The sequence below is a fragment of the Convolutriloba macropyga genome, chromosome 9, assembly GCF_964194025.1.
Source record: "Convolutriloba macropyga chromosome 9, txConMacr16.3, whole genome shotgun sequence".
In the NCBI taxonomy this organism is placed as follows: domain Eukaryota; kingdom Metazoa; phylum Xenacoelomorpha; order Acoela; family Convolutidae; genus Convolutriloba; species Convolutriloba macropyga.
In genome coordinates, this window is record NC_134476.1 from 18,503,748 (window position 1) to 18,560,348 (window position 56,601).

At 36.5% G+C, this 56,601-nt stretch overlaps 1 protein-coding gene across 2 annotated transcripts; it reads left to right on the top strand.

The window, feature by feature from the left end:
* The first annotated feature begins 34,829 nt into the window (after nt 1-34,829).
* LOC142346207 (uncharacterized) lies at nt 34,830-53,397 on the top strand. 2 transcript variants are annotated; one of them, XM_075398719.1, is made up of 4 exons: nt 34,830-34,967; nt 40,985-41,318; nt 51,711-51,782; nt 51,857-53,397. In XM_075398719.1, the coding sequence occupies exons 2-4, from the start codon at nt 40,994-40,996 to the stop codon at nt 53,332-53,334; spliced, it is 1,875 nt and encodes a 624-aa protein (XP_075254834.1). In that variant the 5' UTR covers nt 34,830-34,967; nt 40,985-40,993; the 3' UTR covers nt 53,335-53,397. The 2 variants fall into 2 exon arrangements, with proteins under 2 accessions (XP_075254834.1, XP_075254835.1); XM_075398720.1 differs by having other exon boundaries at nt 40,985-41,315.
* Nucleotides 53,398-56,601: the final 3,204 nt, after the last annotated feature.

A 56,601-nucleotide genomic window follows, 5' to 3' on the forward strand; every position in this document is an offset into this window, starting at 1 on the left:
GGCATAATGAAAATCTATTATGGCTTCTATAGAAATACAATTGATCTTGAGTCTTAAAAAAGATTACTTTCGCTCAAATTGCAATTAATGGCGGCATATAAAAATAAAAAATAGGTGATTGAGATTTAAAAGAGAATTGATATTTTCTCAATTTAATACGTCAAGATTTTTATCCGGCTAGAAAACAAAATGCTTTCAAAACGACACTGACTTCACCAAGTGAATTATTCGATCAACACGCTCACACAAGAAACAATTGTCCATGACCACAGTTCAACTTCTGTTCTAGACAACTTATTTTATTTCTTTTCACACCCCAAAAACAACGGAATTCAATATTAAAACAACTTTGAAAATACAAAACTAGCAACGGGATGTTCGAAAAGTTGTCAAAAAAGCACTACAAACATCAACTTCGTGATAAAATTTCAATAAAAACTAGGGCTTCGTTTTGTTCTGTGGCTTTTTTTTCTAAAAAAAAAACGCTGATTGTTTCTGGAAAAGAACTTTATTTGCATTGACCATCACTATTGTTTGAGTCGCGAGAAATTTTTGAATTTAAAATTTTTACTGGTTTTCTCCTTGATTATTACGGATCATGCTTCGTAATGCCGCTTCACTTTCCAGTAAATTAACGATAACACTTATGTTGTGGTTGTTTTGGAAATTGTGTTTTCTGCTGGGAATGGGCAATTTTTCCGGTCCGATTGCAGTGAACAATTTTCATTGATTTGATCATTGATGTCCATCCAAATTTTTTCTCAAGATGTTTTTTTTCCGTAGCTGTGGTCTTTGCATGTTCTGCCGCCGTTTTTTTGTGCAAGATAAATCCCGTGCATTCAGTACTGAAAGTAGTTTTTGACATTCGGTTTGTGTTTTTCCTGACTTGATTGGGGTTGTTAGTGAAAAGGACAGCCGACTGTTTATTATGTCTGATTCCATAAGCAGTTTTTGATGGCTTTCCAGAGACAATATTTGTACTTCCTTTTCCAATTGTTCAACTTGTTCAGAATAAAGATTTTGTACCAGCCTTTGATAACATAGACTATCCAATTTGCCCTCTTTATTTTTCAGCAAAACAATCATTGCAAACAGGTGTTACGTTCACGATATCACCACAATTTGTACAATTTGAAAGATAGCAGCTTTATAATCGATCTCTTTAGTGCACACGTTTTACACTTTGTCAATACAAGCTTTATTTCGTAAGCCATTTCGCAATAACTCTATAGTGCGTATATTTTAATTTTTTGATTGGATTGGAATAAAAAGTATCGTTCGAGAATAAATAGTAAAAGCCGGCAGTTTATTCGAATAACAAAATAGTGAGAAAAGTTTGAACAAATGCTCCTCAGATGAGAAAGCATTGGCCAAAATTACTAACCAATTAGAAGCTGTTTCAGGGACGGTGTGAACAGGTTCTCCTCAGAGGAAAAGGCGGTGTTCAGTCCGCACAGAAACAACCGCAAAAAACGACCCGAGCTCCCAAGATCCTGTAAGTGACCAGCGTCGTCGCCTGCTTTTTTTGCAGAATTTCCTTATGAGGAATTTTTTCTCAAGTATGAATACTATCACACTCATACTTTTGCTACAAAGAACTTTTTTTTCTGTATTTAGTCAAAAGGTTGAGGTTGAGCAAAAACCCCTTGTCTTCTGTTAATTAATGCAATTCATGCAATAGTTAATTTAACAGTGTAGCCACAAAGCGTGCTCCACGTCTTTAGTTTGCCGATGGAAATTCGATCGACCTTAGATGGCATTTAACAAGCTAGTTTCAAAAATATGGACCAAGCATTTTTGATGAAGCAATCTGTCACTTACCGCTAAAAGAAGAGCTAACAGCTTATAAATCGTATTAAAATACTATTTCTTTTCTGTCAATTTATCCTGAAAATTTTAACTAAAATATTAAGGTTATTAATATTAATAATAGAAACAGTTCATTAATAAGTGGAGTAGCATCGGAGATAGAATTTTTTTTAATCTAAATAAAGTATGGATCAAGTTACATATTATGTTCAGTGAATGAAGTTACCGAGGACACCATGTTCATTTTTGCAGGATCTGTGCGCAGCTCTGAAATGTTTATTGCCTATTAAGTATTTTAACATTACTTTTGAACTTCTGAATTTTTTGTAATATCTCATATAATATATTAGGCATAAATTTTTTCTCTGTTTTTTCAGTTACCGAATTGAAAAACAACTATCTCCCTTTTTACACTCAGACTGATAATAAAAATGCCCCCCGCGGCAATTGTCGTCCAGCTCCTTGAATATACAGGGATTCACTTTTTCTTTGTATCTCTATAGCGTTGCTGTGTGCTTCAAGGAACAAAGAATCTATGTCCCGTGTCATCAATTGACCCATCGTTGATACAATTTTGTATTGCTGCCGGAAACTTTATGCTATGTTTTTCGTTCCGGAAATGTAATCTCGCAGCAGCGTAAAAAATTCTTCTGAATTCTGTTATTTGAAAGTTGCTGGAGAAAGTTTATATAAGCTGTCAACCTTTAATGCTGCAGAAGAAAACTATTTATTAATATCTTGTGGTTTTGAATAAACAAGTTTTCCCCGCTCCGGAAAACTAAGAGTTCTGCTGCTCAGTTAAAGGAAGGTTTCTGTTGTTACCTTTTTGATGCTTTATACCATCTGATGTGTAATTGAGACATTTTATATCTGTTGAAAAGCAAGTTTTTTTTGCTGTTGCGCACCAAACACAGAAAGTACTATCTCCTGGTACTTAATTTTTAATGCTTTCAATAAAATCAGTGCATGAGCTCTGGCAATGGTAGATAACAGCTTAACCACAGTTGACTTATCGAACCAAAACACTGAAACAACAAGGTCCTGTAAGTGACCAGCGTCGTTGCCTGCTTTTTTTGCAGAATTTCCTTATGAGGAATTTTTTCTCAAGTATGAATACTATCACACTCATTTTTTGCTATAAAGAACTTTTTTTCTGTACATAGTCAAAAGGTTGAGGATCTGCAAAATGATGTGTCCCGTTGCCTTCTGTTAATTGATGCAATTCATCAAATAGTAAATTTTACAGTGTAACTACAAAGCGTGCTCCACGTCTTTAGTTTGTCGATGGAAATTCGATCGACCTTAGATGGCATTTGACAAGCCAGTTTCAAAAATATGGACCAAGCATTTTTGATGAAGCAATCTGTCACTTACCGCTAAAAGAAGAGCTAACAGCTTATAAATCGTATTAAAATACTATTTCTTTTCTGTCAATTTATCCTGAAAATTTTAACTAAAATATTAAGGTTATTAATATTAATAATAGAAACAGTTCATTAATAAGTGGAGTAGCATCGGAGATAGAATTTTTTTTAATCTAAATAAAGTATGGATCAAGTTACATATTATGTTCAGTGAATGAAGTTACGGAGGACACCATGTTCTTTTTTGCAGGATCTGTGCGCAGCTCTGAAATGTTTATTGCCTATTAAAAATTTTATCATTACTTTTGAACTTTTGAATTTTTTGTAATATCTAATATAATATATTGGGCATAAATTTTTTCTCTGTTTTTTCAGTTACCGAATTGAAAACAACTATCTCCCTTTTTACACTCAGACTGATATTAAAAACGCCCCCCGCGACAATTGTCGTCCAGCTCCTTGAATATACTGGGATTCACTTTTTCTTTGTATCTCTATAGCGTTGCTGTGTGCTTCAAGGAACAAAGAATCTATGTCCCGTGTCATCAATTGACCCATCGTTGGTACAATTTTGTATTGCTGCCGGAAACTTTATGCTATGTTTTTCGTTGCGGAAATGTAATCTCGCAGCAGCTTAAAACATTCTTCTGAATTCTGTTATTTGAAAGTTGCTGGAGAAAGTTTATATAAGCTGTCTACCCTTAACGCTGCGGAAGAAAACTATTTATTAATATCTTGTGGTTTCGATTAAACAAGTTTTCTCCGCTCCGGAAAACTAAGAGTACTGTTGCTCAGTTAAAAGAAGGTTTCTGTTGTTACCTTTTTGATGTTTTTATGCCATCTGATGCGTAATTGAGACCTTTTATCTCTGTTGAAAAACAAGTTTTTTTTCGCTGTTGCGCATCAAACACAGAAAGAACTATCTCCTGGTACTTAATTTTTAAGGCTTTCAGTAAAATCAGTGCATGGTGACCCCAAGTTCCTTTTCTATAACGTTTGACCATTAATGAGCGGTTTGATTGCTCACAGATTATATAATTGGACTGAATAACATAATTATAAGAGCGGTTGAGCGAAATGTAGACAAAGTACTGACATATGCCGCTCCAGTTTAAGAAGACTGATTGATCTAGGAAATGGAATGTGTTCTGTTAGTGCTTACACTGATTTGTAATATAATATCTATCGAGGAAAACTGGCTAAGGACAAAATTGAAATTTTTGCGGCATAATATGGAGGACTCCCAATTAAGACAGATCTCCTGTGTTGAAATCAAATAAGCATTGCAGAGTTCAACCTGCAACACTAAGCACAAACTTATCAGAATTGCGTCAATGATTTTATATGTATCGAATTTAATTGGTCAAACTTGTTATGTTTTTTTTTTCAAAAGCCCGCTTATGAGCACCCCCGATAGCAAATTTTTAACAATAACAAAAATTGAGAACTGTATTAGGAATTGTCATTTAAATGTTCATTGAACATGTTACCGCTCTAATTAAATTGTCACAATGTTGACAAAAGTGTGCTAGGATGGACTGACCGTGGCTGCCATGCGCTTTCATGGCCGCTGTTGTAGTTAGCACTGCACCGATGGCTTCAAATACGGATCGTTGGTTTGCAAAGGAAAGGATTTCTTGGAATTCGAAAACATTTTTGGTTGGCTTAACCAGCTTGTGGGTGCTTTTTGTGGACTTTTGAGAACAAATTTTCCTTTGATTGTATCCTGCAATAAAAGGATCCACAGAAGAGCTCTTCTGTTTAGCAGATTATTGCATCTGATACGTTTTATCATTCCGTTAATTTGTTATCTTTTACAAAATTTGCTTTGCATCAAGAAAAAGTCTCAAGAAAAAGTCTTACCACTTGCTTATTGTTTTCGCAGCAGCTGTTGGTCATAGACTTAACTTTATATGTTTAACACACGAAAAAATCGATGCAATCATAAACGGTAAGCCCTCAAATTTTGCTTTTTCAGCAAAACGTTCAAAAAATTCGCTAAAACCTTTGACAAATTTTCAACCCGCTTTCGTTTGGTAGAGAGCAATGAAATTGTTTTTTTAATAAATTTGCTCAATTGATTCAACGATGTCGAGAAAGAAGTCCCAGATTTTTGGATCAAATTTTGTTGTACTGATCGGCGTTCTGGAGGAGCCTGTCAGTTGCTGTGTCAATTTCCTTAATTCAATCCTACCTGAGACGTTGGAGAGAATAACTAATCTTGTGTATGGTACTGTTCTGATTGAAGGCCATTAGAGAAATGCAGAGTTCAACAGCGTGGACATGTGAATTTCGGAGGGCCGTCAATCGAGTGCATCCAGGAGCTACACAGGAGTTCAATCCAATATCCCCTCCATGAAAGTGCTTCCGGCATGCGCAATTCTTTATCTGATCTGAGCTCAATGAACTTTGACGGTTTAAAATTGATTTATTCTCGAATCAGACATCCAAAAACGTACATCTTGCATTTTGTCAAAAAAATATTATAGCATAATGTAGTTAGAAACTTGAGTTACAACAAGCTGTTAGGTCCTTGTACGATTTCTGACTGAGCCATATGATGTGAAATTCAGTGAGTAAATCAACCACATCCGATTAAATTCAAAACGGATGCCTTAAAACAGAATACTTCTCCAAAATGCATTAAAAAGCGGAAATCAGTCGCACCCTCGAAAAAATGACCCAGTGGATGCCACCAACTACTTTGAAATTCTATCACAAGGAAACTTTGAAAATGTGTGTACCAATCTTACATCAACAAATGAAGAATAACGGTCAAAAACTTAGACTTATAATTTCGCTTTAATTTGGTTTTGAAAAAGGCATTTGCACAGTTGGTGCCTTTTTTATTTTTCATAGTTTCAGTTGTAAAATATACTGACTCAAACAAAATAGCCAAACCTTACTTTTTGAATTCGGGAAAGCGGTTGATTTAGTTTCTTTTGATTTTTTTATGAACAAAATAAAAGTAATTAGCATTGATACTGATTCAGAAATTTTGATAGAAAATTCTCTTCCTAATAAAATTCAACGTGTAAAGAAAGATTCAGTTTACTCCTCCTGGACGGACGTTGCCAGAGGAGTGTCACAAGGAACTTTAATTGGGACCTCTCTTGTTTAAGTTTCTTTTAAGCTAATTCTGGAATCACACATTTATTTTTCAGCAAATTACTTCAGAAAACATCATCTAAATTTGAATTCTTCGAAATCAGATTCGATTTGCGTCAGCAAAGAAAATGATCAAAGAAACAAGTCCCAGGACACAATAATAGAAGATAGGAAAATATTGAAAAAGTTTGGTTAACGTTAGAAAATGGCGCATTGAGTAAAAAATTATAGAAGCACTAGAAACTCTACTCCCAACATCACGCTTACAAACTGTACTTCAATCAATGGTTTTGGCGCATCTGAAATTTTCAATTCTATTTACTAGGCATAATGAAAATCTATTATGGCTTCTATAGAAATACAATTGATCTTGAGTCTTAAAAAAGATTACTTTCGCTCAAATTGCAATTAATGGCGGCATATAAAAATAAAAAAATAGGTGATTGAGATTTAAAAGAGAATTGATATTTTCTCAATTTAATACGTCAAGATTTTTATCCGGCTAGAAAACAAAATGCTTTCAAAACGACACTGACTTCACCAAGTGAATTATTCGATCAACACGCTCACACAAGAAACAATTGTCCATGACCACAGTTCAACTTCTGTTCTAGACAACTTATTTTATTTCTTTTCACACCCCAAAAACAACGGAATTCAATATGAAAACAACTTTGAAAATACAAAACTAGCAACGGGATGTTCGAAAAGTTGTCAAAAAAGCACTACAAACATCAACTTCGTGATAAAATTTCAATAAAAACTAGGGCTTCGTTTTGTTCTGTGGCTTTTTTTCTAAAAAAAACGCTGATTGTTTCTGGAAAAGAACTTTATTTGCATTGACCATCACTATTGTTTGAGTCGCGAGAAATTTTTGAATTTAAAATTTTTACTGGTTTTCTCCTTGATTATTACGGATCATGCTTCGTAATGCCGCTTCACTTTCCAGTAAATTAACGATAACACTTATGTTGTGGTTGTTTTGGAAATTGTGTTTTCTGCTGGGAATGGGCAATTTTTCCGGTCCGATTGCAGTGAACAATTTTCATTGATTTGATCATTGATGTCCATCCAAATTTTTTCTCAAGATGTTTTTTTTCCGTAGCTGTGGTCTTTGCATGTTCTGCCGCCGTTTTTTTGTGCAAGATAAATCCCGTGCATTCAGTACTGAAAGTAGTTTTTGACATTCGGTTTGTGTTTTTCCTGACTTGATTGGGGTTGTTAGTGAAAAGGACAGCCGACTGTTTATTATGTCTGATTCCAAAAGCAGTTTTTGATGGCTTTCCAGAGACAATATTTGTACTTCCTTTTCCAATTGTTCAACTTGTTCAGAATAAAGATTTTGTACCAGCCTTTGATAACATAGACTATCCAATTTGCCCTCTTTATTTTTCAGCAAAACAATCATTGCAAACAGGTGTTACGTTCACGATATCACCACAATTTGTACAATTTGAAAGATAGCAGCTTTATAATCGATCTCTTTAGTGCACACCTTTTACACTTTGTCAATACAAGCTTTATTTCGTAAGCCATTTCGCAATAACTCTATAGTGCGTATATTTTAATTTTTTGATTGGATTGGAATAAAAAGTATCGTTCGAGAATAAATAGTAAAAGCCGGCAGTATATTCGAATAACAAAATAGTGGCAAAAGTTTGAACAAATCCTGATCCTCAGATGAGAAAGCATTGGCCAAAATTACTAACCAATTAGAAGCTGTTTCAGGGACGGTGTGAACAGGTTCTCCTCAGAGGAAAAGGCGGTGTTCAGTCCGCACAGAAACAACCGCAAAAAACGACCCAAGCTCCCAAGATCCTGTAAGTGACCAGCGTCGTCGCCTGCTTTTTTTTTGCAGAATTTCCATATGAGGAATTTTTTCTCAAGTATGAATACTATCACACTCATACTTTTGCTACAAAGAACTTTTTTTTCTGTATTTAGTCAAAAGGTTGAGGTTGAGCAAAATACCGTTGTCTTCTGTTAATTAATGCAATTCATGCAATAGTTAATTTAACAGTGTAACCACAAAGCGTGCTCCACGTCTTTAGTTTGCCGATGGAAATTCGATCGACCTTAGATGGCATTTAACAAGCTAGTTTCAAAAATATGGACCAAGCATTTTTGATGAAGCAATCTGTCACTTACCGCTAAAAGAAGAGCTAACAGCTTATAAATCGTATTAAAATACTATTTCTTTTCTGTCAATTTATCCTGAAAATTTTAACTAAAATATTAAGGTTATTAATATTAATAATAGAAACAGTTCATTAATAAGTGGAGTAGCATCGGAGATAGAATTTTTTTAAATCTAAGTAAAGTATGGATCAAGTTACATATTATGTTCAGTGAATGAAGTTACGGAGGACACCATGTTCATTTTTGCAGGATCTGTGCGCAGCTCTGAAATGTTTATTGCCTATTAAGTATTTTAACATTACTTTCGAACTTCTGAATTTTTTGTAATATCTCATATAATATATTAGGCATAAATTTTTTCTCTGATTTTTCAGTTACCGAATTGAAAAACAACTATCTCCCTTTTTACACTCAGACTGATAATAAAAATGCCCCCCGCGGCAATTGTCGTCCAGCTCCTTGAATATACAGGGATTCACTTTTTCTTTGTATCTCTATAGCGTTGCTGTGTGCTTCAAGGAACAAAGAATCTATGTCCCGTGTCATCAATTGACCCATCGTTGATACAATTTTGTATTGCTGCCGGAAACTTTATGCTATGTTTTTCGTTCCGGAAATGTAATCTCGCAGCAGCGTAAAAAATTCTTCTGAATTCTGTTATTTGAAAGTTGCTGGAGAAAGTTTATATAAGCTGTCAACCCTTAATGTTGCAGAAGAAAACTATTTATTAATATCTTGTGGTTTTGAATAAACAAGTTTTCTCCGCTCCGGAAAACTAAGAGTTCTGCTGCTCAGTTAAAAGAAGGTTTCTGTTGTTACCTTTTTGATGTTTTTATACCATCTGATGTGTAATTGAGACATTTTATATCTGTTGAAAAACAAGTTTTTTTTGCTGTTGCGCACCAAACACAGAAAGTACTATCTCCTGGTACTTAATTTTTAATGCTTTCAGTAAAATCAGTGCATGAGCTCTGGCAATGGTAGATAACAGCTTAACCACAGTTGACTTATCGAACCAAAACACTGAAACAACAAGGTCCTGTAAGTGACCAGCGTCGTTGCCTGCTTTTTTTGCAGAATTTCCTTATGAGGAATTTTTTCTCAAGTATGAATACTATCACACTCATTTTTTGCTATAAAGAACTTTTCTTCTGTACATAGTCAAAAGGTTGAGGATCTGCAAAATGATGTGTCCCGTTGCCTTCTGTTAATTGATGCAATTCATCAAATAGTTAATTTTACCGTGTAACTACAAAGCGTGCTCCATGTCTTTAGTTTGTCGATGGAAATTCGATCGACCTTAGATGGCATTTGACAAGCCAGTTTCAAAAATATGGACCAAGCATTTTTGATGAAGCAATCTGTCACTTACCGCTAAAAGAAGAGCTAACAGCTTATAAATCGTATTAAAATACTATTTCTTTTCTGTCAATTTATCCTGAAAATTTTAACTAAAATATTAAGGTTATTAATATTAATAATAGAAACAGTTCATTAATAAGTGGAGTAGCATCGGAGATAGAATTTTTTTTAATCTAAATAAAGTATGGATCAAGTTACATATTATGTTCAGTGAATGAAGTTACGGAGGACACCATGTTCATTTTTGCAGGATCTGTGCGCAGCTCTGAAATGTTTATTGCCTATTAAAAATTTTATCATTACTTTTGAACTTTTGAATTTTTTGTAATATCTAATATAATATATTGGGCATAAATTTTTTCTCTGTTTTTTCAGTTACCGAATTGAAAACAACTAACTCCCTTTTTACACTCAGACTGATATTAAAAACGCCCCCCGCGACAATTGTCGTCCAGCTCCTTGAATATACTGGGATTCACTTTTTCTTTGTATCTCTATAGCGTTGCTGTGTGCTTCAAGGAACAAAGAATCTATGTCCCGTGTCATCAATTGACCCATCGTTGGTACAATTTTGTATTGCTGCCGGAAACTTTATGCTATGTTTTTCGTTGCGGAAATGTAATCTCGCAGCAGCTTAAAACATTCTTCTGAATTCTGTTATTTGAAAGTTGCTGGAGAAAGTTTATATAAGCTGTCTACCCTTAACGCTGCGGAAGAAAACTATTTATTAATATCTTGTGGTTTCGATTAAACAAGTTTTCTCCGCTCCGGAAAACTAAGAGTACTGTTGCTCAGTTAAAATAAGGTTTCTGTTGTTACCTTTTTGATGTTTTTATGCCATCTGATGCGTAATTGAGACCTTTTATCTCTGTTGAAAAACAAGTTTTTTTTCGCTGTTGCGCATCAAACACAGAAAGAACTATCTCCTGGTACTTAATTTTTAAGGCTTTCAGTAAAATCAGTGCATGGTGACCCCAAGTTCCTTTTCTATAACGTTTGACCATTAATGAGCGGTTTGATTGCTCACAGATTATATAATTGGACTGAATAACATAATTATAAGAGCGGTTGAGCGAAATGTAGACAAAGTACTGACATATGCCGCTCCAGTTTAAGAAGACTGATTGATCTAGGAAATGGAATGTGTTCTGTTAGTGCTTACACTGATTTGTAATATAATATCTATCGAGGAAAACTGGCTAAGGACAAAATTGAAATTTTTGCGGCATAATATGGAGGACTCCCAATTAAGACAGATCTCCTGTGTTGAAATCAAATAAGCATTGCAGAGTTCAACCTGCAACACTAAGCACAAACTTATCAGAATTGCGTCAATGATTTTATATGTATCGAATTTAATTGGTCAAACTTGTTATGTTTTTTTTTCAAAAGCCCGCTTATGAGCACCCCCGATAGCAAATTTTTAACAATAACAAAAATTGAGAAATGTATTAGGAATTGTCATTTAAATGTTCATTGAACATGTTACCGCTCTAATTAAATTGTCACAATGTTGACAAAAGTGTGCTAGGATGGAACGAAAAGCGAAACAAAAAAATCTCAGAAATCTTAATGACTCAACAGAAGTTAAACCTGAAACTTTTTACATATGAGTAGGCAAATTTAATCTTTTTCATTTGTTTTCGAATTGCTTGTAGCTAATATCATACTGTTAGAATATCAATCAAACTATAGTCTTAAACTTAGTGAGAATTAGAAAGAAAGTTTGACTTACCAGATTAGAAAGACAAGCAATATGACTTCGATCAAAGAAATTATATAAATGAATCCTCATGAAATGGTGCTTACACTCAATATTCGGTTCAAATTGGTGAATCTAGATAACTATTATTAGAGTTAGATTAATTGATGTAAAATCTTCCCAGCATGTATTAAATAATGATGATATCTCCGGAAGTGTGAATGAATTCTTAGAAAAGTGCAAATGCATTCCATTTATGGTTACCTTTGCGACTGATTTGCAGAAGCAAACCTTATTGGGTAACCTTCGCTAGACCCACTATAAATCACGCTGCTAAGATCAGTTTTGTATCTTGACTTTTTCACACTGATAATGGGTATATATACAGCTGATTTTTGAGTCCTTTTTCATCCCCAAATCACCATCTTGATCTAATAATCAGATCTCTCCTGTAAATCTCTAAATTCTACTGTAAAATATCAGTTTGTTATTCTCTCATCTTTGAGAAATTAATTTTTTTACTTAGTTAAAAACGCTTTTTATTCCGCTTGCAAAAGTCCATAACCCAACAAGTTAGGGGCTCAGCAATTTCTTAAGTCATAAAATTAATTTCCAAAACAAAACTAATTTGTTTTTGAAAGTCATAATCCTTTTCTGCTTAGTACCTTTTCTTTTCACAACTGTTTTGCCTGCTCAAACTCCAATTGATCAACAGACAGTGAAGCTGCTGACCTACACAGGAAAGGCACAGGACTTTCCAATCTGGAGCACAAGATTTGTGGCGATGATGCAGACGAAGGGACTCTACAAATCACTACTGTGGACAGAAGAGCAACCCAATGAGCCTGCGCCACTGGCCAATGGGGCAACCAATGATGAGAAGAAGAACCACAAGTTGCTGAAGGATGCATATGAGGAGGAAGTTGCAGACATCAAGGAGAAACGGAACAATGTGTGGTGTCATCTGGCACTGACTCTAGATGCAACAACCCTCATGCTGATGAGACATGACTCTATGGGAGATGAAGGCATTGGAGATGGAGCAAAGGCTTGGAAGCTTTTGCAAGAGAGACTTCAGAGTGTGGAGACGCCGACAGTGGTGACTTTAGTGGCACAGCTTACTCGACTGCAGCTCGAGGATTCTGAGGATTTGGACAGCTTCTTCATCAGAGGACAGGAGATGCTCACAAGGCTACAAAAAGCAGGGGAAGCAGTCTCAGAGACCCTCTTCAACGCCTTGGTACTCAATGGTCTGCCAATGAGGTATGAAAGTTATTTTATACAGGAAAGCTTCAACCCGGCAACGAACTTCACAGTGTTGAGAAAATGGCTGCAGAACTTTCATGAGAGCACGGTGCAGAGACACAAGGGACAAAGTGGTTCAGTGGCACTGGCAGTGAAGCGTGACTTTAAGAAGGGACCCGAGAAAGGAAACTGCTTTGTGTGTGGGATCCCTGGACACTTTGCCAAGGACTGCAGGAAGAAGGAGACAGCACAATGCAGCAAGTGCGGTGAGAAGGGTCACCTAGACAGGGCATTCAAGAGACAAAGAGATGGAGGCAAACATGAGTCACTGGCAATGGGTCCAACATTGGCTACACCAGACGAGGAATGCTGGGCAGCTCTTACCTGCTGGAAGACAGCAGGCATGCTAGTGGACAGTGAGTGTACAGATCCCATAGTGACGTACATCGATGCGTTCCTGGACTTTGTGCCCATTCAATCAGTGGTCAGAAATCCCAACGGAGAGGCTTCAAGAGTGGTGGGCAGAGGCTGTGTGAGTATCAGCATACCCTCAAACAAAGACCAATTCCAATGCGAACTCAAAAATGTTCTGTGTGTGTGCCGGACTATTCTTCAAACCTCCTATCGGTCTCAAGATGCACGGAGTGGGGACATAGCTTCACTTTCGAGAGAGGAAACAGCTGCATGAAACTCCAGAAGGGAACGCGGGTAAAACTAACACAAGAAAAAAATTTGTTTTACTTACCCTGCAGCGTTTTAGAATTCAAGATGAGTTCCAACAGCGTGAAACTTGACAGTGCAAGGAAGTGGCACAGACGATTGGGTCATTTGAATCAAGCGGATGTGGTCAGGAATGCACCAGAGACAGTGGGGGAACTCGATGATGTATGCAATGTGTGTGCATTGGCCAAGATCACAAAGACTCCAGTACCAAGAGTGGCAGAGACCCAAGCAGAAGAGAAGCTGGAGAGGGTGTTCACAGACGTGATGGGACTTTTCAGAGTAGAGTCACTGTCAGAGTTCCGGTTCTGCATAGTGTTTGCAGACCAGTACACGAAGTTTGTGTTTGTGGACTTGCTTAAGGCAAAGAGTGAAGCTTTGGCCAGCCTGAAGAAATTTGTTCTCAGTGTGGGGAGGCCCAAGAAGCTGAGGCAAGACAATGCGAAGGAGTTTCTCTCAGAGCAGTTCAAGACGAACTGCTTAGATGCAGGCATTCTACAGGAAAAGACCATACCAGAGACGCCACAACAGAATGGGTTAGCTGAGAGGTGCAACAGGACACTGCTGGAGATGGCAAGATGTTTGCTCATTGACTCAGGACTTCCCAAGATGATGTGGGGAGCAGCCATTCTTCACGCAGCAAAGATCAGAAACTTGGTTGTGAGACGAGGAGAAGAAAAATGCCCAGCAGAGCTGATGAGAGGTATAAAACCTAAGCTTCCAATTAGCAAATTATCTGTTTTTGGTTGCACAGTCTTCATGAGGAAGAGGGACAAAGAAGTCAGCAAACTTTAACCCAAGGCACTGGAAGGAAAGTTTGTGGGTTAGGCTGAAGGAGAAAACGGATACGTGGTGTACATACCCAACACACGCAAGGTGATGGCAGTTCGAGATGTGATCATCAAGGAGTCTGAAGTGGGCTCAATCCTTGACAACAAAGAAACGGCTGACCTACTAGATGATGGGTCGGAACTGGGAATCTGGCACACAGATGATGATCATCAAGATGATGACAACTGAGAACAACAGGACACATCTACTGCAATAAAGGAGGAGTGGCATGACGCAGGGAGCGTGAATACTCAAGAAACAACACTGAGACAAGAGGCCTCGGATGTTGGAGAAACAGCACTAGATGAAGGATCTACTGCAACAAGAGGGAGTCACAGAGACTCAGAGTCACTGGAAGACAGTGACACAGAAGACTTCTCACAGTCAGAGACAGTTGGCTTCAATGAAGATGCACTGGAACACGCGGACAGAGCAGAGCCCAGACGAGGGACACAAGCAAGGAAGGTTCCGCAATTTTTTTTGGAGAATTCAGGACCTCTCTTGCTGTGACTGAGGGCGACTATATGGAACACAAAACAGTCTACGAAGCCAAGCAAGGTGACGATTGAGACCAGTGGCACCGGCCAATGAAGGACGAGGTCAAGGCACTAGAAGACAACGAGTCTTTGAACCTAGTGAGACCACCCACAGACAGGGACGTCATACCGGGCAAATGGGTCTACAAAGTGAAATTGGGACCCAGTGGTCAAGTGGACAAATACAAAGCGCGCTATGTGGCAAAAGGCTTCAAACAAGTGGAATGACTGGACTACTTTGAGACTTTTGCGCCTACCTGTAAGCCAGAGACATTCAGGATTCTACTTCAGCTATCAACGAAGCAGGGCCATGTGATGCACCAATTTGATGTCAAGACTGCATTCGTGCACTCACCAATCGAGGAAGAAGTGTATCTGGAACAGCCACAGGAGTTTGTAAAACGCGGATCAGATGGGGAGAAGTTAGTATGTCGACTAAATAAATCAATTTATGGTTTGAAACAGGCTGCTATCAACTGGTACAAAGAGCTGGCAAACTTTCTACTGAGACAGGGGCTTACCAGAAGCAGGAACGATCACTGCTTGTTCGCAAGATCAGAGGCAGAGGATCACACCTTCATCTTGGTCTGGGTTGACGACATCATAGTAGCACCAAGAAGTATGACAGTGGTCTCTTATGTCAAGAAGGCACTAGAAGCAACCTTTCCAATGGAAGACAGAGGGAGACTACACTGGTTTCTGGGTCTAAGAATCAGACGAGAAGAGGGCAAAGTCACAGTCGACCAAGAACGCTACATAGAAATAATGCTTGAGCGGTTTCAAATGAATCAATGCAAACCCTCAAGAACTCCAGCTGATTTGAATTTGAAACTTCAGACAGCACAAAACGGAGACGAAGAAGTGGACCAGAGGATCTACAGAAGCTTGGTTGGATCACTTCTGTATCTGGCCAAACAGACGAGGCCAGACATCATGTTCACAGTCAATATTCTGTCCAGACACATGAATGCACCTACCAATCAACACTGAATGTGCGGAAAATGACTTCTGCGATATCTTCAAGGTTCAAAAGGTTTAAAACTTACTCACACAAAGAGGCTAGATATGGTTTAGTGGGGGAAAGTGATGCAGACTGGTCTGGAGACGTGAACGACAGAAAATCAACAACGTTCTATTACTTCAAGCTCACCGGACGTGGCGCAGCACTCAGCTGAGGTGTCAAGAAGCAGGCCACAGTAGCTCTTCCTTCATCAGAAGCAGAATATCAGGGCATGGCAGCAGCAGTTCAGGAAGCACTCTACCTGAAACAACTTCTAGAGGATTTTGGCATCCAAGAGAAATGTCCAATAGCAATTGGAGAAGACAACCAAAGTTGTATCAGTCTCTGCCAAAACCCAGTCATGCACAAAAGGAGCAAGCTTATCGAAACAAAGTTTCACTTCATCCGGAACAAGACGGAGGATTGGACTATTTCAATTCTTTACGTCCCTACAGACAAAATGGCAGCGGACATCTTCACAAAGTCCTTACCCGTTTCGAAAGTGGAAACATTCAGAGCAGTTTTGATGGGAACTACGCAATCAGCTCAAGTCTGAGGGGGGGGCGGTTTGTTAGAATATGAATCAAACTATAGTCTTAAACTTAGTGAGAATCAGAAAGAAATTTTGACTTACCAAATTAGAAAGACAAGCAATATGACTTCGATCAAATAAATTATATAAATGAATCATCAAAAAATCGTGCTTAGAATCAATATTCGGTTCAAAATGGTGAATCTAGATAACTATTATTAGAGTTAGATTAAGTGATGTAAAATCTTCCCAGCATGTATTAAATGATGATGATATCTCCGGAAGTGTGAATGAATTCTTAGAAAAGTGCAAATGCATTTCATTTATGGTTACCTTTGCGACTGATTTGCAGAAGCAGACCATATTGGGTAACCTTTGCTACCCCCACTATTAATCACGGTGCTAAGATTAGTACTGTATCTTGACTTTTTCACACCTATAATGGGTATAAATACAACTGATTTTTGAGTCCTTTTTCATCCCCAAATTCAAATCACCATCTTGATCTAATAATCAGATCTCTCCTGTAAATCTCTAAATTCTACTGTAAAATATCATTTTGTTATTCTCTCATCTTTGAGAAATTAATTCTTTTACTTTGTTAAAAACGCTTTTTATTCCGCTTGCAAAAGTCCATAACCCAACACGTACCAAGATTTTATCAAGATTTACCATGAAATGCATGACATTTCAAGTTCTTGGCAAGATGTTTCAAATTTTGCAAGATAATTCAACACCATGCAGGTCTTGTCAAGGTGTATCTTTTTCGTTTCACTGGAAGATGCTTATTCCTTTAAGTGCTGTTTTTCGCAATTTTTGTTTTTTTTTCAAATTTTCTGCTCGTGTCTCGATACAGTCGAAAATTCTTCCGAACAATTTTTTCAGCATAAGTTTTGGCTTGAGGTATTCTATTCGTGTGTAAATAGCCAACCTCGTTGCTTATTCATACACGGCCTCTGTTTTTATTGATCAAGACAGATGGCTAAAATAATGCAAACTTACACACTTTGAATGGACATCTCAAACGGCTGATGGGAAACAGGAGTATTTTTTTCAATTTCCATGATTCGATCCACAAGTTAGTCAGAAATTATGACTCATCACCAAATCGTCTACCAAAAAATACCTGTCGTCTTAGCATTTAAATTAAACATTTGCTTTTCGAAATTCGAGAAGGTTTTAATTTCAATAATCTATCTAGTGATATATGTATATATACCCGGGCCGAGGTGTCAACGCTAAAAAACGCAAACTTATGTAAGAAGGGCGTTGAATGCGTAGAATTAATGTAAGATCTACGCTTGAGCGTAGATCTTACATAAATTCTACGCATTCAACGCTAATCTTACGTAATTTTGCGTTGAATTTTGGCGTAGATCTTACATATTTAGCGTTGAATTTTAGCGTAGATCTTACATATTTAGCGTTGAATTTTAGCGTAGATCTTACATAAATTCAACGCATTCAACGCTAATCTTACATAATTTTGCGTTGAATTTTGGCGTAGATCTTACATATTTAGCGTTGAATTTTAGCGTAGATCTTACATATTTAGCGTTGAATTTAGCGTAGATCTTACATAAATTCAACGCATTCAACGCTAATCTTACATAATTTTGCGTTGAATTTTGGCGTAGATCTTACATATTTAGCGTTGAATTTTAGCGTAGATCTTACATATTTAGCGTTGAATTTAGCGTAGATCTTACATAAATTCAACGCATTCAACGCTAATCTTACATAATTTTGTGTTGAATTTTGGCGTAGATTTTACATATTTAGCGTTGAATTTTAGCGTAGATCTTACATAAATTCAACGCATTCAACGCTAATCTTACGTAATCTTGCGTTGATTTTTGGCGTAGATCTTACATATTTAGCGTTGAATTTTAGCGTAGATCTTACATATTTAGCGTTGAATTTAGCGTAGATCTTACATAAATTCAACGCATTCAACGCTAATCTTACATAATTTTGCGTTGAATTTTGGCATAGATCTTACATCCAATATTTTAGTGTTTTGTTTTTCACCGGCTTCATTATCGATTCTTTAATGATTTCTCTCCAAATAATTGTTTACGTTTATATAGTTTTTCATGCTGTAGATTTTTTAGCTACAGTTTTTCATGACATCAAAGTCAAACGTTTTAGAAGAAATACAGGGCAAGTAACAATTTTCTGATAATGATGAGAAGTTCAATTAAACATATCTAAAGGTTTTATTGCATTGCTTTATGTTCTAACGGCTTCAATAACGGTTCTTTGCAAAAATTTCTTTAATTTTAGATTTTTGTTATTTTATTGTTCTTTTTGTAGACGTACGACATGTTAGGCAGAATATTGAAGCATGAATGATCATAAAACTAGATATGATTCCAATTGTTATCTAAAGACTCTCATAACTTGAAGAAGACTGTTTTCAAAAATAGTTTTGTTTTTCTTTAATTTAGATGTTATTGATCAATTTTTTCTATTTGTTACTGAATCTGATCAAGAATTGGTCCCATATTTTCTATAGTGAAGTACAAACTTTTTGGTTTCGTTATATTTTGTTTGACGCTATTTTGTCTTTGTTATTATGTATTTATTTTCAAAAAAGTAGACATTGAGTTTTGGATGTAAAATTTTGTTGTTGCTATTTGTTATTTGTTTGCTTGCTTTGTCTCGTAGTCTTAATAATGGCCGGTCTCAAGGCTCCACTAATGTGGCATTAACTACCGAAGTAATTTGAGTCGGAAACATTTTTTTAATCACAGACCAATTAGATTGGATGAGTATGTGAGACTTTTTGAAAGTCATTTGGTAGATCTCTTCTTCATTTGGCAGACAGTTCAGCCAAAATTGTGGATGAGCCGAGTCGGAACATTTTGAGTAAACACACATTACCGAGCTTCTCTGTTTACCATTCAAGTGTGTAATTTGAAGTGGTTCTTCATAAATCATATCTATTAGTCTCTCTCTTAGCGTCCCGTGAAACCTAATAAAATAGTTAACGAAATTCAAATCTGTACTAAATTGTGATTACCCTCTATATTAATATTTATATCATACATTTTGTAACAAAGGATGTGATGACTTTTAGAATTTACCTATATATCTACTCCCGCTAGTCTACTAAATCATTTCATATATTGTTCACACTACTTATATTAGACTAATAATATTTCTTAATCTTCTGAACTCAAGTTGCCTTTGTAAACGGTCTTCAATTTCACTAGCTAAAGTTAGTTTAGATTCGCCTAGCGATTCCATTCTGTAAATTTAGCAAAGTTCTATTGGAAACGGAATTGTACCGTATAAGATTCCACTGTATAAAATAAGCAACGCATTCGTATCGCAAATACAATTCTAAGCTATAAATTGAGGCAGTCATCACTTAAAGACAGCAGCAAATCTCCACTCGGCTTCAACCTTTTCGGGAGAAAGCAACTCTAGAGCCCCTTCTTCGATGGGAAAACCGGAGAACAAAACTCAAATTAGCATTTCTTTCTCGCTAAGGGATTGTGGTGGACCTTCTCCTTGCCGACCCTCTGGAGCATGTTTTTCTACCTCCTGAACGCGCTTATGAAGACGCTGAGGGAAATGCTACAGCACAATCGGAACAAGACAGACGCACTCGAATTGAACAAGCAAAGACAGCATGGAAGAACAACTGTCTACGCCTTGAAACTGTAGGCGTATTATGGCGAAAAAAATTCTGGAAATTATGTTTTAAAAGCATCATTTTTGATTTACTTGAGCCTTGGAACAGAAAGACGACGGGACTTGAAATTTCAAAATTTCAAATAAAAATCTCGGGATATCTTAAACAAAATTTTCATCCGCATTCACATTATAACTTTCGATCGATATCTGTTCTTAACGCGAAAACAACAAAAAGGTGAACCAATTGAAAAACTTCACGTTCATCTTAAAGAACTCTCTGAAAACTGTGATTTGAGAGAAAAGGGGGATACTATCGTCAGAGATGTCTTTATTGCAAACATGCAGAACAAAGATATTCAAAAAGAGCTTCTAAAAGAGACAGGGGAGCCCGATAAAGCTTTGGCAATTGCAATAAACTTTGAAATGTGCACCCCTAATAAACTCAAAATGAACGCTAGCAAACACAAACTCAATTCCACAGTCAATAAAGTACAGCGGCTGCGCATCGCAAATGCTACTCCCTATTCAAACATGAATTCCACTTCCCGTAAAAGGCCCACAACATGCCATTTTTGTGGACTTAGTTGGACTTCTGAACATCGAAATAATTGCCCTGCGCCTGAGAAAATATGCAAAAATTGTGGTATTGAGAATCAGTTCGCGAAAGTTTGTCGAAAACCTAAGGATCCTAATTCCTACCTAAAACCTAAACCACGTGTCAATAACGTTGAATAGGAAGATAGTCAAACTGATGATGTTGATCAATTTTCAGCTGATTATGACCCCAATTTAAAATCCAACTACTAATCGGATGAAGACAATTCTGTTGCAGCGGTATCTTCAGCGGATTCTACAACTCTTATGGAATCAATCAGCCTACCTGTGGTATTTGGAAACACAGCAACAAATAAATTGGTGGATTTGGGAGGCATTTGCACGATAATAAATGAGACCCTGGCAAACTCTATTATTTCCCAAGACACAATTTCAAAATGGATTTGCGAGGCGGCTCCTAAGCAATTGAAGACTTTCTCTAACGAAATCATTCAAACGCTTGGCATATTCAAGACATCAGATCAAAGTAACTTTTGGTACGGGAATCCAATTGAAAATCAAGTAGTGACAGTTCACTGTTGGGCAGGGATTTGTTCCTTGCCCTCGGACTTGCACTTCAACAATCTAATAGTTCAAGGATAGTTAATCAGGTAGAACATGACAATTGTCCAAACAAAAATCAGATTGCAACTAAATTTCCTGACTTAATCTCAGAATTGCTATGTCCAAGTTACATATAGTTCGTTTAATATTTCATAATAACTTTACATTAAAACACCAAAAATATTGTCGTGTTCCTATAAATCTGTTAGACAAAGTATCTGATGAATTACGGAAATTATCAGATCAAGGACATATTGAAAAACTAAACGAACGCTCAGACCAAAATTTTATCTCTCCGATTGTTATCACTGTTAAGAAAGACAAATCAGTCACGCTAGCTCTTGATTAAAAAGATTTGAATAAAGCATTTCATAAAAGTAATTATCAAATTCCAAATAAAGATAGTCTTATCGATTCCATTTCACAACACATCAATGATTTCAATGAAGGTGACAATGTTTATTTTCCAACGATCAATTTAAAATATGCGCGTTGACAGCTAATGTTACATCCGGATTGTTCTCAACATTATATTTTTAATATCATTTGCGGCGAATCTACTGGTACGTACCGTTTTAAAACTGGTTTTTTTGGCCTTACAGATATGCCGACAGAGTTTCAAAAAGGCATGGATTACACATTAGTTGGTTTAACCAATACATACTGTTTTCTTGATGATATAATTGTTGTCACTAAAGGTAGCAAGGAATCGCACATCGATACGTCTACAATCGTTTAATTTAAAATGGCTTGGTTTTACATTCTCTCGAAAAGGTGTTAAGCCTATAGAATTAAAGACAGCAGCTATAGCAGAAATCAAGGCCCCAAAAACATCGAAAAAACTACAATCATTTCTAGGTGTTGTTCATCATTTAAGTAAAGTTTTTACTATTTGGCAAAAATTTGTCAACTTCTTCGACCTTTATTAAAGAAACATGAAAAAAATGTTTGGACTGAAAATCGTCAAGTTTATTTTGAACATAGTAAAACTACAATTGCAAATGCTACAAAAAACACTTATTTTAATCCGACAATGGAAACGCGACTCAAATGCGACGCTTCTAGACTAGGTTTAGGCGCCGCACTAGAACAACGTGATTTTGAAGGGTGGATAACTGTGGCTTTTGCATCCGGTTTTCTTAATAGCAAAAAATAACGCTACATTATTAATGAGATAGAATTACTTGGTGTGGTTTGGGCCATCGAAAGTTTTAAATATTATCCTTTTGGCAAAATTTTCACTGTCTTGACAGATCATAGAGCACTTCTTTCCATTTTGAGATCTCATCGTTAAAATAAGTCATACAATAGTCGATTAACAAGGTGAATTGATCGTCTGTTACCTTTTGATTTTAGTATAGACCATATCCCTGGCTTCCGTATGGGATTAGTTGATTATATTTCGCGCCAACCAAATCGAAAAGCATAGAGCATTACTCAATATGATGAGAAATTTATTGTAGCTACTTTTCCCAATTTTGCGATGGAATTATCACTCTTTTTAGTAACTCGCCTCAAAATCCATTTCAAAGGCAGTAAAACAACTCAAAACGCAACTTACTTGTAAACAAGACGCCAATGCACACCCGTCAATTTACTAAACACGACGCACATATTCCAATTTCTTCGAATAACTCATTCATCAATAAAGCACGAACAAATATTAAAAACTCAAAATTCAATTCCAGCTTCAATCGCCATACAAATCGCTTGCTCAAAACTGATACTGCATCTGCCCCGCAAATCCATATCACAAAATCTAGAGTACACTCCACAATTAATTCAGATAATAACATCAACCATATCGTAAAGTCCACACATGAGTCCCCTCAAATCAACTGTCCTACACCTCCCAACTCCTCGGGTGACTTTCCAAACACAGTCCACACCCAATACAAACACGAGTTCCAACAGCACCCTAATTTCTTCTTCATCGGATACCAGGGACATTGAGCTATCTTGAGAAGAAATCTTCGAGAACAATCTCAATCAGCTATTCACTAAAGCCTTTCTCGCGGTTCCTACAAGCAAGGATGCCGTTCTCAAAGATATTCGAGACTGTTTACTTCAAGACGATGAGGCCAGATGTAAGGAAGTCAACCCTTACATTCACTTTTTTTAAAAGGACCTCCACGTGAAATCAGGCTGCCTTTGCGTTGACAAACGAGTCGCGATTTCTCATTCAATTAAGTACGCTGCAATTGAATCACCTCATATCACAAATACCGGTTGTTGGGGGACGATCTCGTTTTCCCAATAAACATGGTGGCCATACATGCGTAGAGAAATTTTGCCCAAAACCTCTGATTGCGTCCCATGTACAGAATGTGGTAAAATTTCAATTTTGTTATCAAAATGACATCCACATAAATCAGGTCAAGAACCTAACAAAGAAATCCAAATTGACTTTGGGGGTCCGATACTATAAGAAAAATCTTTAAAAATTTATTTTTTCACTTGTATTGACCGTTATTCAAAATATCCTACAGTTGAAATTTTCGAAAAGCTAATGGTACTATTGTGGTTAAATCTTTACGTGATTATGCAATAATCATTGAGTTTCACGAACAATACGCTTAGATCAAGCAACGTCTCTAGTAGGAAAACAAGTCACAAGTTATTGCAATGAAAAAAAAAATCACATCCTTGAAGCTCCTGTCGGTGATCATAGAGCAATTGGATAAATGGAGCAAATGATACAAACGACAAAAAGGCGGTTATCTTGTATGCAAGCCGAACGCAAAGAAAACTTTTCTACTTCAAATGCGATTGAATTGATTATTTCAGATCTACGTTTAACAAAGCAGAAAACTACAATAATCACTCCATTCGAAGCTCATTTTGGTCGTTCTCTGAATACTCTTTTAAAGAATATTAGAACTCCTCCTTCAAGTCTAAATTTAACGTATGAAAAAATTAATAATTACTATGTAGATGCTGATACTGTTCCCGCAGAAGATTTCCTTGATGATGGTGGTTGGGTCAACCCGAACAAAAGTGATATCGAAATTGAGAAGACGATGTGCGAAGCCCAACAAGATGCAGGCCGTCGATAACGCGATTCAACTAACAAGGAATCCCGCTTCATAATCTATCCAAAGTTGACCAACCCCATCCCCAGGAGAGAAGCATCTCCAAACGTAAAACTAGCCCACAAACTAAAAGAGGGCAACGATATTGAGGACTTAAGCACAACGTCGACCAGCCCCGCATGAACAAACTACTGGGACCAAGATTGCAAAACAAGCTAGCAATGATCTGATGAAATAAAAGCGGAGGAGACTAAAATTCTCCATAGACAACGTGACACGACCGCAGTAATTTCTTCAGTAAACTCCAATGTGACACGAGCACTAACAGTTAGAAAACCGTCCAAACCACAAGCTAAACGTCGTAAAACTACATCCTCCTTGAATGAGCCTAGCGAACAGGCCCAGCAAGAAAAACTTGGCTCTTCAGCAGCCTCCGCTCAGCAGATACAAGGTCGCAAATGTAAACGATCACAATTTTAAGGTTTTTCATAAGCGGACATTTCATCAACAAGTTTGCTCGCATCATTCAGCTCTTGAAAAGCAAAAAAAAGAAAGGCCAAGAAGACAGCTTCTAAAACTTTAACAACCGGAGAGTCTGTGGTCGCACTAATCCAACACGCAGAGCAAGACCGCATCTTATTTCCACTACGACCAGATATTCAAATCGGACAGGTGTCACCTCTTGATCCCCGAATTCGCTAAATCAGTCAAATTAGCTCTTGATTCAAAAGTTTTGAACAAAGCAATTCATAAAATTAAGTATCAAATGCCGAATGAAAATAGTCTTATCGATTCTATTTCACAAACCATCAATGATTCCAATGAAGGTGACAATGTTTATTTTTCAACGATCAATTTAAAATGTGCGTGTTGCCAGCTAAAGTTATATCCGGATACATCTCGTCATTGTATTTTTTTTATCATTTGCGGCAACTCTACTGGTACGCACCATTTTAAAACTGGTTTTTACGGCCTCACAGATATGCCGTTAGAGTTTCAAAAAGCCGTGGATTACACATTAATGGTTTAACCAATACATACTGTTATTTTGATGATATAATTGTAGTCTCTAACGTTAGCAAGGAGTCGCACATCGAATAAGTTTACAATTGTTTACGAAAACTTGATGCAGATAACCTCTGCATAAATTTGAGAAAATGTCATTCCGCAAAACACCAGATAAACTGGCTTGGTTTCAAAATCTTTCAAAATGTGTTAAGCCTATAGAATCAAAAACATCAGCTGTAGTAGAAATCAAGGCCCCAAAAACCTTGAAACAACTACGATCATTTCTAGTTAGTGTTCTTCATTTAATCAAATTTATTAACAATTTGGCAAAAATTTGTCACTTTCTTCGACCTTTGTTAAATAAACATGAAGAATTTGTTTGAATTGAAAATCATCAAACTCATTTTGAGCATTTTAAAACTACAATTGCAAACGCTACGGAAAACACTAATTTTAATCCGACTCTGGAAACGCGAGTTAAATGCCATCTTTCTAGACAAGGTTTACGTGCTGCACTAAAACAACTTGATTGTGAAGGCTAGAAAATGTGGTTTTTGCATCCCGCTTTCTTAATAGCAATGGAGAACGCTACAGTTTTAATGAGTTAGAATAACTTGGTATGGTGTGGGCCAACGAATAATTTAAATATTATTTTTTTGGCAAAAATTTTACAGTCTTGACAGATCATAGAGCACTTATTTCCATTTTGAAATCTCAACGTTCAAATAAATCATACAATAGTCGATTAACAAGGTGAATTGATCGTTTGTTACCTTTTGATTTTAGTATAGACCATATCCCTGGCTTCCGTATGGGATTAGTTGATTATATTTCGCGCCAACCAAATCGAAAAGCATAGAGCATTACTCAATAGGATGAGTAATTTATTGTAGCTACTTTTCCCGCATTCATGACGCAATTACCACTCTATTTAATAACTCACCTCGAATTCCGTTCCAAAAGCAGTATAGTAACTCAAAACGCAAAAAACTTGTAAACAAGACGCGAATGCAGACCCGTCAATTTACTAAACACGACGCACATATTCCAAATTCTTCAAATAACTCATTCATCAATAAACCGCTAGTAAAAATATAAAACTCGAAATTCATTTCCAGCTTCAATTGCCACGCAAATCACTTGCTCAAAACTGATGCTGCATCTGCCCCGAAAACCCATATCACAAAGTCTAGAGTACACTCCACAATTATTTCAGATAATAACATCAACCATATCATAAAGTCCACACATGAGTCCCCTCAAATCAACTCTCCTACACCCCCCAAACTCCTCGGGTGAGTTTCCATGCACAGTCCACACCCAATACAAACACGAGTTCCAACAGCACCCTAATTTCTTCTTCATCGGATACCAGGGACATTGAGCTATCTTGAGAAGAAATCTTCGAGAACAATCTCAATCAGCTATTCACTAAAGCCTTTCTCGCGGTTCCTACAAGCAAGGATGCCGTTCTCAAAGATATTCGGGACTGTGTACTTCAAGACGATGAGTCAAGATGTAAGGAAGTCAGTCCTTACATTTACTTTTTTTTGGAAAGACCTCCAAGTAAAGTCAGGCTGCCTCTGCGTTGACGAACGTGTCGCGATTTCTCATTCAATTAAGGACGTTGTAATTGATTCACTTCCTATAACTTATACCGGTAGTTGGAGGACGATCTTGTTTTCCCAATATGCATGGTGGCCATACATGCATAGAGAAATTTTGCCCAAAACCTCTGATTGTGTCCCATGTACAAAAATTAGTAAAATCTCAAACTTGTTATCCCTAAACCAAAATGAATCCAAAAAGCAGGTCAAGAACCTAACAAAAAAACCCAAATTGACATTGGAGGTCCGATACTTAATTAAAAATCTGAAGAAATTTATTTTTTCACTTGTATTGACCGTTATTCAAAAAATCCTACAGTTGAAATTTCCGAAAAAGCTAATGGTACTATTGTAGTTAAATTTTTACGTGATTATGCATATAATCATGGAGTTTCAGGAACAATACGCTTAGATCAAGCAACGTGTCTAGTAGGAAAACAAGTCACAAGTTATTGCAATGAAAAAAAATTCACGTCCTTGAAGCTCCTGTAGGCAATCATAGAGCAATTGGATAAGTGGAGCGAATGTTGCAAACAATAAAAAGGCGTTTATCTTGTATGCAAGCTGAACGCAAAGAAACCCTTTTGACTTTATTTGCGATTAAATCGTTTATTTCAGATCTACGTTTAACAAAACAGAAAACTACAAAGATCACTTCATTTGAAGCTCATTTTGGTTGTTCTGCGAATACTCCTTTAAAGATATTAGTACTGCTCCCTCAAGTCTAAATTTAACGTACGAAATATTTATTAATTGCTATTTAGATGCTTATACTGTTCCCGCAGAAAATTTCCTGGATGATGCTGGGTGGGTCAACCCGGTCAGAAGTGATATCAACATTGAGAAGACGATGTGCAAAACCCAACAAGATGCAGGCCGTCAATACCGTGATTCAACTAACAAGGAATCCGGTTTTATAATCCATCCAAAGTTGACCAACCCCATCCCCAGGACAGAAGCATCTCTAAACGTAAAACTAGCCCGCAAACTACCACACAAAAAGCGGGCCAAGAAACAACTGGCTGGATTATATGAAGTGTTCAAGCCCAGGGAATTCCTCAGAAAGTCTTCGCCAACAACAACAATGATCAACGAGCCTGTACGATCACCAGTTAAAGTGAGAGACAGCGACATTGCAACATTTGGGACTAAATCAGAGTTGGCAACCAACTCGTGGATTTACGCACAACGTCGACCAGCCCTGTATGAACAAACTACTGAGAAATATTGCGAAACATAGCAATGACCTGATGAAACATAAGCGGGGTACACTAAAATTCGCCATGGACAACGTGACACAACCTCATTAGCTTCTTCAGTAACCTCTAATGTGACACGAGCACCAACAGTTAGAAAACCGTCCAAACCACAACCTATACGCCGTCGAACCACATGCTTCTTGAATGAGCCTAGCGAACAAGCCCCGCAAGAACACTCTGGCTCTTCAGCAGATACAAGGCGATGGTCGGAAACGTAAACGACCCTAATTTTACGGTTTTTCAGAAGCAGACATTTCACCAACAAGTTTGGTCGCATCATCCAGCTCTTCAAAAGCAAAAAAAGAAAGGTCAAGAGGACAGCCTCTAAAACTTCAACAACCGGAGAGTCTGTAGTCGCACTAATCATCCAGCATGCAGAGCAAGACCGCATCCCATCTCCACCACGACCAGATATTCAAATTGGACAGGTGTCACCTCCTAATCCCCGAATTCGCTACTATGAATCTGAATAAGAAAGAGAAATGTCAGATGGGATGCTGAAAATGGGATTTTATGATACAAAAACTACCGAAACTTTGCAAACTTTCATTGATTTTTAAACTCAATTTATTCATGTATTCGCTCCGTGAATCCATTCCTCGCTTAATTTTTTATAATTTAATTGTTGCATTTGTCTTTCAATTCCAGTATGGATTATCAGTACCCATATCTGACGCTTTGATGTTAAGAATTAACAATGTGTATTTGCACTACAATTCCATATAAATTATGTCAATTCAATTATTCATTTTGTCATTCGCGATGCTTATCCAGGTCACGTTTATGTTAATCTAAATCAAACTCGTTCACTCAATTCATTTAATTTGCATTAATTTGCACACTTTAACTTATTTGTGTTGATCTCTAAAAAATGTACATACATTCCAATTTTTTCCTATCATGAGGGATATGAAATACCTATGGATGTATAACTAGATATGGAAATTCATTTTTGCACTAATTTATGATTACCCTCTATTTTAATATTTATATCATACATTTTGTAACAAAGGATATGATGACTTTTAGTATTCACCTATATAGCTATTCCCGCTAGTCTACTAAATTATTTCATATATTGTTCACACTTCTTATATTATACTTATCAAAATCTTTCTTAATCTTCTGAGTTCAAGTTGCCTTTGTAAATGGTCTTCAATTTCACTCGCTAAATTTAGTTTGGATTCGCCTAGCGATTCCACTCCGTAAATTTAGCAAAGTTCACTTAGAAACGGAATTGTAACCCGATTCCACTGTATAAAATAAGCACCGCATTCGCATCGCGAATACAATTCAAATAGCTAAATTCTAAGCTATAACACCTCCTCAATCTTTTGAGCGAAAGGTGGCAAAAATAATAGTATCAAATCCCAGAACGGGAAGGACGGGTTGATATGATTTTACCAATTTACATAGTTTACTAACCAGTGCAACTTTGTGGGTTGTGAAAATCTGGATCTTAAAACTTTATAAAACTATACTCCAACTCCGAGCCTTATAAACTGCTTTTCATAACCTAAAAACCATTTCTCTGATCAAAATAATTTGCTGGAAACCAGTTTTTGTGAAGATATCCCTGTATATTTCAAGCAACATTCCAATGTCAATTGGGGTTTAATTTTTTTGAAGACAACTTCGCTGCTGCCTCAATATAATACACCCTCTTTCCGGTCATAATCTTTTCATGAAGGTCTCTCACCAAACCATCATTATCTAACAAGAAACGCAGTTCAGTAATTTTATCCCTAGTTCTGTGCTTCGAACAAATGTTTGTTTTACGTATGGAGATGATAAAATTTTGATATCGAGAGCCGTCAATCAAAAATTGCTGATATTGAATAGTACAATCAGCTTCTTACAAAGCACATATATTGCAATGGCAGTATCCGCTGTTCAATAGAAAACGAAACAATTCGATATAAACGTTAATCTTAACCGAAAACTTTATCACAAACTTCCGTGTTGCTTATCCCAATATCTTCCTTGTTGAGAATCGGAAGCAAAATGAAGACAAAATGGTTCACTTTTTTTGTTCAACGATCATTCAGCAAAATCCTGTTATCAATACTCTTAGCTCACAAAAATCATGTGTAGAACTATCAATGTTCTTCGAAGTTTTTCTGTCTTGCTCCGGCTCAAAAAGGCATGCTGATCAAACATTTCTTGGCCTTAATTACTCAATACTCTCCCTGCAATACTCTTCCAGAAATTTTTCAGAACAATGTGCTTCTATAAAAAAAAAGATGCGCTGCTGGTGAACAGCAACTTAGATATATAGATTTTGCTAGATTTTGAAAAAATAAAATTATAAACTTGAGCTGTCGAACCTACGAATCGTGTCTGTCTCAAAGCAATTATAAGCCCCACAACTGGAAAAGCAAAAATTGCTCCAATAAAAGAGCTCCAACAAGATATATTGTCCAGAAGATATATAACTAAGATCAGCACACAAATCTTGTTACGGCTTTCTAACCCCGACCACATTTTGTCAGCCATTACGGCCAACGGCACTCCATGTGTGCTATAAGAACAAACACATACGACAGCCGAGAGGTCTTATAATGAGAACAATAGTGTGCAGTAAATTTTGCTCAATAATCTGAAGTTATTAATTCACAAGTTGACACTTCCGTCTTATTCAGTAATTGTTTGTATTGCATTTTTACAACAAGTCGCGCAATTGAATGTTATAGACCTTCGTCTGAAACTCATAAAATTAAAGAAAAAGAAAGATTTTACTAAGCGTCAGCCAGCAGCACTAGATAAGACCGTCACTTCTCCTTTCAAACAAGCCTTATCACAAAAAAAGAGGATAAGTGTGGTTGTGCTCTGTCAAATGCAAAGGACAGAAAGTTTGGATAGTACGTCCAAAAATAGCCAAGTGGGAGTTCTATTCATTCCTTTGACGTTCGTGTTGTTTGAGACTTTTTCAGGACAGTTAGTAAATGATTATGGGTTGTAAGCGAAAGTTGCAACCTGTTGTTTTATCTCTAGCTTTGAATAAGCTATATCAATCAAGTTTTGATACATCTAGGTCTGTAGGTCTCCAGTTTTGGTGATTGCAAGCGATGTAAAATTATAATCAGATGTGAAACGCGAGCAAGCCTTCGAATCCTTATTTTGCCCTTCATGAGCAGAGTCTTCTTTAATGAGTATATCACCCAATGAACGAGGAGATTCAACACTGATGAGAATTCATGTCTCACCCAAATGGGAGCTCAAGACTTTTTGTGTGATGGTTTGGGTTGTGAAAAGTTGGCGGGAAAAATTTGGATGCGAGAACAGGAGAAATAACTCTAAGGAATTGTACAAGAATGCAGCTAGAGTAATTCCAACGGACGCAAAGGTTTGATTTATGCGTACATTTTTTGCATTTTATTATCCTTTGAAATAATTTCATTACCTACACTTTTTAACACTTGCTAAATAATTACGTTTTTTTTTGCTGGTAAGCTGCTAACTTTCGAAAAAGTTCTGATTTTTTTGTTCGTTTTTTGCGCTTTTTTCTTTCTCTCATTGATTTTGTCAAGATTATTGTATGTTGTGCGCATTCTAAGCATGCGTAGAAGAATTAATAATGTATTTTGTAGTTAATAATGACAATTTTTGCGACACCAGCTATAATGTAACTAGAAAGTTAGAAAAATAATTGTTTTTTTTTCAGTTTTTACTTTTTTTGAGCATAAAAGACCTATCCTTTCTTGAGTGACAAAGTATTATGTCGCTGTGAAAATGCTGATGACGTCAATAGTTAATCTAATTCCTTGGATTGTATTTCAGGATTTTTTCAGGCTCGGAATGATTCAATGATTCATCTGATAAAAGTAAAGTTCATTTCTCCTCCATTTATTTCCTGACCGAAATGTCTGATCAGGTTCAAATCAAGCCAATGTGCAGAAAGATTTTCGCGCGAATGTCAAGACAAATAGTGTAATTTCCTCTGAGGATAACACAGTGTGCATACAGTCAGATAAATTTTGAATAATGTTAAGTATAGATAACGAAAAAATCTTTTGTTAAAATAACTGGTATAGACAATCCGAAGTCTAATCAAACCACGTGGACCCAAGAAATGATTTATGATCAGATCGAAAAAATTCAAAAACTGGCTTTATCAGACCCGTTTTGGTTCTAGAAGTGAGTTGTCTGATAAAGTAGATAAAAAATCAGAACAAACTGATCAAAACAAAGCAAATCATAAATCGGCCTCGCGACAAAGTAGATTTTAAACTAATTTTAATCAGAATCTACTGTCCAACCAGTCACGATCGTGTTATATGGTTGCACAAGGCCCTTTTCCGCGAGTCGGGACTGTGTGCCGCAGAAATTATCTCATTTTTTTCTAACTACCAATTCCAGATTCGCCAAATTAGTACAACCCGTTTCTTCTTTTCTTTATTGTTCCAGCCAAGACTATATATACAAATGAGTTTTTGTTCAGCCAATTTTCGCCAATCGATGTATTCATTAGAAAGCCCGTCCAGTGTACAAGAAATAACTGAACAGATTTCCTTGAATTTCGATTTTTTCCACGGAGTTAGCGAGGTTTAAATTTTTTTGTGAACATTTGGTCACCATTTTAGTGGTTATTACTCACACTTTCTTTATATTTTAGCAACCTTTGGCCAATTTGGCCCAAAAAGTTTTTTAAATTTGAAACTAAAATTGATAACGATAGTGTCAGTTTCACAGTTTCACCTCTAAAAAGAAAAATCTTGCTGAATTGTTTCATCCAATTTTTTAGCTAAAATTATTGCTAATTATTGCTGAAATTATTGCTAAATTATTGCTAAACTCAGCTTTTTTTTCATCAAATATTGTGTGGAAAGAAACTATTTAGTCCACGTTGTTTCAATTTGCCGGATAAACACACCTAAAAACTACTTATGTATATTTTTTTGAGAGTTTTTGTGAATTAACAATGGGCCGGTTTTTAGCTACTCTAACTCCATAATGATGCAAAAAGCATCATCCAATCTTGTTATATTGACTTTTTCTCACAGTGTAATTTTTAGAACAATAACGTATTTTTAATGGACAAGAGGCAATAGCAAGGCTAGATTAGGCTTATCATTGTTTTGAATTTCATAGAAAATTGGATTGTAATTCCGGTTTTTTGTAATCGTATTATAAGTTAGGGATAATTCCAGGTCTTAGCGGTTTCCTATGAATGAGAAAAGTGTTTGAAAAAAACAATTAATTTATTAATTTCAGTTGATTGTTGAAGTTTTTTATGACTTTGAAGTCAATCATTTGTTTTGAAAAACTTAAAAACGTAATTTCTAAATTTTAACGTTGCTGTTATTTTTCGTCTACTTGTTATCTAGTCTCAAAAATTACAGGTCGCATTTTAAAAGGCAAAGTAAAATTTTTAGTGCTAAAAAACAGAATTGAGCATATCTAAAGCTTTTAATGCGTTGCTTATGGTTTTTTGGCTTCGGTACCGGTTTTTTTGCAAAATTTCAAAGTATTTTGTTTATTTCTGTCTATTTATCGTTCTTTTTAGAGACGTATCAAATATTCCGATCAATGAAAGACCTCAAAGATTTTTTGAAAAAAAGCGCGCTTTTAATTGTTTTAGTTGCTAGCAATTGTTTTTGCGACATTAAAATTAAATAATTTCGATTGACACAACTGTTCTATTAACTTTCCCTTTTTGTTCTTTTTTATACTACTTGTTAACTAGTCTCATTACTCAGTGGTCATATATTTCAGAGGTCATAGTTGAAAAAGGAGCAATTTATTTGTTATTTTTTCTACGGAATAGATTGCTGCTTCAACGGCTGCGACATCGTTTTCTTGCAAGGTTTAGCGGAAAACTTGTTTTTGTAGACTTGCGATATATTCTGGATAACCACACGTGCCAGTCTCTATCTATTGAGGTATGAATGAACATCGAGTTATTTGAAGATTTCAATTGATATCCAATGGTTTTCAGGTATAAAAATTATTTGTTTTCAAAAGAGATAATTGTATATTTTTTTAAATTTGCCCTCTGATCTTGTTTGTCTACTTGTTACCGAGTGTTACCGAGTTATTAGGGACTGGTCGCATGTTTTTTTTTCGAATGATGTACAAATCGTTTTTTAGGTTTAGGTTTTACCTGACGTTATTTTATTGACGTAGTCTATTGACGTGAATTATTTTGACGTAGTATTTGTAATCATGTAAATTTTTTTACAGAAGCGACATCGAGTTTTGGATGCAAATGTTTGTTGTTGTTATTTGATTTTTTGATTGTCTCGTAGTCTGATTAATGAGAGGTCTCAGCGGCCCTTTAAAGTGGCATATTTACTTTTCTAAATGATACAAGTAGGAGGCAATTTTTTTTTCATACACCAATTTATATTGAACAAAACTGGACAATGAAGCCGAAAATGTGGTTAAGCGGGGTCAGAACATCATGCAGGAACGCACAGTACCGTGCCTCCTTGTTTCATTTCTTTTCAGTGCCTTAACCCATTTTTATGTAGTTCACTTGAGGTTTCATTGCCGTCCGTAAAGTGGAGAAGTAAAATTAGATGCGACTAAACATCATTTAAGTTCTATGATAAATTTGAATTTATCTCTTTTTCATCTAGTAAAGTTACAGAACATAACTTATCTGTTGTACTTATGTTGGTTATGTTCATCAAAGAAGTAGCTGTAGTCAAAATCTCAATAAATTCAGACGTTCAAACGTTCAGAAACCAGTTTTCTTTGGTTCATTTGTTTTAATAGCTTTTCTTTGCTGAAAGTAACTTCATTATGCTTAAAGTTACTTTATTTTTCGGACCTCAGTTGTCGACTTTCAACGTGTATTCTTTCAAAAATCCGTCAAAATGCGCAGCGATTAAGTCTACAACATTGAGTTAACAATAGAAGAATTTTGACAGATATTTTGAGTTATTCTCTAGCTTTTTATGAAAAGGTTAGTTTTCAAAATATTGTTTTTATTTATTTTAATGCCTTATTTTAACTCCCTATTTTAACTCCACAACTACTAATGAAACCATCAAAAAGCAAGCCGTTTTTGAAAACAAATGGTTGAAGATATACTGGCTGAAATTGAAACTAAACCAAAAATTGAACAAATTGCCAAACGGAATTAAACAGGCAACATTTATTTGTAGGCCAAAATTTAGACATCGAGGCATGTATTGGTACAAATCTTTATGTACTCAATTTTCTATTGAGATATTTTTGATGATATCACTTTGTTGATTATCACATCTCTGTTCCCTCAAAATACCAAAAAAAAACTTAAATTAGATGAACTGTCCAATTTGTTTAAATTGTAGATAACTGCATAAATTGTAGATAAACTAATCAATATCTTTTGAATTGACAGAAATTCCGCCGTAACTCTTCCACGATTGATTAGACAGATTATAGGAAATTGTCTATGTAATCAATTTGCAATTGCTAATTTCATTACAATTCACTGCGCTATTTACAAATTAACAAAAAGTAGAGGTAATAAAATTTAATCCAATAGACTTCAGTTTAGTACGCTGGTGAAATCAGTTTTCTAGTCTGAAACTATGGGCGTTACCTACGCAAGGTCATATCTATTTTTGTTCAGACCCTAGTTAAATCTGGACGGTTACCTGCTAAGATCTTGCAACGCTCTTGCAAGACTCTTGTATGATTATGCGTCATCTTGTACGGACTGTTACAGTACACTTACCAGATAACCGCTGATCTTGCAAGGTCCATAGCAGATAACCGTCGACTTTGTAAAGCTCGTGCCAGGCATCCGTCGCTTCAGAAAGGTTCCAGACAGAAAACAATCGCTCTTGCAAGACCAACATAGCTAAAAAGATTTCTAAAACCTAAAAAATGACCCCAAAATATACCTTAGAACGCGCATACTTGGCTCAAACAACATATAACACAAAACATTGTCTCAGAAAGCATGCGAGCTCAGTAACTATTTGTACAAAATAGAAACCTATAAATCGATTTCGATATATTTGTTGGTTTTCTAAAAAGATACCAATTATTTCGGCTCTTTTTCAAACTAAAACCCGACACAAAACTATGCATCAAAATACATCATAATCAAGCTAAATAACGTAAGCTATATCAAGCTAAATAACGATGGTATCAGCTGGAATTGATCCCCTTTATCGCAAAAAGGAAAAATCTGTGGCTATTTTATGCAGTGTGTCATTATCTATCATCTGTTTGTTTGGTAAGCATGAAACTGTCTGTACGGTGACCAAGCTTGTTGTGTTTTGTGTTGAGAGGAACTCTAGCTAACAAAAAATATTTTCGTATGATTGATAGAAATGTAACTGGAACTCTTATTTGTACGACTACAACAAAACGCCAGTCTATGGCTTTCATTTTGAAGTCACCTATTTGTGGCCTTAGTCTACAGCAAACTTTGTTTTGTATTTTAAAATAAAAAAGCATTTTAATGACTTGTTAACGCATCTGTGATGTAATTTCTGTATTTTGCTTCTCAGTTAACTTTCTGGTGCAAAGGTGCTGTTTTCGTGCTTATTTTTTAAAAAATTACAAATGATACAAATGATAAGAAGCCATTCAATGCTTAATTAATGACATCAAAATATGGCCACGAAACTTGTAAAATGAGCAGCATGCAAAATTTGATTGTTAGCTATGCTGACAAACACCAATATTTTTTAGTTAGCTCAATTTGTGTTTCAAACTTTTTCGTGGTGAAACTTTTCTTTCAGTTGTGCTTTCCAATGAAACAAGATTTTTTAGTGTTTTAACCAAAAATTTTGAATTCCTTATCTGGTAAGATTCTTGTAAGTTTCGTACCATATAACCGTTGCAATCGTGAGTTTTTGTAGATAACCGTTGTTTGAAAGACTCTTTCAAGATCTTAGCAGATGAACGTCCTAGTTCTTCTAGGAACTCCACTTAATGTGTGTGTGGGAGGGGGGATTATCTGATCAAACTCAGTTTTTAGGCCAATTTTGACCAACCGATATAATTATCGAATATATTTGTTAGTGGCTTCGTTAAGGAGACCGCCAAGCGTGAAATATTTATTTTGAGAGTTTTCAATATTATCGGGGTTATAAAGTGTCAGCAAACATTGATCTTCACTATTCTTGTTTTTTTGCACAACCAGTTTATTCAGTAAACCATTACCAAATTGGATATAGCTAGGACTGCTGCAAAGTTATCAGATATTAGCCTTAAGTACAGCTCCGAAAATCTCCATAAACTAAACAGAGGGCCAGTTGAGTTGCTACTAAATAAAAAAACTATTTGGCAGTTTTTCAGGTCGGTTTAATGCATTTATGCCTTTTTTCAGCATCTATTTTGGAGAAAAAGCCACGGTGATTAAAAAATCACCTTCAGTATCGCTTCACGATACCGAGGGTGATTTTGTTATCACCATGGATTTTTCATACTAAGTATTTGATTTTTAACGGGTTTCTGTGTTCTTGTTACCATCAAAAAAGATGTTTCAATTCAGACAAAAATTACTTGTGAGCAGTTTTTTCAAATTTTTTTTGAAGTGAAGCAAGAATTATTATTTATATAAAATTTTAGTTTTTTGATTTTGTTATTGATTATAAAACAAATTTTTAAATTTGCCATTATCTTTCGTTTTCTGTTGTCTCTAAAAAACTTTCAAACTCAATGAATTTTTTTAAACATCACGAAGTGATTATTCAAAATACTTTAGTTTTTCAGCTGATGTTAGTTTACCTAACTAAATTTAGTTTCACTGAGATCTTCTAATTTCGAACAAATTTACTAGCAGCAGATATTGCCTCAATTTGCTTTTATTCAAATGTCTTTAAACAGTTTTGTCTTTTTTTCGTTTAATTTAATTTGAAGTCAATGTTCAGAGCCTTGTAGACTTAAAAAGCATAAACTTCTCAACAATTTTAGTATTTGTTTGTTTTTGCTACTAAATTTGACGCCATTTACTGTCAAAAAAAACTTCCGACCTACTTTTGTTCCGACCCATTTTAGTGGTGGAGGAATTATATGCTCAACTGGGTATTTTTGTCTTTTTTGAGTCAATTGATTGCTAACGATATTTTCAACAAAAAAGTTGTGAACGATATAGTGTTATCATTGGACACCTTGTCAAGCATGTAGAATTTCAAATTAAAAATTCTTTTCTTACTGGAGTTACGGTGGTTTAAAATTTTGGGATCTTTTACCTAAATTGCGGCGTTTTGTTTATATTTGCCTTTACTATTTGCTGAAATTTGATCTTTTTGGTATAAATTTGATGAATTTGTTAACAAAAGTGTTTTTTTATTGACTTCTAAGATAAAGGACAATTGATTAATTGTTTGAACAGACTTTTTTTGGTCAAAAGTCATAATAAATAGCACAATTGATACTTCTTTAGCTCAGTCAGTACATAATGTCGGGTAGTGCACACACGGAAACTGTTTTTAACAAATTATTTTCTTAATCAGTTGCGGGCTATTTAAGCTATTTTTCAACATCTGATTTACTTTTTGATGTCTGTAGTTGATGTTCTTTTTTAGATTCATAGTTTATTGTAATATATGACAGATGTCGCTGGTTTTTTGGAGTTTCGGAGGCGTAAATGAACCTACTCATTGCTTTTATTTGATAGTCTATGGTAATTTTGACATTGAAAATAGTTAATTTCAAAAAGTATAAACGTATTTTTACTTTGCCTACTGGGTTTTTTGTCTGGAAGTAATTTATCTCAATATAGAAAGGTCCCATAATTTTTTGGTGACATTTAAGTGATTTTTTAGCTTATGTTTTTAGATGCTATTTTGACTCTGTTATTAAGTTGTTTTTTAAAAAATAGAAACTGTATTTTGGTCGTAATTAATTATAGTTCCCATTTTTTTGCTGTCCGTCTTGTTTTTTTGTCGGGCTAACAGCAGGTATAATCGGTTCTCTATAGACGTTTGATTCGTTTAGTGGTTTGAGATCAAAGTAATTTTTTAAATGAATATCTCAATTAACGTGTCCAGCTCTTCGATCTCTTCAACATATGGAGACAATTAGGTCAAAGATGTGGTTGAGTGGGTTGGAACATTGATGTGCCCAGACACATCACTGAACTTCATTTCCAATCAGAAAAGGTTTTTAGTTTTCATTACAAAGTGACTTGTGAGGTTTGTCAGACTGATGTGATTGTTTTTGCTATAGTAACAAGCGTTTTGTTGAATGCAGCTAGGTGTGTGTGCATGGGATAGATCGTTACGTGACTTGAGTTATGGTGTTTTGCCGAAATTGTTTACCGTTGTGATCTCAATTAAACGTGTTTTTATTTGAAAAAATGCCAAAAGTCCTCTCAATGGGCAACGTTTATTTCTCTTGGGGGCCATGAATTCACAAATTGTTGTGTTTTGCACCGAGACAAAATACTTCCGAAATATTTTTTGAATTTCACAACCCTTGCTGCTTTTCATATCCTTTGATGTTTTTCGTCTTTTTGTTGCTGAATGGAACAAAAAACAATGCTAGTAGGTTTGTTTTGCAATAAATAGTATGAAGTGATTACTAATTTTGGTTACGTGCTCTATTACCATTTGCCCAGCTGATGTTCAAAATTATATTATTTTGTTTGTTTTATGCTTTATCGTTTTATTTTTTAATTGTTTAGCGGAGTTTGTTTACGTTAGCATATTCAGCAATTCTTCAACAATTTCTGATTTGTTTTTGGTAATTTTATCACTAAAAATTTTTGACAAAAAATGAAACTTTTTTTCCAGAATTTTATCCGCTTTCTTTTTTTTTTTAATTTTTGCGTATGTATGGTCATTTGATTTGTTGACGGGGTTGACAACCAAATGCTGATATTACCGTTCAAATTCAAATGTTGAGTCCAATCGTTTTTTATTTGGATGATGTTGTTTTCTTTCGTGTTTGTTTGATAAAATTGCTCTGTTTTTTTTTTCTCTGCTTGCAAAAAGGTTTTAGCTTGACTCTTTTTGAATCAAGTGTCCCTTAAATTTTTTGTCAAATTTAGTGAATTAAAATATTAAATTCACTGGAATCAACATCTGTCCGTTTTTGAGAATCCATTAAGTATCTTTGGGAATCCATTACTCTGTATTACACTGAAAGTATCCCTCCCATCTTTACTTCATTTGCAGACGTTTAATCCAAGAATGTGGATGGGCGGTGTTGGACATTACGTGCGGGTATTATCGATCCTATTTGTTATGGCTCATACTTATTTTTTGTGGTAAATGATATGCTTGTCAAGTCCTTAGCAGAACACAGATTCTAACCTGTATTTTTTTGGGAAAATGAGAGGCAAAAATTGATCTGGTTAAATAATTATAGTTGAGCATTAGGTGTCCCGCGTTTTACCAGATTAATGGGTAACATGATCAAAATACTGACAAAAGTTGATTTTTTACACGAAATCAAAGAAAACAAACCCTGCGAGATGAAGCCCGTAAACCCAGGCCGTAAACCCGAAAGCACTTAGGTCGCGGACAAGGGGTCCAAAGCGACAGAGCTCATAAGCTCATAGTCTGGACAAAAATTTGGCTGTCTTTTTCCGTTTGGGCCATATCTAAGTCTAGTGTGCTTGGTCTGGTCCATACCCAATTTTGGTCCGGTCGATTTGGCCCATACCTTAAAATTGGTCTTTTCCGTTTGTCCCATATCCATATTTTCCGGCTCATATCCCTATTTTGGTCTATTCGGTCTGACCCGTACTTCTGGGTCGGCTTGGCCTTGCCCGCGCCAAGTTTTCGTTCAACAGTTGGTTTCGTTCGGCAAGTTGTATTCGGTTTTGCCGATACCTGCCAATGCCAATCACACCTCCCCCACCACAACTCTGCGACCTATGACCATCTGGCCCATACATTGGGTCCCGGATCTAATCTCAAGCTATAACTCAGGCATTCTGGCAAAGTTCCAAATATTTTTCATACTTTCTTCGGAATTCTGCTTCGGATTCAGGCACGGACATTAAAAGTTAATTTGGAAAGTCTCCAGTTTAGAAAAATGGCTTCTGGGTTTACGACACCAAGGATAAGGAACCCATATGCCACTCTTACCACTCACGATGACAATGATTGGTGCTGCAGTGTTTGTAAGGAAAAGTTCAGAGATAAAAGAGTTCTTCCTTGCGGACACTTCATTTGCGGACCCCTCTCACACCCGTGCATCAGACGAGTCAGGGAGGAGAATCAGGGAATATGTCCAGTAGAAGGGTGTGGAAATGTAATTCCTACAAATTTCAATCCTTTCAGAGCACCTCGACCGCAGGAGAAACAGCCCCCGGCTACCTACAGACCAGCCACTCAGCCCAGTTTCTACGAACAAAGTGGTTTGCATAAATATTGTAAAACTGTCTAAATCATTGTGAACAAACGAGATTTTTTGGAGCAAACACTCTGCGAATGAAACCACTTATAAAAAAACTAGATCTATAATAAATGGTGTTGGGGGTGTTCGGGTATGGCTATACAGATACAAGAATCCCCCCTCAATTGTCGAAACTCATTATTTTTATAGACTCCAATTTTTTGATATTTTTGTTTCATCTCCCCGTGTTTTTAATCCGCGTTAAGTACGATGTGTTGTTATAGCATGTTACTATGTACAAAGTTACCGTGCACTGAGGGCGTAAAAGTAATATGAACACTAAGTTTTCTTGGGAAGGGGAGGGACCATTTTTAATCATAAATTGAACGAAAAAATTGGCTATAAGATTAGCATATAATTTGTATGAGGAAACGTCTCCCCGCAGTTTTAAAGATGTCATCGTATTGCTGTAAGATCCTTTAAACTTGCTAAATCTATTGCATTCTTGTCATCATTTTTGAGCAGCTTTGCGTGCTCCGACCAAAAACTTCACCAGTCGGACATGATTGTGGGATTTATAAAAGTTAAAATAACTTTCTAATGCAATGTGCGTCTATAGATTCTTATAAGTCTTCTCAAGCTAATTCAAACGTTATAAAATTTTTTATATATTAAAACTTTTTTGAATGAATTTTTTAAATGTAGCTTATTCCTCAAACAAAACTTAGAATATAGTTTAGGAAAATTCAAATGAGAAAATGTAATTCACTTGTAGAACTGATCGAGTTTGTAAATACTTGCAATGCATAGTTATGCTAACATGGCGTCTTGAAATGTAGTTCGAAATTCAGACGCAGTTTAAAGCCTAGTTTAGAATTCTTTACTTTCGGTAAAGCGCTTACTGTTTACTTCTTATACGACTGTTCCTTCACTATTATTATTTTTCGCCTTTACGATTACTTTTTTATTATATTTACCATTACAATTTTTTTAAAAAAACTTCCTTTCATGAATTCTTTTGAACTTTTTAAAAAAGAAAAAGCTGTGGAATCTTTTCTGTTCCCCCCCCCCCCCCCCCAATAGATGCATATTTTTTGCGCGCCTCAGATGCACGCGTTATATTTTTATGTAAAAGTTTACTGTGTAATGGCACGCGCACTACCCGGGTCGAGGTTTGGCGGTGAATTTTCGTAAGAAATGCGGTGAAATGCGGTGAAAAAAATTTTTCACCGCGTATTTCTTAAATCTTTTTGCGGTGAATGCGGTGAATCGCGGTGAATTATTTATTTTCACCGCGTTCTCAGTATTCTTACAAAAAAGAATCGTCCCCACACGGTTTCGAACCTCTGCCCTCCTATATGCCTTCCACTGTTTAGTCCACTGCGCCAACTTTCACTTGCATAATTGAAATTTCTTGTGAATTTAAATCAGATTAACTTTGGAAATCATATGCGGTGATTTTTTGTAAGAAATGCGGTGAAATACGCGGTGAAATTTTGTAAGAAATGCGGTGAAATCTGGTGAATTATTTTTTTTCACCACATTCACCGCTTTCACCGCATTTCTTACATTATTTTACCACAAAAGTTGATGCGGTGATTTTTTGTAAGAAATGCGGTGAATTTTGCGGTGAATTTTTGTAAGAAATGCGGTGAAATATTTATTTTCACCGCATTCACCGCAACCTCCGCATTTCTTACAAAAATTCACCGCATTCACCGCATTTCTTATAAAAAATCACCCTAAAACCTCGACCCGGGTATAACAGGGGTGGGGGTGCATAACGTACAGGGGTAACGAACGAAAAAGATCCTATTTGAACCATTCAAAGATCCTATTTGTGAACCATTCAAGCATCACCTTGTTTTCCGCTGTCAATTATAGATTTTGTCGGTAAGTATTTATTCTGAGAACTGAGAACTTGATAATAGAATTAAAATTACTTCATTAGAAAGTAGGAAGTGAGTGATTCTATTTCAATCAAATTTTTGCAGTAGAAAAAATGGCTCAACCCGGGTCGAGGTTTTTATAACGAGTTTCTATAAGAAATGCAGTGAATGTGGTGAGTTTTTGTAAGGAATGCAGTGATTGCATTGAATGCGGCAAAAAAAATATTTCAATGATTTTCACCGCATTTCTTTCAAAAGTTGACCGCATTGGCTTTTCACCGTTTATTGAATCTGATTTAAATTCACGACAAAGAGCAAAGAAGAAAGTGAGAGTTGGAGCAGTGAAATAAGAAGTTGAATGCATGCAGGAGGTACGCAGTTCAAACCTCTGTAAGGAAGCTGCTGTTCTGTAAGAAAACTGAGAACGCGTTGAAAATAAATAATTCATCGAATTCACCCCAAAAAGATGTAAGAAATACGCGGTGCATTTTTTTTTCACAGCATTTCACCGCATTTCTTACAATAATTCACCGCCAAACCTCGACGCGGGAAAATGGCGTGATGTTTTTCCAGGAATTGATTTTATGCGTAGCTTTTTTAGTCAAAAGACTGCAGAGGTACATACTTAAGCATTACTTTAAAGTTGCGAAGCAATTCTGTGAATTTAGAAATTTTACCTCTATTGGCAATGTTGAAACACTCTCTGCAACGGCTGCTATCATTGTGTTTCACGAAGAAAGTTTTACACCGCCCATTCGTTCTGAGTGGTTACAAAATCTGTCCGGATACTTCGTTTATGCAGTTTGCTTTTGTAACTGTATATCTGTTCTGCTGTACCTACCTTTGATTTAACTACTTTTACTAACTTAGTTTTGGATTTTTTGTCAATTGAACTGGGTTCACAGATCACACAATACGGTATCTCTCTGTTTCTTCCAGTTCAATCGTTTTGATGAAACAAATCAGAGGCAAAAAAAATATGCCTGAGAAGTGTTATAAAAAATTGGCTTCTAACTTAACCTTAGGTGTGTGTGTGTGTATGTGTTGCAATTTTCGCAGAGTGCTCACGAGTTGAAAATTGCAGATCAGGACACAGAAAACTGAATTTACTGTTCGAGACGTTTTCGATACAAGACACAATATCAGATAGAATATTGCTCAAGACAAATTTTGGTATCAAGACACAGTAAAGGTCAACAATTTTACTGCTCAAGGGTTTGGTTTTGGCAAGACGCAGAAACAAATACACTGATCAGGAGTATATTATTTCAACAATTTTATTGCTGAGTTTATATGCTAGCTCCAGTTGCCAGGCTGAAAGAACAGAATTTGATAGTGAGTTTTTATTTTCGTTGAGTTCGCTTACTACTTTTTCTGCTCAAGTGGCATGCGTGGCTGTTCTTGATTCGCTTTACACATTTTTCTCGCTAAGGGGATGGATAATCCGGATCGAAGTAGAACACAGTAATAGTTTTTGTCCTACGCATTTATTTGGATCTGTTTTGAATCTGCGCTGAATTTTTACTTCCTACGCAACTTTGTTATTCCTTAAGCTCAGCTACAACATGGCCGGTCCTGTTTTCTTTCGTGAAAACATCATTGCCAGTTGGTAGTACTGGAGAGAGTTTCACTACTGGCCTCTTGTAGTATCCATCTTTCATTCGGATTTTCGCCGATTGAATCACTCCGTCGGAACCTTCAAGGGTTTGGGCTATTCTAACTGGATTGTAATATCAATGTTTGTCACTAACTTTCACTAACCACACAAGATCACCCTGCTGAAAACTTCTGTCCGTTTTTGTCTGCCATTTCTTTCGACTCTTCAACGTTGCAAGTACTCTTTTGGGAATCTGTTTCAGATGAGGTCTGCGTGAGCTTGTGTTTGTCGGAAGAGCTTTCTATGATCAACAAATTGCTCTGCATATGATAGATACGGTAAAAAAAAGGCTCTTGTTGCCAAGCAGGAAGTGGTTTGGATTAATAGCTTATAAATTGGTAGCATCAGAATTGACCGGTGTCAGTGGTCTAGCACTCAGCGTCTGTACAGCAAGACACATCGTGGTTGACAGAACATCCTCCCGTGACTGATCGATTGCCCAGCACTGCGTATATTGCCTTCTTGCAACTCCTAACCACTTTTTACCACACTCTTCTAAAGTGTGGTGCTGCAGGTGGGTTGAACATCCATCTGATACCTTGCTGAATCAGATACTCTGCAATTTGCTCCTTGATCCATGCTGCTATACACTTTGCCAACTCTTTTTTAGCTCCAAAGAAGTTTGTCCCGTTATCGGTAATCATTTTGACCGGTTTGCCTCTTCGCGCAATGAATCGCATAATTGCTTTCAGACAACTACCAGTGTATAATTTTGCTACAATCGCTATATGTACCACTCGTACAGTAAGGCTTGTAACTAGACAGCACCAACGCTTTTAGTTTCTTCGACCAATCTTTACTGTGAATGGTCCGAAATAGTCTACACCCACATTCGAGAACACAGTTGATGCGACTAATCGTTCTACAGGTAGATCTGCCGTTACTGGTGCCTTTGTTTAAGCTCTTCCTTTTAGACATCTAATGCATTTGTTTTTGATCGATCTCAAAGCATATCGTATTCTTAGGATCCAGAATTTCTGCTGAACTATGTTTCTGACATGTTCAGTGACTTCGTGATGACTATTTTTATCTTCACTTTGCAAAAAAAATTCAATTACATGGTGCTTCCAATGTAACAGTATTGGATGCTTGGTTTTGAAACTCAAATGACTTTTACCTACTCTGCTTTGGGCACGAATAAGTCCTTGCTGGTCAATGAATTGTGAAAATTGGATGGTTTTGCTGTTTTTTGAATTTTCCTTTTCAGCCTTGAGAGATTTCATCTCTTCAGCAATCTGTTCTAGCTGCAATAAACTGATGATGCTTGCTCGTGCAACTTCTCTTTGTTCAAAATTTAGTTTTCGTGTTGCCGGCTTGTGTTCTTTAAATACGCGCTGAACGTATGCCATTGTATTACTACTCGATTGAAATTGATGAATCGTTTCAAATAAATCTTCGGCTTCTTCTCCTCAACCTTTGCTGAGAAGACCATTTGGTCGTTTTTTACGTCCTAAGCAAATGTTGAATTCTCCTGTTCAGGACATTCCGTCTCTGGTTGCTTCAACCAGGCCGTCCCAGTGAGTCATTCGCTTCTCCTAAGTTTGTCAATATTGATCGCTCGTGTCCCGATGTCAGCTGGATTGATAATACCACTCACATGATTCCAATGTGAAACATTAGTTGTATCCAAAATCTCAGCTACTATTTTTGCAACAAACACCTGTTGCTAACGGTGGGAGTTGTGAAACCATTGCAAAAAAGTAGTGGAGTCTGTCCAAAAGTTAGAGCTGTGAATCTTCCGTTCGTCTTCTTTCTTTATCTGCTCTATAAGTCTCAACGCCATCACTGTTGCTTGTAGTTCCAAGCGTGGTAAGGAAGGGTGTCAAATCGGTGCGACTCTGCAGTTTCCGATTAGAAATGCTAAGTCTGCTGAGTATTCTTTGGGCTTTGAACGTAGTTATGCCACTGCGCACATTGTGTCATCAGATGCGTCGGCAAAAACATGAAGTTCCATGTTTTCCTTGGCTGTTCTGAAGTCTATTCTATCAACGCTGGTTTCTGCTAATTCTGGAAGCTGCTCTTTCCACTTCAGAAACTCTTCTTCTTCTTCTTTAGGTTCTACTGAGTTGTCCCAATGTTGTCCACTTTCGGTCCAGATTTTATTCAGGAGTCGTCTCATTTGAACACTGAATGGTGCAAACAGCCCAAGAGGATCAAACACTGATAAAACCAGAGACAATATCTTCCTCTGTGTAATTGGGGTCTCAACGTCTTTGCTTGTACTTTTACAAACCTCGAGACAATCATCGGTTATCGTCCACTGAAGCACGACCCAAGCACTTTTCTTGTTGGGTTCTACTTCAACCCATTTTGTGTTGCTGATTAATCTCAAGTCTTCTGGGATTGCATTGGTTACCACGTCGCTGTTGGTGATCCCCTTCTTCAGTTCAAATCTATGTTTCGAGAGAAAAGGTTGCAGTTGTTTGAAAACATTGGTTGCTTCATCGGGTGTTTCCACTACTGACTTGTCCATGTAGAAGTTGGTTTGGATTGTTTTTGCCCGCAATAATAACTCGTCCTCGTTATCAATCGCTACCCGCCTCAGAGCCTAGTAGGCAAATGTTGGTGTACTCTTTGCTTCGAAAACATGACGATGATACTCGTAAATTTGCACAGGTTCATTCATTGTTGGTGGCCACAGGAGCACCTCTCAAGCATCTCAAGCACCTTTTATCTCGTTCAGAAAACTGCACTTGCAGAAACATTGATTCAATATCTGCGGTTAGGGCTATTGGTCCCTCTCAAAATCTGAACTTTGTTCTAATCAATCCGTGTAAAAGATCGGGTCCGGCTAATAGCTTGTCATTTAGGCATACATCGTTGTACTTGGCTTCAGCGTTGCATACATGACGAACTTTACCTGGTTTGTTGCGGCTTAGTACTGGATGGTGCGGCAAATACCATTCCTTTCCGAAAGTGCCTCTGACTTCCAATTTGCTCAGGGGCTTCACAAATCCTTTTTTAACATCTGCATCAATTGACTGTTGATGCATTTCTTTTAAATTGGGGTCCTTTCGGAGTCTTTGTTCCAATGAGTAGAGTTGACCAAGGGCTGAGCCGTAGTTGTTTGCAAGATTGGGCTCTGGTTCACTCCAGGGCGTGATTACTTCGTACCGCTTGCCTGTAAACTTTGTTGTGCTCTCAAGAAACTTCTGAGCTTGCTGTTCTTTCTTTGATTGACTTGCAACCTTTATTTTGGAAGCATTACATTCTTTGGCCAACCATGATTGGTAATTTTCTGCCATTTCACTTCTTCTTTCGAGGCGAAATGACAAACATATTGACTTTTCTTGCCAGTCATGGCACCAATGACTGCCCATCTTATTTCTGTTAAGACGGCGAAAAGCTTACTTTTTTTCCATTCTTATAGCCCAATGGACGTTGAATTTTGTGAGCGTCGAGTTAGTGAGAACATTCAGGTGTCTGAATTTGTTCTTCAGTTCCTTGTAATCATATGTTGTGTTAACCAATGAGATTCATGGGTGTGCAAAGGCTTCAATCAAATGCACTTTTGAATGTAGTCCCTTTATTGTGATTGGAACCTGCTCTGTCCTCAAATCTTGCGTCCCATGTATGCCAGTTATGTTCAAAGTTACGTCCGTGCCTTTGGCTTGTAGTTGATCCTTGACACTTTGATCGATGAATGATACTGATGACCCACTATCGAGGAAAGCAAATGTAGTCAACCTGTTACCACCGTTCTGCACCGACACCGGAACTGTTTGAAGAAAACTAGTAACTGGTTACTCTGGTTGATTGTTGCTGCGCTTACATTAACTGCGTGACTACCCTCGTCCGTTTGGTTTTCTGAATGTAGCACTCTGTTGTGCTTTTTGGTACATCCATTTATACCGCACGCCACGGTTGCACGTTACAATTTTTGATTGCATGCCCTTTCCCCTGACATCCATAACATAAGCATTCTTTCCTCACTGCTGCATAGCGATCGGTGACATTCATATTCTTAAATATTGGGCAGTTCCATGTTTCATGAGTGCCATCCGCTAGTGGACAGTTGTTGTTTTGCATTTGCTCCGTTTCGTTAGCATTTGAACTCGCACTAACAGTGTCAATTTTGAGAGTTGTTTTTTTAGCTGTTGTTCGATCATCTTCGTTACGTTGATTGATGGCATTCCTTCATGGATTCATTCGAGCTAACAACCTTCCAAGGAGAGTGAGATCGCACTCGTCAACGATGAAGAACCACTTTTCGTTCAAGTTTGGGGGCAGTTTTTCAATTGCCACTGGCAGTGTTAAACTTGAACGCTGGATGCCCTCATAATTGTATTGCTTCAGTACATTAACTAGATTGCTGATTGTCTTTGAGTAATTATTTACAGCCATTCAGTCGTGCATTTGAATTGGTTGTTGTTTGCGCAATGGGTTAAGCTGAGCGTCGACAATTAGGTAAGATCACCCAAACTTCCGTCCCATGAGTTCCCACGCTTGATCGTAAAACTCTCCGGAATAGCCCATTCCTGATATAGCTGACTTTGCTTTACCTGTTAACAAAGTTTTCAAGTGCTTGGAACATATTCGACCTCTCCGGCCACTCTAGGTGGTTTTCGTCCAATGAACTCGACTTCAACCTTGGTAGTTGAATAATACTGCTTGGTTTAGTACGAATAAATTTGTCTTGTCCCCGGGCTGAGCTGGTATGCTCTCCGCTTGGTGACCGTGACTTGAGTACAACCTCAAGAGTGAAGCTAACCCTGGGATAATTGTTGTCAACTCTGATTTTCGCACGCTCAAAACTATAATCGTGCAAGTTGGAGAATTTGTCCGAGTTATCGAGCCAACCGGAAACATCTTTGATTTTTGGGGTTTCTCAGTTGAATGGTGATCTACTTCGAATACTAGGGACTGCACTATCATCAAAATCTGATGCTCTTGCGTCAAGAGCTTCTTTCTTGTATTCCAGTTCCAGTGCACCTTCTTCTTCAAAGCGTTGCATGTCCATTTCAAGCTCTTTCCTTTTCAATTCGAATTCAATTTTCTTCAACCTCATTTTTGAGGCAAAGTCTTTCTCTAGAGCCGCAAAATTTTCTGCCTTTTTAGCTCGATTATCAGAGGAGGCCTTTGATTTGTTTTCCTTGTTTGGGTTTCCATTTTCAACCGTGCGTTGAGAAACTCCTTCAACCGACTGTGAAGTCTTAGCGGCAGTTGATTCTGCATCGCTTGTCAATTGTACGGTTTGATTCTGTCGATCTATCAGTTGATTCTGTTTGTTTCTCCGTGAATGTATGGTAGAAATCTGCGTTGATTGTTTACAAGAGATTTGGTACATTGGCTTTGTAAAGTTCAAACAATTCAGGATAACAAAGATTATATCCTTGCTTCCGAAGAAGAATGCAAAGAGAGTTGTCAAGCTTCAGTAGCTGTTGATGAATTGTCTTGAGTTTCCTTGATCTATCGGTGTTCCTGATTAGCTCCTGGCCCCCTTAGTTTTTGCTTCGAGTTGTTTTTGGCAGTTGTCAATATGTCTATGCAAAATGTCTTGACTCCGTGACGGAGTCATTTCGTTTGCACTTTGGGACTGCAGCTTGAATCTCTGAATTCTTAATATAAGATTTCCGTATTGAAAATCGCGGAATTCTTAAGATTTTCGTGTTAAAAATGGCGGAATTCCTAACATTTCCGTATTTTGGTATATTTGTTTTAACTAAGCCTGGCTATTCGACTTCTAGTTCACTTCGCTCGGCTTTGCGTCGTTGAGTTGTCTGCTGAGTTTTGTTTTATTCGTTGATGCCTTTAGCACTTCACTTGTTGAGTTGGACAGCAGTTTGTATTTTACTGTCCGGGTCGCTGGATCAAATGTAACGACTGCTCTCCTTGTGCTTCAAAAAGAAAGTTTCACACCCCAGTTAGTTCTGAGTGGTTACAAAATCTGTCCGAATACTTCGTTTATGCAGTTTGCTTTCGTAACTGTATATCCATTCTGCTGTATTTACCGTTGCATTAACTACTTTGACTAACTTAGTTTTGGATCTTTTGTCAATTGAACTGGGTCCACAGATCACACAATACGGGATCTCTCTGTTTTTTCCAGTTCAATCGTTTTGATGAAACAAATCAGTGGCAAAAAATATATGCCTGAGAAGTGTTATAAAAAATTGGCTTCTAACTTAACCCTAGGTGTGTGTGTGTGTGTTGCATTTTTTGCAGAGTGCTCACGAGTTGAAAATTGCAAATCAGGACACAGAAAACTGAATTTACTGTTCGAGACGTTTTCGATACAAGACACAATATCAGATAGAATATTGCTCAAGACAAATTTTGGTATCAAGACACAGTAAAGGTCAACAATTTTACTGCTCAAGGGTTTGGTTTTGGCAAGACGCAGAAACAAATATACTGATCAGGAGTATATTTATTAACAATTTTATTGCTGAGTTTTAGCTCGAGTTGCAAGGCTGAAAGAACAGAATTTGATTGTGAGTTTTTATTTTTGTTCAGTTTGTTAACATTTTCTGCTCAGGTGGCATACGTGGCTGTTCCTGATTCGCTATACACATTTTTCTCGCTAAGGGGATGGATAATCCGGATCAAAGTAGAACACAGTAATAGTTTTCGTCCTACGAATTTATTTGGATCTGTTTTGAATCTGCGCTGAATTTTTACCTCCTACGCAATTTTGTTATTCCTTAAGCTCAGCTCCAACAACTTCAAATTTTCAAAAAATACATTTTTGGACTACTTCCTATAGCCGAAATAAAGAATTATTTTTTCAAATGTTTCCCGAGGTGCCAAGTGATAGGAAACAAAGTAAATATGAAGTTATGAAGTTATTCAAAATAATCCCTTTTAAGTAGTTCATAACTTCATCGGACAATTGTCGGAAATCACTCAAAATTTTTTTGTTTTTTAGAATCGAGCGTAACACTTGGGAGTGGAACTCAAAACCATTCAGGCAGAGAAAAAGAGAATGACCCGAGACTCAGTGAGTTCAATTTTTCCCTTTTTTCCCAGATGCATTATTTTTAATTCCACAACCAATTTTTCTCTCTTTTTTAGAACAAGCCACTTCAGAGCTGAGTAAATCTAAGATCAACCTCTGCAGAGTCCACAGAATGTCACTTGAGTTCTACTGTTCCAAATGTATTGAAAAAATTTGCCTAAAATGTTGGACTAGCTTCCATCTTGACAAAAGCAGACACGATGTAGCACCCCATGTTACCCAAAACGACTTAACCGATCGAATCGGAAAGTATAAAGATGAATGCGAAAATACGTCTGACATCATGAAGAAGTTCGACATTGTTCTACAAGGTGCGCGTGATTTGAAACAAAAGTATTCCGGATCATTGAGGTCAAATGCAAGTAATAATTTGATGACCGTCGATAATGCTCAATTGCAAGATATTGTCGAACACCAGAAACAGCATGTTAACTCACTTCAAGCAGTATTAAACATACAATTTAGCTTGCTCAAAGAACAGCTAGAAAATTTGATACCAGCTCAAGGTGAATCGGTTTCTGGTCCAAGATCTGTTGCATGTGAACCAGTGTTGCGGGACCTCAAATCTGTCAGGGCAAAAGTTGTGAGTGAAAACATAGTGGCTTGTTCACAAGCAATTTATAACTCGACCAAACGAGAAATTCTATGCCTGGAACAATGGCCCGGTACTGTTCGATCGCTAAGTGTTTACAATAAACAAAATAGAATGGAACTGGACCGAACCATGGAATGGGATAAAGTTAGGACAGACAAATCGGAGCTGAATGAAATTGCAATGGCAAGTGACAATATTTTGTATGCTTCAATACGCAATAATATTAGATGGAGAGTTTCAGTTCTTAGACAAAATGACCTGAAAGAAGAGAGAGAAATTGACACGAAGGCTGTTAAAGAGCAAGATGTAGAAATCTATAAATGGCGTTTGAATGCTCGTGGCAAAAACCTAGCAATTGTGACCAATTTAGATAATAATAAACAGAAAGTTTTCGAATGGCAGTGTGCTTATGTTTACTTTGAAGAGACATTAGCTCACATTGTACCACTTTATATCTCAAGAAGTCAATTTTCATCAACTTTTTGCTACACAGGACAAAATTTGATTCTGGAAACGAGGAACAATGCAATAGCCGCTGTGTTAATAGATAGCAGTTACTGTAATCTACAGAAAGATCTAGTCAGGCAATCTCAAATTCCGAGAGATGTTGAAACTCCGAAAGTTATTAAACACATCACGTTGCAAGATACAAAAGAGATCCGAACGTTAGTGTGGCTGGACAGAAGCGATAATGTAGAAATGAATTCCGATGGATATTTGTTCGCAGGTGACTACACTTACACTGATGCGAACAAGAGTTCAGTTTATCAGCTGAATTTGGACGCGATGATCGATGGCGATGAAGTGACCAGTTATAAGGATTGGGAAACAAAATCTGTGTTCCCACATTGTGTGATTGACAGTTCTACCTTATTTGGAATAAAAGGAAATTTCTCATTTAAAGGGAATCCGTCTTCATTTTTACTGGAGTACGAATGAAAACGAATTTGTTATTTTTTGTTAATAACTAATTTTAAGTAATAATAAATTGTTTCATATCGAGTGAGCACCAGTTTCGTTTTCCTACTAAGCCCCCCCCCCCCATTAATCCACATAAATATAGTCGATTTGGGGCAACTATATTTAACAAGCCATATCTGTAGTCCATGCAAACTTAACAGCCATATATCACGCCATGAGAAAATTAACTCCCCACGCACGAACAGTGCATTCAATTATTCAATACAAACAGTGCATTCTTAGTAGAGTACATTTTTTCGAGCCACTTAAAAATCATCACGTTTAATGAATATTTGATTAGCCATATCCCAGACCCTTGATATCTATGTTTTAATGTAAGACTATTGAACTCAAACTTGTCGAAAGCTCAACAAAAACAGTTAACCATTGATCCTGTGTCCATAGAATATATTGACAATGGCGCCCAAATACGACATCGTGCTCTCGTTCATTAATATTGATTTATTTAACCTTTTGGAGGTTGAACTGACTATTACGATTACCATTAAGTACACCTGCAACCGTCGTACAGATCGTCGAAAACAAATGAAACATTTTCAGTTCGCAACAGTTATTCAGTTACGGGTTATTATTTCTTTAAGTTTGTTAAGTGTCTCGTAAATGGTTTGTATAGTTTTAATACAATCTTCCAACAATCTCATGGTCAATGTCGTACCAAAGTTGCAACATCGTTTTTTGTTGCAATTTTTTCTAAAAGGCAATTTTTTTTAGTACTTTTTACGAACAATTTTGGGCCCTTGGCGGTAATTCTCTCCAATTAAATATTGCTTACCCAACTAAATTTTTCAAAAGATTTTTGATCTCTGAGCTCCTCTGTAAATAAAAACATTTCTGAAGATTCAGATGGTCTCTTGCGCTTATTGATACAAATTAATTCGAGAAACACCTTATTTTTCCAAAGTGGTCCCTCCGTATTTCAAGATATAGTACAGTGTGAACAGAAGAGTTTAGACACCAGCAACTCTGATGCAATCGGTTGAGGTTGTGTGCAACTTTTCTTGGACTTCACTTACTATTTGTTATTCATTTTTTATTTCCGGACATTTTCTGCATCTTCGGTTCAATTTTGTTGTGTCTGGAAAAAAGATCTTTTCAGATGCTGTTTGTATATAAGTTTATATTTTGAATTGAGTGTTTTCTGTTTCTGTCCACGGCAATCCGGCGTTTCCGGGCACAACTGCAAGTGTAATAATTTTAGCGTTTTAATGGAGAAAACGAAAGGTGTTTAAGAAGTCCCAAAGTTTGAGAATTATATGCTGATTGACAAAACTTTTATGGCATTTTCGGGCCTTGCAACCTTCTGCGCCATGACACATATTAAAATCAACCTTTTTGTACGTTTTTACTGTTAATTTTATGATAATTTTTTTACTGCGTACGGTGACATTTTTCTGAACTGTAATTTTTAGCAGAGTTTTCATTCTATAAATCTCTTCAACTGAGTAGTTTTCTTTTCACCTAGCATGTAACGGTTTTTCGTAAATATTTTCATCAGGATACGAGATGTAATGTTTCACTTCCATCTCGTATCTTGCATCCCTTAGTTTTCGGGCACTAGATCGCCAAGAATTGTTTTTATTGGAATAAATTTGTAATTCTTAACGTAAAATGTAATGCACAAAGCTGGAAAACATATAATTTTTTTTTTCACATTGATCGACTGATTTGGATCCTTACTATGCGATTGGGTTTTCATTTCTGCCGTTTTCTGAAGACCACTGCCCGGATTGACCTCCCTTGATTTCAAACAAAGAGCTTTTAGGATTTCATGCAGCCCAAACTTGATGTCTTAAACGCTCCTCGAATGAATTCAAAGAAATCGTATATAATCTTTTTATGATTACCAAAAAATTCCATATGATCGTATTATGAAAACCAGGAATAAAATATGTTTTTTCTTTGAACTTAAATTGTCATTTTGATGCATGGATGAGGCATCCTTTTTGTGGTTACCCGGGTGACAATGTGATCGTTCAAAAAATCCTGCAATAATTCAATTTTTATTGAAAAACTAAATGAACTAAATGAAGCTAAATGAACGAACAAGTCTATCTACAAAAATAAAGTTTTCATATTCTTTGAAACTATTTTATACCTTTACATGTTCAATTCATAGAAAATGCAAATTTTTTACTCTAATTTTTAAATCATTTTCTAAATACCTATTAAATCCAGAGATTTTGTTTAAGCTTTCTCTAAAAGTCAATTGTGGACTCCACATATGCTATGTTAAATTTAAACGCACTTACTGACATTATACGGGTATTTTTGATATCAGTCAATGTTTTATGTAGCATATATGACCTTGTATGATTTCCATAATTTTTTTCCTTTCATAACATAAATGAAAATTATACATATTCTCATTTTTTAATTTTTTTGTGTGATGATTGTATGATTTTCAAGAAACGATAAGTGATCTTTGTGTGTCATACAAATCATATAAAACCTAGTACGATTACTAACAATCGTTTATCACCTAGTATGAAATCAAAGAAATTTGTATCATCTTTGACCCGGGTCTGAATTTTTTCGGGTCGCCCTTCTCAGTAGATGCGCCCGCTCTTCAGGTCATTTTTCGGGTCGCCCTTCTCAGTAGATGCGCCCGCTCTTCAGGTCAGTCTCAGTTCTGAAGTCGAGTGTCATTGTCAATGACATTTGTTAATGGAAACAGCATTAGATGCGTTCATAAATGCTTTTTTTCTATTGTTTTTTCCTGATATGCGAGAACGGTATGCGCTTTCGGATTCTGTCTGACCGAGCATTTGTTTTGAGCATTTTTTATTATCTAAAAATTCTGCAATCAGCGTTCTAATTCTTTTGTTATTTCAATGAAGCTAAACTGGCTATTTTTTTAAGATGAGATCACCCAAGGTTATTGTTGTCTATTTCAAACCAAATGTACCAGCACTTTCTGGAATCGGAAACTCTGGGACCTAAAAACTTGCAGAGCTACCGAGACAATAAACTTGCAGACAATAAACTTGCAGAGCTGCCGTTTTGAAGTGAAACACCACAGCTAGACTGTTCCCAACATGGTAGAGTTTACTAAATGTGATAAAACGTCCTCTGCGAATGCTTGTTTGCTGTAGGAGAAATTTTTCTGCAGATAGTCCTCGTACTGATCTGAACACATATTTATTGTCTCTAATTAGGTCCCAGAGTTTCCGATTCCAGAAAATGCCAATTTTAAACGCACAAAATTGCTAGTACATTTGGTTTGAA

Coding starts and splice junctions, on each gene's coding strand:
- LOC142346207 (XM_075398719.1), top strand. CDS start 40,994: ATGGCTTCTGGGTTTACGACACCAAGGATAAGGAACCCATATGCCACT. Junction 41,319..51,710: donor CAGTTTCTACGAACAAAGTG/GTTTGCATAAAT, acceptor TTTGTTTTTTAG/AATCGAGCGTAACACTTGGG. Junction 51,783..51,856: donor AGAGAATGACCCGAGACTCA/GTGAGTTCAATT, acceptor TCTCTTTTTTAG/AACAAGCCACTTCAGAGCTG.